This window comes from Solanum stenotomum, chromosome 7 (genome assembly GCF_019186545.1).
Source record: "Solanum stenotomum isolate F172 chromosome 7, ASM1918654v1, whole genome shotgun sequence".
In the NCBI taxonomy this organism is placed as follows: domain Eukaryota; kingdom Viridiplantae; phylum Streptophyta; class Magnoliopsida; order Solanales; family Solanaceae; genus Solanum; species Solanum stenotomum.
Window position 1 is genome coordinate 18,544,305 of NC_064288.1, and position 72,089 is coordinate 18,616,393.

The 72,089-nt window shown below is 37.6% G+C and overlaps 1 protein-coding gene across 1 annotated transcript; it reads left to right on the top strand.

Annotated features, from left to right (window-relative positions):
• The first annotated feature begins 23,202 nt into the window (after positions 1-23,202).
• LOC125869702 (uncharacterized) lies at positions 23,203-27,550 on the top strand. Its single transcript, XM_049550156.1, has 3 exons — positions 23,203-23,578; positions 26,946-27,113; positions 27,180-27,550. The coding sequence occupies exons 1-3, from the start codon at positions 23,203-23,205 to the stop codon at positions 27,548-27,550; spliced, it is 915 nt and encodes a 304-aa protein (XP_049406113.1).
• The last annotated feature ends 44,539 nt before the right edge of the window (positions 27,551-72,089 follow it).

Here is a 72,089-nt window from a genome sequence, read left to right on the forward strand (position 1 = left end):
TATATTAAATTTGGTTAAATCATTAAAATTATACTTTAATGGTTTTTGGGTTATTATACTGTTATTATCAATTAGCTCAATTTTTACTTTTGTTTTATGTTTTTCCCATCCTTGTATAGAGAATATAATTAATTCTATTTTAGGGTTTTCTTCTTTTATATTTTCTAATTTTTGTGTAATTTTTTCACTTCCTTTTATCCATGCTATTGTTTTTCGTTTTTTATTATTTACTCTTTTTGCTCCTATTTTTTGTTTACACGGTGTCGTGAACCACCAGTGTGTTTTTGTTATTATATGTGGGTATAATTTTTCTAAAAATGGCATTCCTAATAGCATATCTTTTGTAGTTAATTCAAAGTTATATATTTCTTCTATAGTTAATATCTTTTCCCATATTTGTACTTTTATATTTTTTGCCTTGTATGTGATCATGCTTCCTTCATTATTAAATCCCGTTACTACTATCGGTGTTTTTAATTTTTCCCATTTATCTTCTGGTAAACAATTGTATTTACATATATTAGCTTATGCGCCCGTATCTATCATTGGTGTATAATATCAGTTGTAATATCCTTCTATTATTATCTTTGCAAGTATATATATTTTCATATTTTCACTATACTAAAGTCCTTTTTATTATTACTCTTTTATTTTCATAATTTATTGTTAACTTTTTGTCTTCTAGATTATATGGTTTTACTTGTTCTAGCCATTTTATTCCTAAAATAATATTTTCATCTCCTTGATATATTTTGAATTTTATCACTATTGGTACTCCTCCAATGATTATTTCCTTTTCTGTAGTTTCTTTGGTATACATTAATGCTTTTGGTAGTTCGGAGCATGATTGTTCAATAGTTATTATTTCATCTTCCGTCACTAATTCTCTTGTAAAACAGTTTTCTTCTTCGTCCTGTATCTATTAATATTAAATATTTTTCATTGTTTCATTATTCCCGTTATGTAGTAATGATGTGGTTTTATTTCGTCGTCCATTGATTTTTGTAGAGTTTTATCTATTCTTTTTGAGGTACTCATTTTTAATGAGATTTGTGGTATTTCACATTTCATGTTTATTCTTTTTGATGTACTTAATCTTTCTTTTATTATTTCTAAATCTTCTTCTATATCAATTTCATTATAACTATAATCATTTTTATCTATGACTGTAACTATCCTTTCAAAGGGATCTTCTATTTTTATTTTATCTATTTTATTTTTTGCTGTTATTTTATGTTTTGTTGTTAAAACATATAAGTTTTTACATCTAGCTATAAATATTTTACTTCATGGGCTAGTTCTATCCCTGACATTCGCCAGTATAATACTAGTGATTTATCTATATTTCTGGCATTTATTGCTACTGAGTAGTTAGCACTTATTATAAACTTAAATTTTTGGTATATGAGGTTACCTCTTATTGCACTTATTATACTTTTTTCTATGGGTTGTATAATTCTATCATCCGCTAAGTATATTTCTATGGGTGTATCTATTCCTTCTCTAAAACATGTTTTTATTAATATTTCTGTTCCTCCTAAATGTACATATTTAATTAGATTTTTAGCCTTAATATCTTGTATTTCTTTATTTATTATTCGTTTATTTATTATTGGTATTTTAGCCTTTCCTTTAGTGTATTTGCAATATATGATATGTTCTCTTTGACTTACTACATAATATTCTTCTTTTTGTCGTTTAAACCAGTTTCTTATTGTTGGTATTTCGAATATTTTTGCTACTCTTAGGTCTAATTTTTTTCCTTTTATTTGTCCAAATATACTATTATCAAATATTATTTTTTGTTCTAAAGATTTTTCATCTTGATGTTCTTCTTTATTTATTATTTGTATGTCTGCTTCAGTCATTTGTTATATTATAGAATTCATTATCTGATTCTATTTCTATGTTACTATCTATTTCATTTTGTGATATTTCATATATGCTATCTTCACTTTCTAATTCATAATCTATGTACTCTATTTGTGTATATTTTTCATCGTCTATTATTATTTCTGATATTTGTTTTTTCTTTGGATTTTTAGGTAATTTACAATCTCTAGCTATATGTCCTAATTTTCCACAATTATAACAAGTACATTCCATTAGTTTTCTTTTTGGTCTATATGGTCTTTTGGTTTTGTAGTTTTTTACATAGTATCTTCTTCTTTGTTTTTTATATTTATATTTTGATCTATATTTTTTATTATATTTCTTTCTATTTTTATAATACCTATCCGTACAACCAAATTGAGGTGATATTTTATTTTTGCAACATGCTAAGTTTTTTATTAATATTTTTTCCATTTTTATTTCTTCTTTATGTTTTTCACATAGTTCCATAAACCATTGTTGTAAGAATTTCATTCTAGCTCCTAAGGTGTCTGTTAATTCTGCTTCATTCCAACTTTTTATTATTTTTGAATTAAAAGGTTCTGGTAATTTTGTAAAATATAATTTTCTTATTTCTTTACTTTCTTCTGTGCTATATGTTCCTTTAGAGAAAATGGTCTAAAACCCCCCCAACCTATACCCGAAATCCCAACTACACACTCCAACTTTACGGGAGTCCTATCACCCACCAGAATTGTTTAAAAATGTAATAATTACACCCCTAAAACGCCATAACCAGATCTGTGTTGGCCTGTGAACTTCACGCGTTTTACAGGTGAAAATTCAATTAATTTATTTTTTTTTTCAATTTTTTTATAATTTCTTTCCACTTTTTCCTATACTCTCCCAATTTCTTAAAGTCTCTAAGGTAATTTCTTCCCCCAAATCTTTCAAATTCCTATGGAATTGTGAGGAACAAAGATGAATATTGATAGAGCTTGTCAAGCGATATTCGAGTTTTGCTTGTTGGAGAACATTGAAAAATAATCTAAAAGGATCTGTTTTGCTTGCTTCGCTGGAGCTTGCTGCTTGGAGCAGTGCAGCCGCAAAGTTTGTTGTTGTTGTTGTTGTCAACCTTGTTGTGAGAACAGAGGCAGGTCTTTATGGTGGTTATCTCGGAATGGGAGAGAGATAAGAGGAGAGGGGAAGAGGAGAACGAGGTTTTATTGGTGGTTTGGATTTCGCCGGAGGCGGCGACAGTGATGGCTGATGGTCGAACAACAAAAGAGGGAGAACGAACGAAAGCACTAGCAATGCCATTAATGGAGGTCAATTGAGATTGAATCCTTTCATTGATCAATTGGGGAAGATGACTATTTTCTTGAAAATTTTCATCAAAATTCACCTTCTAACGCGCCTAGAGAAGGTGAGAACACCTCCCATGACAGGTCAGCACTTAGGTGTGTATAAAATATAGAATTATAAAGTTCAGGTGGGTAATAGGACACCCGTAAAGTTGGAGTGTGTAGTTGAGATTTCAGGTATAGGTTGGGAGGGTTTTAGACCATTTTCTCTGTTGTTTTATAATAGTATTCTCTAAATGCACATGTATATTCATCTATGTAACACATATTACATATTGCTAATTTTGTCATTAGATTCCGATTTATGATTTTTTCTTTATTTTGTTCTTCTACCTCTGTTGTCATACTACTAAATTCATTTCTTATAGCTATTTCGTATTTATATAATATTTCCATGGTTGTAGTGGCTATTTCACCATCAAATTTTTTATTATTTCTTAAAGTTGTTAAGCTTTCATTTGTTAAATTTTGTAGCCATAATTTTACTGTTCCTATAATTGTTCTTTCTATGTATCCTGGTGCCTCTGCTATTACTATCTTGTTATCTATTAATTGTTTTGATATGTATCCTACCCATAATTGGATTGTTTTATTTATGTCTGCTACACAGTCTAAATCTAAAAATTCATGTTGTCCAGTTATTGGTTTGGGCGTCCATTTTTTATTTAATCTTTTATCCCATGTAGTTTTTTCTTTATTATATTGTTCATAATTTTTATTATAATATTTTGGATTAAAATTTTCTGGGTTTTTTACTCCTGATGTGCTAGGTTTTTCGTCCATGTCTACGTCTTCTGCATTTACTTCTAAATTCTTTGTATTATCTATATTTGCTAAAAGTTCCGTATATGTTTCACTTGTTTCCGAATGTTGTTCTAGATCATCATCGTTTATTTCATCAACTCTTATTTCGGGTAGATTATCTTGGTTATTTTCTTCTTTTTCTTCTAATTCATCTTGTAATTGCAATTTTTCTTTAAATTTAATTATCTCATTTGCTAATTTTGTTTTTTGTTCTTTTTCTTTTTGTTTAATTTCATACATTTCTTTTAATATTGCTAGCTCTTTTTCTAGCTCTATTATTTTAGTATTTTTTACTTCTTCTAATTGTTGTACTTCCTTTTTTGCTTGTTGTTTTATTTTTTCAATTTCCGTTCTTCTATCTATTTCTTCATTTTCTTTTGTTATTCTTACCATAGCAGTTAAACTATCTTCTAGTTTTACCGTTTCTTTTTCTAACATTAAACTTATATTGTCACCTATTTTCTTATATCTTCTTCCTAGATTAGAAAATATTATCTTTATTTTTAATCCGTCATAATTTTCATATGTTTTTTCATCTATTGCGTATTCTTCTTTATTCATTTATAAATTATGTTGTAGTTTATATTCTAAGTTATTTATTTGTATTTCTAGATATAAAATAGTCTTTCTTTGTGATATTATAGATTTATGACAAATTCCTGCGAATATATTATTGTTAAGTCTATTTTGCCTATGTTCTAATTCTTGTTGTTTTGCTATAATTATTTCATTAAATTTTTGTCTATAGTCGTTATTCTTGTTATTCATTGTAATTTTAAGTATTGAATATATTTATATTCTATTTTCGATATATTATCTATTATTTGATCTAATTTTTCGTTATCATTTTTCGTGATATTAAGTTGTTTATATTTCGGATATAATTTATTTAATTTTCTTCTTATTTTTCTTAATTTTCTACTCGTACGTTTCTTATCGTGTTTCTTATTATTCATAGCTCTGATACTATTTTTTGAAGTGGAACTGGTAGTTAGTGAATTCATGAAAGTGATAGTGTGGTAGATGGTAATGTGGTAGGTGAGTAACTTATTTTTAAGATTTTATTATAATATCTTTTTACTAAGTGTCTTAATCTTAATATCTCTTTAATATTATTTTTTGGTAGTACTAAATTCATAGTAATATGTAATAATATTTATTGTAATATTCTTCCGATATTTGTTTTAATCTGAATATTTCTTTAATATTATTTATGATACATTCTAGATATAACATATCTTTGGTTCTTTGGTACATATATAAATTTTCCTCCATTAATTGTTCTAATAGTTTTATATCTTCCATAGATTTCACCCAATATGTTAAATATCCGTAGTTCATTTTAATCTGAATTTATTTCTAAATCATACCATTCTATTCTTTCGACGTCTAAATCATGTAGGTCTATTTCATACCATTCTTGATTTAATATATCTTCTGATTCATAATCATTAAATATTTTTTCCCATATTATTCTTCTTAATTCGATTATTTCTATATTTTTAAGTACATATAACATTAAAGTTTCGTAGTTTTTTATCATTTCATCATGCATGTATGTAGTCATGTTCTTTATTATACAGGTTTTTTATTTCAAATTATTCCTTCCTATCATATTCATAATTGATTAAATTCATATTAGATCATTATGAACTAGATTATCTTTATCATGTTTTCCTGTTACTACTAGCATCGTACTTTAGCGGATACTTCCTTCTTATCAGCGCCTCAACTTTGTTTACTCCCCTAAACGGCTTCCTCGCCTATCGGTTTCAACATTAGGATGACATAGTATAGAAGTTTTCTCCCTGTTTCCAGGGTGCTAATAAACTAGAAATCATGATTCAAATAATTCTAATACATAATAACTAACATAAATTTATTCAAGCATATATATGATATTAAGGAATATATGTTTTAAGTCTTTTAACAAGTCATTTACTCTCTTTTCCCAAAATCAAAATCCCAAAGTCTTCCCTCTCTCTATATTTCTCACTAACTCAAAGAAGAAGATGAAGTGGGAGCTAGGGTTGAGGATTTCATGGTGTTTCTTCTTCAATTTTCGTGGGATTCATGAAGGTTAAGGTATGGGGATCCTTTATCCTTGATTCTTTTTCCATTCAGGAGCCAAATCAAAGTGTTTCAAAAGTTCTTCAAAAACCCAATAAAGTCTTAATTTCGGTTCTAGCATGGGTTCTTACATTAAATGATTTTTAATGATGATTTATGTTATTATTGATGTTTATTGATGGTTTTAAGAAAGAAAAGTCCATGAACCCATGTCTTTCCAAGTTTCCTAAATTTTGCTTATGAAGTGGGTTGAATGTTTATGATGGAATGATGATGGAAAAATGCTTATGTTGAGTTGAGTAGTTGATTTCTATTATTATCTATTTTTATCTATTGAGAAATGTTGAAGAATCGAGGAATGGTGATTGTGCATTTGGAAAAGGGTAAGTTGACCTAACTTCATTGTTAATGTAGAATTGATATATAATTGTGATAGATTGATGTGTGATCCACTTATGGTGGAGGTGTTTACTTATTGAATGTATTATGATTATGGCCTTGAAGGCATTATATGAGGAATTGAAGTGTTGACATGATATCATATATGTGAATATGACGTAAAGGATTTGAATGAGAACCTAATCAAGTAAAGGCAATCATGTTGTGAATATAAATGTGTTCATGGGATCCCAAGGTGAGCTTGAATAAAGTATTATTGTATTGTGATTACAAGTATGTTGCCTCTTAACACTTATGAATGAAGTTGATCTAATGTGAAGTGCCTTATATTGTTGAATGTCATCTCTTGACTTGGTAAACTTAGGTGCTCTTCTTGATAAATGAAAAGCTATGTTGAATATAAATCGATAGGCTATGGCATTACTTTCATATGTAAGTGATGAACTCTGTTCTGAGCTAGGTAGTGTTTGGTAATATATGCATATCGTGTTCTGTAGAACTTCGTTTACAATGAATAAATATGATTTGGAAAGCTAACTCGTATACCTACAACTCTTATGTTTATGTAAAACTTTAATTTAACTGTTATCGACATGAAATATGGGACGCAACATAGGGCAAGTTCTGCCCAGATTTCGGAAATGGAAATCCTGTATGATCAGGTGTAGTGTTTTGAATATATCTTTTTGTACAAAATATATTTTGCGGTGATTATAGTTTATTTGCAACCTTTAGAGATGTACCTACATCTTTCATGAAGGTTATAAAGTTTAGTTTTTCCGTTTTTCTTTTCAAATCTAACTTTCAACTTGAGGTACCAAGCTGGACAGATTCACTGTTTTGGGAGCATAGTTGTATTTGTACATGCTAGGCTTACTTGTGATGATTATCCTATTTTACGTCAACATTGCTAAGCTAATAGAAGTTAAGGAAGTTATTTAATTGTATTTTTAAGGTTGTATATACTCGTGAACAAGTTGAGGACCTTGAAACGTTGGTTGGTCTACGGTCTGAACTCGCAAAGTTCTGTTGGAATGGTTCTTTGCTAAAGCACTGAGTTTGGGTAAACATGTAGTTGCACTCTTTTAACTGCGGAAATATTTGAAAGTTGATCTTGGTACCTTGGCTACCTCTTGTCACTTTGTATTGTCATGTTGGTATCCTTTAAGACGTTAAAGACACTCATGTAACTTGCCCACTTGTACGGACTGTTTGATCACCTGGCACTCTTGTTGGGACTTTGCCATCTTGACTCTTGATTTTTAGTCCATCTTAGGAATGGAAGTTGTCCATTTTAAGTACGAATTAGAAAGCCATTTTTAATATGGTTCTTGGTTCTCTTGATTAATATTGGGCTTTAACCCTTCTTGATACTGGGCGTCGGGCCTTCTTGATGCTTGTTTGTGCTTGGTGTGACGACATGATATATATATTGGGTGAGCCTTGTTATTGAATCCCATGGAAATTTGTGCTATGAGCATTCTTGACACTTGGATCTTTAAATGTAGAACTTGATATCCTTAGTGTGAACTCTAGTTACTTGATAGGTTCTACAAGGTGTAGATAGTAGTATGAGATGCTATTTACACATGGCACGAGTAGGCTTTGAAGGTGCCAAAATGGGTTCCCTAAGTCTATATGACTATAGTGTGAAGTCTCCTAAATGCATGAATGTGTCCTAAATGACTTTAAAAAAGAATGTTGACTTATTATCTAAATGATTTGTTGAATGAATACCTTATGTTAATGAAGTGAGTTACTTAGTATGCTACCTTGAAGCATGATGTTTCTTGTCTATAGTAGCCTTGAGGAACACTTAGGTGTGTATGAAAAGGGTGTATAGGCGGCCACTTGATGTCTCACTCAAGTGTGTCTTAGGGTAAGTTTAGATAAGGGTTCTTGGATGATAAAATGAGTTACGTGGTGAAAATGTTGAGTATGTCTATAATGTGGTTAATTTGTTATATGTTGGTTATGTTCTGTAATATGTCAATATTCATGAAGTTTTACTAAAATGACATAGGGCATGACTCTCAACCAAATGTCCTTTTTATAGGATGCTTTTGCATGGTTTCCATACTTAGTGCTTAATTGTACTAACCCATTTTTTTCCCTTCTGACTAAAGTGTAGGGATTTGGAGATGTTGATATTCCATGGTTTATGGATAGGTTTCTAAGATGTTTGAAGATGAAGACTTGGTGAGTCCTCATATATTCGAGGACAATAACCAACATATTCCTTTATGTATTGTAGTTTTGCTATAGTTTTGAGTGGGCTTAGTCCCATTGTTGTATTTAAGTGTTAGATGGTTTTAAGACATCTTGGATAAAGTCTAGAAAGCCTTCCGCTTGCATTTTATTTAAAAGGTGTTATTTCGGTTGTAAAGGAAGCTTTAAATTTTTCCTCTATAAATTTTTTTGTATCGTATTTTAATGAATGATCCATTGGGCTTGTATTTGACCTCTTCGAGGTCGAATACGCCGGTTACGACTAGAGGGTGCTCTCGAGTCGTGACAAAGTTGGTATCAGAGCATAAGGTTTTGGAATGGTCTTAGGTTGTCTCAAACCACATCTAGTAGAGTCTTGTTCATAATGTGAAGTGCGCCACATTATGAATAGGAGGCTATTAGGTGCTAAGAATGTTTCACTTCTTCATTCTTCAAGTCGTGTGATGGAGTTTCGCTCTATAACGTCTTTCCTTGGTTCCTTATATGATGGTCCTTAGAGTGTGAATTCCCTTTAGAGGGTTGTGTTGCAAGGGTTGAGGGAGAGGAAAGGTTGGTTGTAACTCCAACTATGGCTTAGAGACTTAATAGATGTGAGGGGGAAGATGGTGATGTTGACTTGAGATTGAAAGAGATGCCTTATGATTACGAGTTGTTGGTAGAATCCGGCATATCTTTGATGAGTTGGAGGAGTATTGAAAGAGTTAGTGAAATGTGGTGTTTTAGAAATGCTTGGGTGTGATGCATATGAAGATTTAGTGAGGTTTTGCTCCAACCTTAGAATTGAAAAAACTAAAAGAAAAAGTGAAGCTTAGAAGAGCTAGTATGAGTATTTTCCCAAGTGGGGGATAATGTGACTAGATGGTAAGGCCCTTGAGTGTCTTTGATGTTCATGAGTTAGGCTTCATTGATGTTTTATTTTAAGAGGTGTAGTGAGTTCAGGAGTTTAGACCCGATGTGGTAGATTCATATGACACCTTTGAGTGGTGTTGATAAGGTTGAGATGAGAAAGAGTTGCTTAATGAGGACCTTCCTAGTTTAAAATCTCCGGTATGTTGATGGTTTCTTGAAGGTTGGGAATGTCTTGATTAAGGTTCTTGGGTTATGTCATATTGACCTTAGTTGGGTTTACCCTTAAGTGGGTGATGGTATGTTGAGTAGTAAGGTTGTTGAGAAGTGTTGATATCCTTACCTCTTTCATTATGTGCTTATTCAAGCCTAAAACTAAGAGTTCCTAGTAGCTTGTTTTATATTTTGGAGTCTTGTGTGAAAAATGAGTTTCCATATGTTCTCCTTATGTTATGCATGTTCTAGTTGAATTCTTGTTAAATGAGAAATTGTGTTTTCATGAATGGTGTTCCTCTTGTTGATGTGCATCTAGTATGAGTTGTCTATTTGCTTCATGAGGAGAAATGGTGCACATGCTTAAATGTTGCATGAGTTGAATTATTGAGCATGCTTAAATGTGTTCTTGAAAATGTTGCATAATGTGCTTTTATGAGGAAATTGCATATTGTGTCTATTGATGTTATGATGAAAAAGATGTGAATTGGAGAACGAAGTTCCTCCAATGAAATGAAGAATGTGAAGGTTTGATGCATAAGGAGTTGGTAGATGTATTCCTACTTTCTTGAATTGCATGAAGTTGTTTTATCCTTGTTGATGTGGAGTTGATGTTCCTCCTAGATATGTGTTATGTTTATAATGTTGTATGTATGATTGTGGACTGCTAGTCTTGAGGCGTTACCCACTTATGTGTTTAAAGTGTCATTCGAGGACAAATGTTCCCAAGTGGGGGATAATGTACCGACCCTAAAAATGAAATAGGAAGAACTAGAGCCTCACATGTGTATTGAAGTTTGTAACTTGATTAAATAATGTAAATCAACTTTTTGAGTTTAGTTCAAAGATATTTGGGGTTCGTAGATGCTGCCAGTTTTTGACATTTTAATTTTTAGTTGGGGCTTTGGGAATTAATTAGTTATTAGATTAAGGGTTTAGGGGGTCGGTTAAGAGTTAATTAAATGACTTATATAAGGTTTTAAGTCTTTTAACAAGTCATTTACTCTCTATTCCCAAAATCAAAATCCCAAAGTCTTCCCTCTCTCTATATTTCTCTCTAACTCAAAGAAGAAGATAAAGTGTGAGCTAGGGTTGAGGATTTCATGGTGTTTCTTCTTTAATTTTCGTGGGATTCATGAAGGTTAAGGTATGGGGATCCTTTATCCTTGATTCCTTTTCCATTCAAGGAGCCAAATCAAAGTGTTTTGAAAGTTCTTCAAAAACTCAATAAAGTCCTAATTTCGGTTCTAGCATGGGTTCTTGCATTAAATTATTTTTAATGATGATTTATGTTATTATTGATGTTTATTGATGGTTTTAAGAAAGAAAAGTCCATGAACCCATGTATTTCCAAGTTTCCTAAATTTGGCTTATGAAGTGGATTGAATGTTTATGATTAAATGGTGATGGAAAAATGCTTAGGTTGAGTTGAGTAGTTGATTTTTATTATTATCTATGTTTATCTATTAAGAATTGTTGAAGAATTGAGGTATGGTGATTGTGGCTTTGGAAAAGGGTAAGTTGACCTAACTTCAATATTAATGTAGAATTGATATAAAAATGTGATAGATTGATGTGTGATCCACTTATGGTGGAGGTGTTTACTTATTGAATGTATTATGATTATGGCCTTGAAGGCATTATATGAGGAATTGAAGTGTTGACATGATATCATATATGTGAATGTGATGTATGTGATTTGAATGAGAATCTAATGACGTAAAGGTAATCATGTTGTGAATATAAATGAGTTCATGGGATCCCAAGGTGAGCTTGAGTAAAGTATTATTGTATTATGATTAAAAGTATGTTCTCTCTTAACAATTATGAATGAAGATGATGGAATGTGAAGTGCCTTATATTGTTGAATGTGATCTCTTGACTTGGTAGACTTAGGTGTTCTTCTTGATAAATGACAAGCTATTTTGAATATAAATCGATAGGCTATGACATTCCTTTCATATGTAAGTGATGAACTCTGTTTCTGAGCTGGGTAGTGTTTGGTAATTTATGCATATCTTGTTCTCTAGAACTTCGTTTACAATGAATAAATATGATTTGGAAAGATAACTCGTATATCTACAACTCTTATGTTTATGTAAAACTCTAATTTAGCTGTTATGGAAACGAAATATGGGACGCAAGATAGGGCAAGTTCTGCTCAGATTTTGGAAATTGAAATCCTGTATGACCAGCTGTAGTGTTTTGAATATATCTTTTTGTACAGAATATATTTTGCGGTGATTCTAGTTTATTTGCAACCTTTAGAGATGTACCTACATCTTTCATGAAGGTTATAAAGTTTAGTTTTGCCGTTTTCCTTTTTCAAATCTAACTTGCTACTTGAGGTACCAGGCTGGACAGATTCACTGTTTTGGGAGCATAGTTGTATTTGTACATGCTAGGCTTACTTGTGATGATGATCCTATTTTACGTCTATATTACTAAGCTAATAGAAGTAAAAGAAGTTATTTAATTGTATTTTTAAGGTTGTGTATACTCATGAACAAGTTGAGGACCTTGAAACATTGGTTGGTCTACGGTCTGAACTCGCAAAGTATTGTTGGACTGGTTCTTTGCTAAAGAACTGAGTTTGGGTATAAACTTGTACTTGCACTCTTTTAACTGCGGAAATATTTGAAGGTTGATCTTGGTACCTTGGCTACCTCTTGTCACTTTGCATTGTCATGTTAGTATCCTTTAAGACGTTAAAGACGCTCATGTAACTCGCCCATTTGTACGGACTGTTTGATCACTTTGAACTCTTGTTGGAACCTTGTTCTTCTTGTGGCTGTGACTTTGTCATTCTTGGCATGCCTCTTGATTCGGATCACTTGCCATTTTGACTCTGGATGTTTAGTCCATCTTATGAAAGGAAGTTGTCCATTTTAAGTACGAATTAGAAAGCCATTTTTAATATGGTTCTTGGTTCTCTTGATTATTAGGCTTTGACCCTTCTTGATACCGGGCGTCGGGCCTTCTTGATACTTGCTTGTGCTTGGTGTGACAACATGATGTATATATTGGGTTAGCCTTGTTATTGAATCCCATGGAAATTTGTGCTATGAGCATTCTTGACACTTGGATCTTTAAATGTAGAACTTGATATCCTTAGTGTGAACTCTAGTTACTTGATAGGTTCTACAAGGTGTAGATAGTAGTATGGGATGCTATCTACACATGGCACGAGTAGGCTTTGAAGGTGCCAAAATGAGTTCCCTAAGTCTATATGACTATAGTATGAAGTCCCCTGAATGCATGAATGTGTCCTAAATGACTTTAAAAAAGAATGTTGACTTATTGTCTAAATGATTTGTTGAATGAATAGCTTCTGTTAATGAAGTGAGTTACTTAGTATGCTATCTTGAAGCATGATGGTTCTTTTCTATAGTAGCCTTGAGGAACACTTAGGTGTGTATGAAGAGGTTGTATGGGCGGCCACTTCATGTCTCACTCAAGTTTGTCTTAGGGTAACTTTAGATAAGGGTTTTTGGATGATAAAATGAGTTATGTGGTGAAAATGTTTAGTATATCTATAATGTGGTTAATGTCGTATATGTTGGTTATGTTCTATAATATGGGACTTCTGTTAGAGCCTCACCTTATGAATAATGACTTAAAAATAGTTAAAATGATGTCTCTAAACCTAAGGTAATGCAATTGACTTGGTTTGGAAGAGTAAAAGTCTAAACGTCAAGAAACGACCACGACGTCCGAAAACTAGAGACGAATGTGTTCTAGTGTGTCCTTATGTTTTGGGCAGGTTTGGGAGTGTCGTACGATGGTATCATCTCATAAAAAGGTCTAAACTAGGTAAATATATGTTTAGGGTCCAAACGTCCGGGTACGAACCCCCAAGGACCACCCTAGGGGTCCTTGAGGAGGACCCAAACTTGGACCCAAAAGCTGTAAAACTGCAGCAAATGACAAGACCAAGACTCACGGCTAGTAGACTGGTCTACGGACCGCAAGTCATGGTCGTTAGCCCATACATAGTCGTGGGAGACTTGGCCCCCAAAAGGGAGCCTCCGTACCAGACAACGGATGACTAGTACGGTCAGTAACTCCACCTACGGTCCGTAGGTGGAGGGTCGTAAGTCCTGACAGTTTTTAAGTTTTAGTTTTTAGTTTAGGGGTCTTAGTTTTAGTTAGTTATTTAATTAACGGATAAGAGGGGTGGTTAGTGAACTAATTACCATTCTAAATCTAACTATAACACCCTAACCCTAAGACTTTAACTCACACAACTAAACTCACAAGTCAAACTCATTCTTTCTCAAAATTCTCTCATCTAAGAACCCCATTGAAGTAGAAGACCAAGGTTCATCTAGGGCAGCAAGGTTTCTATTTTTATCCATTAGTTCTCTAGGAATTAACTAAGTTATGGTTGCTTATCACTCTTGGGATTCCTTTCCCCAAGAGGCCCCTTCAAGATGAATTTCAAAATCTCCAAATTTGTAGGTTACAATCCAAAAACGTGGGTCTTCTTTATAAAGTGAAATTGATGTTATAAACTGACTTTGATTGATGTTGTATGAACCATTATGGATGAATTTATGTTGTATTGGTGGTTTCTTGAAGGATTCCCCATGAGACCCATGTTTCTCTTTCTTTTCCAAATTCTAACCCTAATTTGTGTTGAATATTGATTGAAGGCTATGTATTGAAGGTGATGTTATGAAATTCATGTTTGTATGATGATTCTACCCTAGGTTATGTATAATTTCTATGAAATTAGGGTTGAGTCTTTGAATGAAGCCTTGAAGGCTATGAAGGGAATATGTCAATTGCTTATATTGATGTTGATTATGTTATTACTTCATGAATTACCTTATATTATGTATTGGTTCTGAATTGTTGGGTAATTGAAGTATGAATGTCCCATGAAGGGCAAGAAGGTATGAAGGTTGGTTCTTCTTGGAACTCAAGTATGAAAGGTGAATTACTTAGATTGTAATGATGCTATACCTAATGTGTTGTTGTGGTGTGGATGACCTAGTTTCCTCATCCTTAACCTTCTACACTTGAATTAGCTATGAAGTATGTATGTATGTTATGGTATGATTGCTGTATGAGAGAAAGGTAGTCCTCCTGATAATAGTGTAATGTAAAGTGAAAGGGTTATTCACTTTCGAAGTGTTTCTAAAGTTAAAAGGATTGTTACTCACTTATGAACACATATGAGCTATTATGGTAAGATGTCTACATAAGAGTCTAGTAAAGGCTAATGTGAACTTATGTGATGACTAAAGATGATTACAAAAGGGAATTAGATGCTTAGCATCGAAAGGGCATGTAAATGACATGGGGGTCTCACGTTTAGTAAGTCCGGCTCCCCACATGTGCTTTTGCACGTTTAGCAAGTCCGGATTACCCACGGTATGTGTTGTCTCATGAGATGGAAACCCCCACGTTTAGTAAGTTAGGGTTTCTAGAAGCAATCTCTTTGACCCTTAACTATGTGCCCACATAGGACTCTAGCTTAGTGGATCACTTGGATAACTATGTACGGATGGTTACACCTTAGGCAAGTGTTAACCCTCTCTTTTCGGTGTGGGAGTAGAACACTAGATTCCATGTAGCTCTCATGGTCTATGTCGGTTATGCAATATTTATCCTAATGTAAAAGTAAATGAAGGTATGAAAGGTGTGAACTCTTACTAGGGCTTTCTTAAGGGTTTCTACATAGTGTAAGGGAGGGTATGAGACTTCTCTTGCACATTGCACTTGTGGGATCCTATGAGATGGTTGTAGTAGTGTTCTTTTATGATTGTGATGATTATGACTTATTTATGTTGAAACTATGTTATGTATGATCATTATGGATATGGTAAGTTATGATGAAATATGATCTTATGAAGGTATTCATGAAGTAGGTTGCTTAATATGATACTTGGCTTTGAATAGGGTTATGGGGTTCTATTCTTTGCATTGCACTAATATTGCTTGGGTTGTCTACATGTTGGGATGATATTATGTTGGTTTGGATTATGATGCTTACTTTGTGTGCATATTGGATTTACTTGGTAAAAAGCATGTTTTGACTAAATGTCCTTTTATGCATGTTTTCAATGGTTTTTAAGAATAGTAGCCATACTTAGTACGTGTGTTGTACTAACCCATATTTTTCCCTTTTCCCCAAACTTTTAGGTTCGGGCCATTGAGGATTCAAGCTTACTTCTCAAGACACTTAGAGTTGCTTCCCCAAGTTGGTGAGTTCTCAAGTCCGAGGACAAGACCCTAAGATCTAGCTTCTATGTTTAGTTCTTTGCTTATGTTCAAAGACATTTTTGTACTTCCCTATTTCAAGACTTCTTATTGATGTAAGGGCTAAGTCCCATTATCGATACTTCTATGTCTAGATGGTACATTGTGACGAAGTTAGATTCTGTTTTTCATATATGAATTGAAGTTGAACTTCCAAAGTAAAAGTTTTAAATTCTCCGTGATTTTATTCTATGATACGTGCTATGACGAATGCTAAGGGCTTGTATAAGACCTCTTCGAGGTCGAATACGCCGGTAACAACTAGGGGGTGCTCTCGGGTCGTTACAATCTCATATTCAGATTCTTGGATAAAGTCTATACACATTAACAACCCAAGAGAATCTAATAAGAATCATCAATTCGTCATCAAAATACACAAACCCACATACTTTAGAAATTAGGTTAATTCAAGGAATTCATATAAAACCTTCATAATATCATGAATAAAAACTAAATTAATCATATATGAGTAGTATCCAACCATTTGGAATCATACGCACCTAAAACCCAAACATTGGAAGCAACCCTAGCTTGATTGAGGTTCTTCTTCATAAATTACGGGAAATTATAGGGGACTCTATGGGTGTAAGAACCCATATATGAAGATCTAAACATACCTTAATAAATTCCCTAGCACAAGACTTTAGCAGCCTCTATTCTTGACCTTAGCTTAAACCCTAGCTTCTTCTTCAATGAAGGTTCTTCTTAGAGAGAAACATTTGAGATAGGAGTGATTTGGGTCTTTGAATTGTGTCTAATGTAAAGTGACTTAATCTTAGGGGATAATTAATTAAAATAGTTTAAATAGGTGAATAAAATACATACAAAACGACCCCCACTTAAACCTAGTCGCATAGGAATTTACCCAAATGTCCCTCAACTTGGCTGCCCCGTCCAGTGGTCACGCCCCCTTGTACAGACCATGAAAGGGGACCACGGCCCATGGTAGTGCCCATGGTCCTCTAGGCAGTAGCTCCCCCAACTTTTGAAGGCCCTCAATCACCCTAAAACACTAAGGCACCTTCACGGGCACTTTGACGGGCCGTGGTAAAGCCAATGGATCGTTAAGTGCCTCGTGAACTTGGGGAAGTGTCTAGGCCTCAAGGGCTTGCCTCTCAAGGATATAAGGCATCTCCACAGACTCCTTCATGGACTGTGGTCCACACAACTGGTTGTGAACCCTTAGGCAGTAGCTTGCCAAGGTTGGGCAGCCTTGGCCCTTTCGCTTAGGCTTGCCCTTTTGCGTTGGTACTTGCCCTTCCCATGCTCAACCAAACTCTATAAGGTCATCTAAGCTACTAGGTCTAATTCGTATCTTAAAGTTCAACCATTAAACTCCTCATTCTAAGCACATAATGTCTCATCACCGACTGTACTCTCATCCATGATACCTTAGAACCCTAGCTTGTGGCTCTAGTTTGGTCTACTAGTTTCCGGGTTGTTACAATATCTCCCCCTTGGGAACATTCATCCTCGAATGACCTTTATGAACACTTCTTAAAGGAAACAACTCTACACTAGCAGCCCACCATTCATGCACTACATCTACATGCACAAAACCAACCAATGAAACTAAAATTCCAAGCTAAACATACCTAATGCCACTCAACATGCATGAAAGAGACATATATCCATTTCCAAGGAGGAACTAACATCTCCTAGCTACAACATGCTCAACGTGAATTCCTGGAGCCTAACATGCACATTGACTCAAAGATGCTACAACATGAGGCAACAAAATGTAATTAGATGAAATCCAACAAGCCCTACAGACCATCATAAACATACAAACAAAGAAATAATGGCAACATATAATCATGTAAAGACCTGATGAAATAGGCACACTATCTCCCCGTTGGGATTAAGCCCACATATGCTTTTCTAAACATCAATCAAGGCAAGGACAACATCAAGTCCAACATAACAAGTAATAAAAGACAAGAAATGTGGAAATTTCTAAAGCATGAGAGAAGCGCATACCGGAAAGGACATGAGGAGATAACTCTTGATCATCCTTGGATTGGAGAGCATAAAACCTATTCGTCTTTGGAGGCTCATCATCCCCACCACTAGGGGCAACTTGCTTACCCTCTCTTATAGTAGCCTTTGCCTTTGGGCAATCTTTCTTCATTTGGCCGCTCTCACCACATCCATAATAACCATCTCTACCGGCCAAACATTTACCCTCATGCCTCTTACCACACCTAGAACAAGTGGGCCATAGGGACTCACTACCTTTCTCTTGTGGCCTAGGGGTAGATACCCTCTCATCATTACACTTACGAGCATTATAATAGCGTTTTCCAGAAAACTTTTTTCGATTCCTAGAAGGACCATGTCCATCGAACCCATCATTATCCACTCTAGACCTCTTGTTCTCCCTAGCCATCTCCTTCTTGAGTTTTGACTCTCGTATTTGTTGGGCAAACACCATCAACCTTGAAATACCCATGTTGTCATGGAGCATTGCTGCACGATACTCTTCTTCTACCAACTCGGACACCCCCATCATGAAACTATTCGTCAAATCCCTTGGACTAGCTACCAAGCTTGAAGCATATTTAGACAAAAGGGTGAATTTCAAAGAGTATTCCTTAACACTCATACTACCTTGCTTAAGGTTGATGAATTCTCCCAACTTGGCTTCCCTCAATTCCTTGGAGAAAAACCTATCTAACAATGCCAACTTAAAAGTTTCCCACTCTATTGGACCCGCTCCAATAGGCCTACTATCTTTCCATTGTTAATACCAAATTTGGGCAATGTCCTTCAATTGATAGGCGGCTAGTTCCGCTTTGTCAATAGAAGGCACCCCCATGATTGCAAGCTCTTTATAAACCTCCTCTATGAACCCATTTGGATCTTCTTCCACTTTGGAGCCATTGAACTCCGGAGGGTTCATTCTCAAGAACTCTCTAACCCTAAAAGCACCCATTCCTCCTATAGGGTTTGCCGGAGGTACCACCTCTCTATTAGTTTGTGCCATCAAGGCTTGAGCCAACAAATTCATAGAAACCCTAAACTCCGCTAGAGTGACATTCCCAATTTGAGGGCCATTAGGAACTTGAGGAGGAACTTTATTTGGAAATTTCAGAGGAATCTCTTGGTCCCCATTTTCTTCTCCTTTGCTCCTAGCATTCGCCCTAGTATTAGCCATACCCTAAAAAACCAAAGGCACGTATTAGAAAGAGGGCCTACTAAAGCCAAACTCTATAGTACGACTAAGAGAATGAAAAAGTGAGACTTTTTCTAAGCATCCCATAGCCTCCTATTCATAGATGTGTCGCAACTTACACCGATGAATAAGACCCTACTAGACGTGGTTTGAAACAATCCTAGAATTTTTATCCCAAAACCTTATGCTCTGATACGTCATGACCCAAGGGTACCCCTTAGATGTAACATGGTGTACTTGACCCCGAAGGGGTCTCATACAAGCCCTTAGCACATTCTTAAGATAATATAGAATACAGGAAAATTTAAAACATTCTCTAAACAATAACTCGGAAAGCATTTCACTAAAGCATAAGTCTTTCTAACATCTTTGTCTCAAACCATCTAGGAATAACATGAATAAAAGTCATTGGGACGCAACCCATACAAAGTCTAAAACATAGGAAATGACATAAAGGAACAAATATGGGTTTGTCCTCAAAGCTATGAGGACTCAACAATCTTCAAGTCTTCTTGCACTTAGGAACCTAGCCTCCGAGCAACTCAATCTCCAAACACCCTACATTTGATTAGAATGTAGGCAATATGCGATAGTACAAAATGTACCAAATATGAAAGCTAATACAACATCATAAAGCATGTCAAATGGTTAGTAAACATAAGATATAAGCATAAGAGACAATAATATAATCATAACATAAACTCCAACATAAGCATCATATCATAACCAATAAACATAAGACATACATAAGTTCATACTTCAACAATTAGTCTTTCATATTCAAGTGAACTACTTCACAAGCCACCTTCAACCATACTTGTGCAAGGTCAAGATAGCATCCAATAATACTATCCAAGCTAAGTACCTCTCTTTGGTCATTCTTGGTCATAGCCCACCTTCATAGTCCAGACCTAGGCTTGGATGTCATAAGAGCACTATACCCCTAAGTAACCTCAAGGCACACTTTTGCAATGTATGTGGGGAATCCCACAATACCCCACACACTAAGCATATATTGAAGTCACCCTATTCATAGTTACAATATTTAGGTGTCACTATAGACCTACTTCATATTGACAAGAAACTATCAACTAAAATCAATCATATCATGGAAGTCAACTATAGCAACTATCCAAGCTAGACATAGATCACATAAGAGGACACTTCATAAGTATCTTTAAGTCATACTTGTGCCATGTATGAATGGAATCCCATACTACCACTTACTCTAAGTACTTCTTTAGGCTAGCTTACTCAATACTAACTATCTTTCGTTCTAGTCTATTAAAGAGTACCATACTACCATGGTAGACCTAACTAACATGAAAAACATCATATCATACAATCCATATTATCAAAGGATGGATACAAGTATACCAACCTAGCCACCATGTAATAATTTCAATAAGATGCAAGCTATCCTTAGGGGTGTGTGAATCCTCAACCCTAAGCTATCCTTACGACAGTATGGTGTCTCAATACTAAGCTACCATGAAATGGTCTTGGCCTAAACAAGTCAAGCTACTATGAAGGTATTCTAACCATGCTACTTCAAGCTATCCATAGGAGAGTATAAATCCTCAATCCTAGACTACCATTCCTATACTAATGCAAGCTACCATGAAAAGCACCATACCAATGCTAGTTCAAGCTAACCTTAGGAGATCTGAATTCCTAAATCCCAAGCTACCATGATATCTACCATCCCAAGCTATATAATTCAACTATCCGTGGACGAATCATAAGAATCAACCTCAAGCTATTCTATTCTAACAAGCGTGACTCATTTTAGGTGATTAACCTTTCACATTCTACCTACATGCAAGATATCTCCTTATATTAGACTTAGTCTTAAATCCCTAGTCAACAACATTATGAATTCAAGCCCTACATTCAAGCCTTACTCCACAATCATCATACTAGTCTAGATCACAAGACACATTAGCCCTAAGCCTTAGTCATAGACAATTCTAAGCATATTTCATCATAAAGTCCCAATTCTAATCATTTCAATTAATTTTCCAACATATATGCATAAGTCTAGTTCAATTCATGATCTCATAATCACATTCTTGGATAAACTCTATACAAATGAACAACCCAAGTGCATCTAACAAGAATCATCAATTCCTCATCAAAAGACAGAAACCCACATACTTTGGAAATTAGGGTAATTGAAGGAATTCATATAAACCTACATAATATCATGAGTCAACACTAAATTAATCATATATGAGTAGTATCCAACCATTTGGAATCATACCCACCTAAAGCCCATACATTGGAAGCAACCCTAGCTTGATTAGGGTTCTTCTTCAGAAAATAGGGAAAATTCTAGGGGAATCTATTGGTGGAAGAAACCATAGATGAAGATATAAAAATACCTTAATCAAGGCCCTAGCACAATGCTTTAGCAATGGAGCCTTTGTTCTTGACCTTAGCTTCAACCATAGCTTCTTCTTCAATGAAGGTTCTTCTTAGAGAGAGAAATATTTGAGAGAGGAGTAATTTGGGGTTTTGAATTGTGTATAATGTAAAGTAACTTAATCTTGGGGTCTAATTACTTAAAGTAGTCTAACTAGGTGAATAAAAGGCATACAAAACGACCCCCACTTAAACCTAGTCGCATAGGAATTTACCCAAATGTCCCTTAACTTGGCTGCCCAGTCGAGTGGTCACGCCCACTTGTACGGAATGTGAAAGGGGACCACGGCCCGTGGTGGTGCCCGTGGTCTTCTAGTATGTCGCTCCCCCAACTTGCAAAGGCCCTCAATCATCCTAAAACACTAAGGCACCTTCTCTGGCACTTTGACGGGTCGTGGTCAAGACAACGGCTCGTGAAGTGCCTCATGCACTTGGGGCAGTGTCTAGGCCTCAAGGCCTTGCCTCTGAATTGTCTAATATATCTCCATGGACCCCTTCACGGACCATGGTCCACACCACTGGTCGTGAAGGTGGTCGTGAACCCTTAGGCAGTAACTTGCCAAGGTTGGGCAGCCTTGCCCTTTTGCCTTGGTACTTGCCCTTCCTATACTCAACCAAACTCTCCAAGGTCATCTAGGCTACTAGGTCTAATTCATACCTTAAATTTCAACCATTAAACTCCTCATTCTAAGCACGTAAAGTCCCATCTACGACTCTACTCTCATCCATCAAACCTTAGAACCCTAGTTTGTGGCTCTAGTTTGGTCTACTAGTTTCTGGGGTATTACAGTATCATAAGTATATTTTAGGATGATGTTCACTTACATTGATCATGGTTTTATGACATATGGTTTCTAATTATCAAGATGCATGTTTTAGCTTGATCATTGCTTACTCATGAAAATGTCCCTTTTTATCATGTTTTAAATATTTTATGCATATCTATCATACTTGGTACATTGTTTTGTACTAAAGATACTCTTGCCTACATTTTCCCCAAATGCAGGGTCTGATATTCAGGTTTATCTATTTCGTGGATGGAGGTTGGCTTTGTTGGTTTACTGAGCTTTGGTGTGTCCTCATCCTTCGAAGAAGGATTTACATAGTTTTCAGTTTCTATTTTACTTTTAGTCTTGGACATGATGTATGTGCTAGGCCCAATTTAGTTCTATTGCATTAGATGGCTATTGAGATAAAATGTTTAGACTTCCACTTTACTTTTATAAAACTATCGGACTTTAAATGTTATCTTTATCTCTTATGTTCTATTTCTTATGTGGTGATTGCTAAGTGGCTTGTATGGGTCTCCCGGGTTCCTATATGTCATGTGACATCTATAGTGTATCCCTGGGTCGTGACCAACTTGGTAATTAGAGACAAGGTTTATAATGGTCGTAGGATGTCTCATAAGCCACATCAAGTAGATTCTTGTTAATGAGTTTGAAATATGTCAAACTTATGAATGAGAGGCTAAAAGATGATCAGGGAACTCCACTGCTTTCATTACTCTAAAGTCGTGCGATAGAGTTTAACTCTATAGGGTCTCTCTCCTAATCCTTACTCGATGCTCTGCATGTTATGGCTACTCGAGGGGATTATGCTAGAAGGAATAGGAGGGAGATTGGCGAACAAAAAGCTCTCCCTCAAGCTCCTCAAGCTCCGGTCAACCCTTTGGTCAAGCAACTGACAAATGCGGAATTTAGGGCTGTTTTTCAAGTATTGGCTCAAGCCATGATGGGCCAAGTCAATAGGGAGGTTGCGGTTCCCGTAAACCTAAATGTTGGTATGACGACATCTAGAGTGAAGGACTTCACTAGGATTAATCCTCCAGAGTTTCATAATTCTACGGTTGAGGAAGATCCCCAAGAGTTTATTAGTGAGGTTTATAAGGTATTGATGATTATGGGAGTTACGCCGCTGGAAAAGGTGGAGTTTGCTGCTTATCAACTAGAAGGTAGTGCTCAAATTTGTTTCAACCAATGGAATAAAATAAGACCGAAAATATGGGTCCTCTTGATTGGGAGAAATTTAAGGTGGCATTCCTTGATAGGTTCTTTCCCCTTGAGATGAGGGAGGCAAAGGTGCTAGAATTCATCAACCTTCGTCAAATAAACATGAGTGTGAGGGAATATGCTTTGAAGTTCACACAATTATCCCAATATGCTTCCTCAATAGTTGCGATCCTAAAGCAAATATGAGTAAGTTCGTGTCGGGTGTGTCCGAAATGGTGGTTCAAGAGTTTTGAACCGCCATGCTTGTTGGTGACAGAGACATTTCTCGTCTTATGGTTCATGCTCAATGGATTGAAGAGGACAAAATTAAGGAAAGCTCTAGGGAGGCAAAAAGATCTAAGACCAGTGATGCCAATTTCTCTCATGCAAGGTCTGATGGACATGGTCGTTCTATGTTCTGACAAATTTTTTCCGGTCACGGTTCCTCCAATGCTCCTCCTATGTTCAACAAAGATAGGGTGTCTAACCCTAAGCCTCAAAGAGGGAACAATAGTGGATCTCCATTGCCTATGTCTACTTGTGCTAGTTGTGGAAAGAAGCACGAGGGTAAGTTTTTCGATGGCACAAATGGTTTCTTCGGTTGAGGTAAAAATGGTCATAAGTTGAGGGATTATCCAATTCTTACAACTAAGGGAATAGAGGGCAAGCAAGCTCCTCCTAGTGGTTTGTTTCCTAATTCTACAAAGTAAAACCGATTATATGCTCTTCAGACTCGTGGTGAAAAAGAGCGTTCTCATGATGTGGTTACCGGTATGTTGAATGTTTTCCAACTTGATGTTTATGCTTTACTTGATTGCCGTGCTACCTTTTCTTTTGTGACGCAAGATGTGGCTATGAGGTTTGATGTTTTTTCAGATGTGTTGTTAGAAACTTTTTATGTCTCTACTACTCTTGGTGATTCTATTGTGGCTAAGAGGGTCTATAGAAAATGTCTTGTCTCCTTGTCCCATAGAGTTACTCTTGTTGATTTGGTAGATCTTGATATGCTAGATTCTGATGTTATCCTTGGTATGGATTGACTACACTTTTCTTATGCTTCAATTAATTGTAGAACCCCTATAGTCAAGTTTCAGTTTCCAAATGAGCCTATCCTAGATTGGAAGAGGGGAATGTAACATCCCTCTTAAAATAGAGTTGGAAATAAAAAGAAACCATTTTTGAAAGATTAAATATGGAAGGTTTGACAAGTAGAGCTAAGTATGACTTTTGGGTAAACTTCAAAGGACAATAACTCCTAGAACAGAATGATTAAGGAGGTCTACAAGATACCATAGGGAAGATTTTCAAATTATCTTTCCTACGCCACCGAGTTTGCTTATTTTTGAGTTCGTATGAGGGAGATATGTCTAATGGAAGTCGAGCTGTCTAGATAAGAAAAGTCAAAATCAGATTTTAAAAGGGTATTTTGGTCTTTTCCATACCCAATAGATTTAATTCATTTTAGTGAATTAATTAGCGTCAAAACTGAATTGGTTCAGTTTACACAATTGAAAATTCATGCTAGTATTTTAGAGAGAAGAACTCAAGAGGAGAGGAGAAGAGAAAAGTCAAGGTTCGTCGATTTCTTGAGTAATTGATTGTGGATTTCGCCAAGGATTCTATCCTACAAGGTATGTGAGACTTTCATAATGTTGGATTTGTTCACCCACGTGCCAAGCATGTTTATTTCAGCATGAATTCTTCCTTAAAATATTGGAAGTTGATTGTTCTTGAATTTCTTTCGTTCTTGAATGTGGGTTGGGGATTGAGGAGTTTCTTGAGATTATAGTGTTAGTTTCATGAGTTGTTTGAGTTAGATCCTTGTGTATATGATTTGGGTATCTGAATCTAAAGAGAATTTGAGAAAAAAGATCAAATTAGTTGAATGAAGATCAGAAAATGGAGGAAAAATTTGTCAGATTTGCCTAGGGGGATGCATGCACGACACGCGCCCGTAGCGCCAGGAAGGCTAGGGTGGCACCCCAGCACTACGCCATAAATGGCTGTCAGAAATTTGGGACTGGCGCAGCGCGCCAGCAATGCGCCACGGTCGTCCCCCCAAGCCCATTTTTCATCGTTTAGCCCGTTTGAGTCCTTCTAAAGTGTACTAACACTTCATATCGATTCTAACTACTCTAATAAGTTCTAAACATATAAAAATCATCTGTAAACCTAAATAACAAACTTGAATCCATAAATTCAAATTCAAGGAAATTTACGAGGAAAGTCTAGAGAGTTCTTAGAGTTATTTCAAGAAAGTCTTTCGCAAATGTTTTTAAACTTTTATTAAGACTTGAGTTTGTGTTGAGTAAGAGTAACAAATGAAGTTTATTTCTTCAAAAAGAGTATATGGGAGCTAAGTATTCCCAAAGAGTAAATTTTTTCATATTTAAACAATAAAGCAAACACCAATTTCCATGAGAAGCATTTGAGCTAGTTTTTCGGTAGTTATATCAAACCACATAAAAAGTTTTGTATTTAAAACGTATGGTCTATGTATATTTTTGGAGTAGTATTGAGCACCGATATGGGGACGAGTTCATAATAACTAAAGTCTCCATAAACCATGTAGACATCGTGGGTAGAAAGGTTATACTTTTTGGATGATTCCTTAATGCTATTTATTATAGACTAGTAGTTCCAGAAAGTTATAGGACAGTTCTTGCAGCATGGGCGAGAGGCTGTATAATCACTTAGCTCACAATGATGGTTGTCGGTTAGAGAAACTCCCACAAAATTATATTACTTTATTATATAAATTGAGTTCTTATTGTATTTTTTCAAATACATTAAGTAATTAACTACTGTTTAAATGCTTTATATAAACTACATCTTTTATGTTGTTTATTTCTTCAATTGAGTTGAGTATCCATGATTTGAGTAGAGTTAAGGTAACAATTTCTTTCAGAATTCATTCCAAGCTTATGTCCTCTTTAGCTTTCCCCTCACATGTTCGTACATTCAATTTACTGATTCCATATTGCATGCCTTGTTTTATGATGCTAATACAGGTAATCAGGATCAGCATCCAGTGCCCCATTGATGTAGTTGGGCACTCAGAGTCAGTTAGTGAGCCTCCTTGATTTCCGGAGGATCCCTTTTACATTGTTTTCAATATTTTAGTTGTTAGGATGATCGGGGGTCTTGTCCCGACATACCTCATTTTTTTGGAGGCTTCATAGACAGATAGTTATAGTTCACTAGTCTTTCCATTTTCAGTTATTTATGTTAAGACATTGAGTTTCCATTTTGACTAGTCAAATGTTTGCTTTAAGACATTCCATGTTATTGCATGAGTTATCATTTTGAGATTGTTTCTTATTATCTAAGTCTTACGATACAAGAAGCTGAGGAATAGAGAAGAATTTAGAAACAAGGAAGGTGAGAGATGGAATAAGTCTGGGAAGCGAAGGAGTAATGTGAACTGGTCATCCTTCCAACATAAGCAAAAGGGACCGACTCCATCATCTTCTAGTGCACTTGCACCAAGGAACAAAGGTAAGTACAATAGTCAGAATTCGAAGAACTTCAGAGCTAGACCTTATCAGTCTCAGGGTAGTGTAGCACAAGGAGGTAATTGGACTCCTATATGTTCTAAGTGTGGTAGTAACCACCCGAGTGCTTGTCGCGATGGCTCCACTGGTTGTTTCAAGTGTGGCGAAGAGGGTCACTTTATGGAAGAGTGTCCTAAGAACAGGCAGGGAAATGGAAATAGTGGCAATAGAGCCCAATCTTCTTCAATTACTCCTCCAGACAAGGCTGCACCTAGAGGAGCTACTTCGAGGACTGTCGGAGGAGCAAACTGCCAATATGCTATCACTAGTCACCAAGAGAAAGAGAATTCTCCAAATGTTGTTACTCGTGTAATCAAATTCATTACTTTTGATGTTTATGCTTTACTCTATCCAGGAGCGAGTCTATCTTTAGTAACTTGATTAAATAACGTTTCAATGAAACTTCATCCAATTCTAAGCATCAACGGTCATTAATAAGTATATAACCGAACTAAATGAGTTGGGGTCGAATCCCACAGGGAGCGGTGCATGTTTGAGAGTCATTTGGGAAATACGAATATGATCAAATAAGTCATAGGAATAAAAATGATCGAATAAAAACATAATTCAAATCAGGGGGTGAGACGAATGTCAAATAAAGGGGGGTTTTGGTTTTGACTATCAACTACAAACAATGGCAAACAATACGAAATAACAATATTGAGATGGGTTCTTGGGATGTGATTCGATTATAGGCTAAAATAGACAAATGGGTAATTGCAACTATTTGAAAATAGCTACATATTAGTGATCTTGGCTATAGAGGAGATAAATTTTCTCTTAAACAATTTACCCCGAATCAAGTTGATTTCTCTGAAACATCAACAAGCATGCAAAATAAGAACAACACACACCTTAGTCCATTCACTCTCTCGACCTGAATGTGTGGGATTGGGCTAAGGATTCACTGTCCCGAGCTGAACCCATGTCAACCCAATTCCCATAAACCATCTATCAATAAACTTAGTTTTGAAACCACTCTCTCAAACAAGCAAAAAATATCGGGTAGAATGTCATTTGCACCTACAATTCTTAAATTAAACCACAAGTAATGATTGAACTCACTTCTAAATAGAATTTAGACTAACAACTAGGAATACCTATAAACTAAATCAGGCCATAATCACACCCCAAGAATGGAGATTTTAGCTAGACATTATAAAAATATAAAAATCATTACCAAATTGAGTTTCCATCAACTAGGTAAGATTGATTTCTTCTTTACAATGTTCCTATTCGAACAATCTGAAAGACCCATTTCCAATTTCTCAAAAGTGAAAAACTTAAAATCTTCAAAGCTAAAGAAAACTAGAGAAAACTTGTCTCACAGTTCAAAACTTAATAAAAATATGTTCTAAAGAGTAATTGATACTAAACTAAATGTTCAAAAATGTATTTATAGTCGCCAAAAATGTACTGCGATGAGTCACTCTATGATATAAGTCGGGCTCACCGAACCACTCGGTGGGCCGCCCTTTGGTCACTTCTATCACCCTTCTGCCTTGGCATTCAACATCCTTAAGGTCTGTAACTTTGGGCGATCTAACACTGTATCGTGGAACCACACGACATTCCGCCGACTGTTACTTTCTCTCGCCAACTTGGTTCTTTCCTTCAAGGCTTGGCACACTGGACTCACAAGTTAACATGGATATCACCATGCTTTCTTTCCTTCATTCTTTCAGATCGCTTTGTTCCTTTTTGCAAATTAGTGTCCTTGCTTTGTTCTCGATCCATATACCTGGAAATCAAGGGTTGAAAATCAGTTATTGGCACAAAATGTGCATTTAAGGAAACTAAATCTACATAAATAAAGCCCTAAATTAGTCCAAATCTTGGACTCATCAACATCCCCAACTTAAACTGTTGCCTGTCCCCAAGTAAAATTCAAGTTCAGCAGTTCAAAAAGAATGTCTCAAATAGTGCTACAAAAGACTCAACTTACTCATGCCAGGATCAATTGTGCACTCCAAGATTCAAGGTTTGACTCACTATTATGAAAGATTATGAAGTTCACAATACTTGCTTCAAATGCAAGTTCAAGGTCAACAAAGGTACTCAAATGCCCTCACACGAAGATGATTCCATATTCATACAGTTGTTCAACAATGTATAGTTCCAGAATCACATACAACTCTCACACTCACAAAGATGAACACATGCATGATTTCAACCATAGGTTTGCCCTTATTTTCCAGCCAATATTCGTTTCAGCTCACTCAAGATCAAAAAGGTATTTTCAAGGCTTGTAACGGGGCTGAGTGTAAGATATGGTCATTTAGGCTCAGTGGTTGCTATCCTCATGAAATGTGGTATGAACATCACTTTCTTTCCTTTTCCTTAACAATTTCACTCATGCTCAAAATTCACCCCATTATTCACTTCACATGGAATACCGAACACTCCATTTTTTTTGCAAGTTTTATAACTTTATTTCACAACTTTTTTATTCTTTCATTCTTCGTTTGTTTTTTTTTTGTATGGAGGGGTTCCATCTTTTTCAGAACCATGAATCAAGGGAGACTTACTTGCACTTCTTGATTTACCTTCCCTTTTCATCACACCCCCAATTTAAGCTTTTGGCCTAAGTTGGCTATTCAAACAAACTACACTTCATGAGGATTATGGGTGATGGATAAGGAGGAATTACAATTGCATCTAGTTTCTTCCAAGAAAAAGATAAGGCTCAAAGGGTGTTCAAGCAAAGTTCACACACTCACAAGGTTGGCCACAAAAGATGTATATTGTCAAATTGTTTCAATCTTCAAAATTGTTGCCTAAGATTATTTGAAAAGCTTGCATCATTTAGTCAACCGGACCAACGGGGAAAATTCTAGGTGTCACCACACAAGTTTCACAGTAAGCTCATCACACAAGGCATAGGCACCAATATCAAACAAGACTCCGCACTTTCACTAGTGTTCAATGTTCATCAAAAGAGACTCCATTCGATAACTGGCTAGTCACAAATAGATGCAAAAAGTTCACATATTGTCTATGCTACTTCAGTTGGCCTCATCGTAGCCGCACATCCATTTTGTTCAATTAAGAGCACTATTAAAGTCATCGATATTGATCATGATCGACACTCAAATTTGCACATGAACAACCACATTCAAACACAACATGAGGTGGCATTTTTTTTAAACGGATCAAAAACCATTTGATTTCAAAACAAGGAGTCATAAGCTCAAACATCCACAAAACAATATCAAAAACACAATTTATAGCACAAAAACCCAATATATATATACAAAATACTAATCACAAGAAATAGGTAAGGAAATACCACACCCCATCACAAATAAATAGCAGTTGTCTTCAAATGCAACATAATACGAAAAAGTCAATAAAAATGACAGAGAGGGAGGTAAAGAAAGGAACTTTCTACATAGTCGCTCCATCTGTCGAGGCATCACTGCCCGGTGCAACATCAGCACTAAGAACTACTGGCTCTACTAGGGCCTGCAATAGATGTCTCTATCAGCGATGTCTGAATCACCAACTGTATAATCATCTCCTCTAGGTCAGGCAGGACTCCATAAATAGTCTCTTCTGGCACCTCTATTTGCTCCTTGTCGGTCTCTACCTCTAACTCATCATCCATTGGTGCATCTCTGGTGATGGCTAGTGGAATCTTGGAAGTAGTCCGGGTGTCCATATCATCCGTTGCCTCCAAGAGGGAAGTGAAGTCTGTGGACTTCAAGTAGTCCACATCCTGTGTAAAATCTACAACACCGGCTTCCAAAGCCGTCACCTTTGAAGTAACCCCCTATCAACTCTCAAAAGTTGTGACTCTCACCGTGAGATCATCAATAGAAGTCCAGAGGGGTTTCAAAGCAGCTAGAATCGCTCTCTCAATCATCCAAGTCCCCTCAGCCTCAAACCGTGTAGCCCGTACATCAGCAAAATGGGCCAAGTGCCCGATCTTCAGGATCATAGCGTAAGTAATCCTGGTGGGCTGGGAAGTAGCAGAAGCACCAGAAGCCTGGGAGAAAGTGGAAGAATTTGTACTTGAAGGCTTGAAGGCCGAAGTAGGCAAAAATTACTCTGCAAGTATCGTCTCAACATCAATCTCCGGAGATACATCAACCGGAGCTATTCTCCTCCCAAGTGTAATCGACCTCTATGTGCCGGTTGTTAGTGGAAGAAGTAGGAGTAACCCCCGATGTCCCTCATTTCATCACGAAAGACTCCAACACGTCGGCACAGTTCTGTAATCAAGTCCAAGAAGGGAAGGGACGTCTGGCGATGCTTGGCCCTCATGGTCATCTCCTTCTCAATAGTAGGTTCCAAGTTGAGGCGCTTCTTTGCTATGATCGATCCTAGACAAGCTACCTTTGCATGGAAGAGGATGGACTCATTCTGTGTAGGCATGATGGAACTGCTGATGAATCAAAACTAGTAACGATCAACTACATTCAAGTCATTCTTCTCTATCTGGACTCCCACCTCAATCCAACTCGGGGTGGTATCAGAAATAATGGGGGCAAGCCAGCCATTTAGGTAATCCAGGGGTTGAGTTAAAGCCAGACCCTCATACTCGTGCTCGAACTTCGTAGCTCCTTAAAAATAATCATTGATGTGATCGTTGTTGTACCTCACTTCTTTTCCTTGGATCAAAATGGACTTCATCGGACTGAAGGCACTAGCCTTCTTCTTCCCCTGAATAACTAGACCACCATAAGCCGAATAGAACTCACAGACCCAGGTGGGGATGTATGGGCCTCGGGGCCTTGTGAGGAAATCAAATTTGTGCCAACGCAATGTGTCCAATAATAGAGGGTACTTTCCCTCTAAGCCCTCTATGGACAACAACTTCTCCTCGAGAATCGTCCTCAATACCTTGTCCTTTAGCAGGTTGAGTAGACGAGGAGAAGGAACCTGAGCTGATGGGGTTGGAACTACATTCGGTGCTGGAGCTAGCATTGTATGAACAACAGAAGTGGTGGCATCTGGAACTTTAGACGAATCTGGGTGAGACCTCACACAGATTTCTGCTTGACGGGACTGTAGGGGCTGGTCATCATCAGTCTCGGAGAGTGAGACCTGAGAGGTTAATAAATCCCCATCTCTGCCGGAGTTGTGCTCCAATCACTCAGCTTTGGGCGCCTTGCCCTTGCTTTTTCCTCCCTTGGGAGGTTCCGTCTTTCCTTTTTTAGGAGGGTTAGCTTCCCTCTCATTGATAACTATCCCTCGTATTCGTTTTCAAGGCGGCATGTCAAAGTTGATTCTAGCCATATCAACAAAAATATCGTAGAATGTAAGAAACAGTTCAAGAAAAGTTGCAGAAAAACATGTTGTAGCCAGACTCGCCGAATCGATCGATGAGTCACCGAATCACTTTTGTGAGCTAGATCACGCTCGCCGAAAGGATTGGCTCAAATTTTTCCCAAAAAATGGCCTGTCGTCGATGGAAAAGGCCTTTCAGTGAATCGTCGTCATCATTCAACAAGAAAAAAACATGTCTGTCAAAAGTTACAATGTATGTTAGGGGTTGGAGACGCATAATCGACGATCGAAGAAGACTTTAGGCGAGTGACCGAGTGCACTCGGCGAGCTCAGGTTTCTTACCAAAAGTTACAGAACAAAACTCAGCATTTCCATCAAATTAAAGGCGAGTAAGGGGGATTCGGCGAACCGCCGAGTGGTTCAGCGAGCTTGACCAAGCTCGCCAAACTACCCAACGTGCCTATTTTCACCCCAACTTCCAAAATCAACCCCGTAGCCCCGAAAAACAAAATAAAAGCATACACATTTTCAATTAGACTCAGACCCACTAGACCCTATGCAACCGAGGTACTCAGACTTCCCCCGGTTTGGCCAAAATTGGCCATTTGATGACTTTATCACTTAAGAATGACGTCAAATGCTCTATCCTTGGGCAAAGCACGTATTTGGCACAATTTGGGTTACTCAGACTTCACCCGACTAGACTCAACCCCCATAAAGCACAACCCATAAGAGTTCGATCAATTTTAAAGCACTAAATTTGGGAAATTAATAACTTAGGCAATTAAGGCATGATTATTAAAATTAAAACAGGCACACAAGCAAAAAAATAAGATTTCAAAGAGGCCTATCACACATCAATAAGAACAAAAAGATTGTAAATGAGTTTAACCTCTAATTACGAGGTTTGGGGTTCAGAAAACCAACCTTTAGTTTCGAATATAAGAATCTTTAAAGCTAGGCGGTAAAGTATCCAACTCCGTACACCGAATCAAGGACTAGAAAGCAGTGAAAATGCAAAAATATGGGAAATATAGTGCGGGTGTGATTTTGTGAAGTTAATAAGTGAATTTTAAGCAACCGTTCAGTTCACGCCCTTTCAACAATCTTAGTCGACCTCGCCGAACCACTCGGCGACACGCCGAGTAGTTACTAACCTCGTCATGTTTTACAGAACCTCCAGTTAATGTGGGGGTCCAAACGACAGATAAAGTGGGCTCGCCAACCTGTTTGGTGATTCGCCGACTGGTCCATGGGCCCATTGAGTTTGAAAGATTCCACTTCATAATTTCTTAAGTCCAACAGCAGTCTAATTCAATGAGTTGACAACTAGTCATTTTGCTCGCCAAGCTGAGCTTTTCAAACACATTCTACACTTCAACTTGCACATTCAATTATTCCAAAAACCAAAAGAAAGCAAATAAAAACTTGGGTTTCCTCCCTAGCAGCGCCTTAGTTAATGTCGCAGCACGACGCAAGTCGTCACTCAAACTTCATTTTTGGGGTTGGCCATAGTATCACTAGGTAACCCATCTTTTCACCTTGAGTTGATAAGAGACTAAAGATGGCCCATTTGGGTCACTAACAGCTCAATAGATACGGAATGAGAAGCAGTCATCTGATTTAGCTTTGAGACATTCCTTTTTATCTCTGTCAAGGCTATGTCTTGTTATTCGACTTTGTGGAGAATGAGTGAGAGTATCTCATCTATTTGTCCACCCTCATAGTCCTTGGGCTTTCTACGCTCGTAAGGAGGAATGTACTTATCTCTTTTTTTGTACAGGTGTCCAAATTCCATAATCTTTTTGGACAAGAGATCCAGCTGAGTCAACAATTTAGCCAAATCCTAGTCCATATTTGTTTCCTTGTTGGTCTTAGTCATGTGATCAAGGAGTTGGGTAACTATTGTGTAGGGTTGTCGTATTAGTCCACCCGGAGAAAGTTGGTCAGGATCAAGACCTTTGTAGAAGCAGTCTAGTAGCATCTTATCTCGAAGTCCATGAGTTAGGCACTATAGCAATAGTGCCTTAAATCTCAGCCACAACTCATGAATTGTCTTACCCTCCACATGTTTGAAATTTAGGATGTTATCCCTTAGAATCATCATTTGTGAAGCAGGGTGGTCCACTTGGCTACCATTGCTAAACAATCAACAAAAAAACCAAAACTAAAAATAAGTAGATTCAACTAAGACTAAAAAGAACAAAATTCAACTTCACCAAAAGAGTCTCAAACAACACCACTCCCCGACAGCGACGTCATTTTGATTAAATAGCGTTTTAAAGACACTTCATCCAATTATAAGCATCAACGGTCGTTAATCAGTATATAACCCAACTAAATGAGTTGGGGTCGAATCTTAAAGGGAGTGGTACGTGTTTTAGAATCAATTGGGAACTACGAATATGATCAAATCAGTCATACGAATAAAAATGATCGAACAAAAACATAATTCAAATCATTAGGTGACACAAATTTCCAATAAAGGGGGGGTTTTTGTTTTGATTATCAACTACAAACAGTGGCAAACAATACGAAATAACAATAATGAGACAAGTTCTTGGGATGTGATTCAATTATAGGATAATATAGACAAATGGGTAATTGCAACTATTAGAAAATAGATAAATATTAGTGAGTAAGCTAAGCTATAGATGAGAGAAACTTTCTCTCAAACAATTTAGCCCGAATAGAGTTGATTTCTCTCGATCATCAACAAGCATACAAAATAAGAACAACCCACACGTTAGTCCATTCACTCTCTCTCGATGAATGTGTGGGATTTGGCATAGGATTAACTCTCTCGAGCTGACCCCATGTCAACCCAATAACCACAGACCATCAATCAATAAGCTTAGTTTTAAAACCTCTCTCTCGAGCAGGCATAAAACAGAAGGGTAGATATACATTTGCAACTACAATTCTTAAATTAAACCACAATTAATTATTGAACTCACTTCTAAATACAATTTAGACTAATAATTAGCAATACCCATAAACTAAATCAGGCCATAATCAAATAATCACACTCCAGGAATTTGGGCTTTAGCTAGACATTATAAAAAGATAAAATTCTTTACCAAATTTAATTTCCATCAACTGGGTAAGATTGATTATGTATTTACAATGTTCCAATTCGAAAAATCTCAAAGACCCACTTCCAATTTCTTAAAAGTGAAAAACTTCAATTCCACCAAGCTAAAGAAAACTAGAGAAAACTTGCCTCACAGTTCAAAAGTTTATAAAAATTTGTTCTAAAGAGTAATTGATACTAAACTAAATGTTCGAAAATGTATTTATAGTCGCCAAAAATATGTTGTGAAGAGTCAGTCGGCGACATAAGTCGGGCTCACCGAACAACTTGGCGAGCCGCCCTTTGGTCACATACATCGCCCTTCTGCCTTGACATTTAGTATTCTCAAGGTCTGTAACTTTGTGCAATCTAGCAGTGCATCACAGAACCACTAGGCGATCCGCTGAGTGCTCTTTTCTCTCGCCAACTTGGTTCTTTCCTTTAGATCTTGGCACACTGGAACTTTAGGTAGTCAAATAGCCATTCGACGACTCCCCAAGTTGACTTGGCGATCACAAGGCTTTCTTTTCGTCATGTTTTTTGCTCGCTTTGTTCCTTTATGCAAATTAGTGTCCTTGCTTTGTTTCTCGATCTATATACTTTGAAATCAAGGGGTTTACATCATTATTGGCACTAAATGAGCATTTGAGGACACTAAATCTATATAAATAAAGCCCTAAATTAGTCCAAATCTAGGACTTTTCATAAATCCATATGATGCGATGAATTTTGATGTTCTTCCTAAGAAACTTCATGAGGCCTTTAGTGTTTCTACCCATGTTAGTGAGTCTATTCTAGCTGAGAGAGTCTATCGTGATTGTGTCATCTCCATTAATCACAAGAGCACCATGACTAATTTTATTGTGTTAGACAAGGTAGATTTTGATGTCATTCTAGGTATGGACTAGATTTATGCCTGTTATGCCTCAATTGATTGTAGAAGTCGAGTTTTTCAGTTTCATTTTCCTAATGATCTAGTCTTTGAGTGCAGTAGTAGTTAAACAGTGTCGAAGGGTCATTTTATTTGGTATCTTAAGGCGTGAAAGTTTGTTTCCAAGGGATGTGTCTATCACTTAGTCCTAGTTAATGATTATAGTGTTGAGACACCTCATATTGAGTCAGTTCCTTTCGTCAGCGAGTGTCCAGAGGTCTTTCCAGAGGATCTTCCTGGAGTCCATCCCAAGAAAGAAATATACTTTTGTACATATATTCTTCCCGCTACTCATTCTATATCAAGTTCTTCATATAGAATGGCTCTAGCAGAGTTGAAATATCTCCTTGAGATGGGCTTTATTCGACGAAGTGTCTCACCTTGGGGCGCTCTGGTCTTATTTGTGAGAAAAATAGAGGTTCTCTTTGGAAGTGTATAGATTACCGTCAGTTAAACAAGGCATATATCAAGAAGAAGTATCTGCATCAGAGAATTGATGATCTATTTGATCAACTTCAGGGTGCCACTTGTTTCTCTAAGATAGACCTCAGACTAGGCTACCATTAGTTGAGAGCAAGAGAATGTGATATTCCAAAGACAGCATTCATGGACCTTATGAGTAGAGTATTCAAGCCTTAGTTAGATATGTTTGTTATCGTATTGATTGATGACATACTAATCTATTCGAGGAATGAGGAAGATCATCGTAGCCATCTCAGAATAGTTCTCCAAACTTTAAAGGATAAAGAGTTGTATGCTAAGTTCTCTAAGTGTGAGTTCTGGCTTGAGTCTATGGCATTCTTGGGCCACATTATTTCCGGCGATGGGATTAGAGTTGATACTCAAAAGATAGAGGCAGTGCAGAATTGGCCTAGACCCACATCTCCCACTGATATTAGGAGTTTTGGGGTTGGTTGGATATTATAGAAGGTTCGTCGAGGGTTTCTCATCTATTTCATCACTTTTTAGTAAGTTGACTCAGAAAATAGTTAAGTTTCAATGGCCTGAAGCTTGTGCAAAAATCTTTCAGGAATTGAAAACTAGGTTGACTACTGCCCAGTATTGACCATACCAAATGGTATGCAATGTTTTATTGTGCATTGTGATGTGTCCAGAGTTGGTTTGTGTTGTGTATTAATGCAGAATGGTAAAGTTATAACTTATGTCTCCAGACAGCTGAAAGTTCATGAGAAGAATTATCCAAACCATAATCTTGAGTTGGTTTTCGTTGTATTTTCTTTGAAAAGTTGGCGTCATTATCTTTATGGTGTTCATGTGGATGTGTTCACGGGTCACAAGAGTCTTCAATATGTGTTTAGTCAAAAAGAGCTTAATCTTAGATAGATGAGGTGCTTAGTGTTACTCAATGATTATGACATGAATATTCTATATCACCCAGGTAAGGCTAACATTGCTGCCTATGCTTTGAGTAGGTTGTCTATGGGTAGTACCACCCATGTTGAAGAAGAGAAGAGAGAGTTAGAAAGATTTGCACATACTTGCACAATTGGGAGTTCGATTAATGGATTCCACAGAAAAAGTAGTAGTGGTGATGAATGGGGATGAATCATCATTACTGTCAGAAGTAAAATAAAAGCAAGACCGAGATCTTATAATGCTTGAATTGAAAGCAAATGTTCATAAGAAAAAAAAATGGCTTTTGAATATGGGAGAGATGGTGTATTGAGGTATCAATGTAGATTGTACGTACCAAGGGTGAATGAACTCCATGGCATAATCATGGAGAAAGATCATAGCTTAAGATATTATATTCATCCGAGTTCCACAAAGATACATCGTGACTTGAGATAGGCATATTGGTGGAATAGTATGAAGAAAGGTATTACTGAGTTCGCTGCTAAATACCCGAACTGTCAACAAGTTAATGTAGAGCACCAAAGGCCCGGTGGTATGGCTCAGAATATAGAACTCCCAGAATGGAAGTGGGAGATGATTAATATGGATTTCATTATTTGCATGCCGCGGTCCCGCAGGCAACATGATTCCATTTTAGTGATTGTTGATAGAATGACTAAATCAACCTACTTTTTGCCTCTAAAGACTACCCATTCAGTAGAGAATTCTGCCAAGTTATACATTCAATTGGTAGTAAGACTTCATGGAGTCCTAGTTTCGATTATATCAGATAGAGGTGCAAAATTCAATTCATAGTTGTGGAAATCTTTTTATAAATGATTGGATCAAAGGTGAACTTGAGTAATGCTTTTCATCCTCAAATAGAAGGTCAAGTGGAGTGCACTATTCAGACTTAAGAAGATATGTTGAGGGCATGTGTGATTTATTTCAAAGGTAATTGAGATGATCATCTACCTCCCATTAAGTTTGCCTTTAACAACAGTTACCATTCTAGCATCTAGATGGCTCCTTATAAAGCTTTGTATTTGAGAAGATGCAAATCTCCTATTGGATGGTTGGAAGTTGGTGAAGCCGGGTTGATAGGATAACACTTAGTTCATCAAGCTATGGAGAAAGTGAATATTATTCAAGAGAGTTGAAAACAACACAGAGTCGTCATAAATCTTACACCGATGTCTGGAGAATTGAGTTAGAGTTTAAAGTAGATGATTGAGTATACTTGAAAGTTTAACCCATGAAGGGTGTTATTAGATTTGGTAAGAACAGGGTGCTTAGTCCCCGATATATTAGTCCTTACAAAATATCAAAAATAATTGGCAATGTTGCTTATGAGTTGGAGCTACCACAAGAGTTAGCAGCGGTCCATCCGGTATTTCATATTTCCATGTTGAAGAAGTTCATGGGAGATACTTCACTTATCATTCCTACTGAAGATATTGGTATCAAGGATAGCTTATCTTATAAGGAGATGCCTGTTCAGATTTTAGACCGCTAGGCTTGCAAGTTAAGAACCAAGGAAGTACCATAAGTCAAAGTTTTTTGGAGAAATCAGTTTGTTGAGTAAGCTACTTGGGAAAATAAGAAGGACATAAATAAGAGATATTCATAGCTCTTTGAGCCCAGAGAAATTCCAGATCAAGGTACTAAATATCTTTTAGTACTCTTTAATTGATATATTGCATGCGTTAGATTTCTTGTTGGGTGTTTGAGCTTAATAGTATATGTTACTCCCTTAGCCTGTAAGAGTAGTGTCATTCAAGGACGAACGTTCCCAAGTGGTATATATTGTAACATCCCTATTTAGAAAGAGCTAGAAATAGAAAGAAACCATTTTTGGAAATATTAAATTTGGAAAGTTTGACAGTTTGAGCTAAGTATGAGTTTTGTGTCAACTGAAAAAAAAAATATAGCCTAGCACTGGATGATTTCAGAAGGCTAGAAGATGTCGTAGGAAATATATTTAAATTATCTTTCCAACGCCACTGAGTTTGCTAATTTTCAAGTTTGTCTAGATAAGGAAAGTCAGAACTGGATTTTAAAAGGTAGTTTTTGTCTTTTCCATACCCAATTGATTTAATTCATTTGAGTGATTTAATTAGGGTCAAAACTGATTTTTTTTAGTTTACACAATTGAAAATTCACGCTAGGGTTTTATAGAGAATAATTCAAAAGGAGAGGAGAAGAGAAAAGTCAAGGTTCGTCGATTTCTTGAGCTATTGATTGTGGATTTCGCCAAGGATTCTATCCTACGAGGAATGTGAGAGTTTCATAAATTTGGATTTGTTCACCCACGTGTCAAATATGTTTATTTCAGCGTGAGTTCATCCCAAAAGGAATGGAAGTTTAGTGTTCTTGAGGTGTGTTCTTGAATTACTTTTGTTCTTGAATGTGGGTTGAGATTAAGGTGTTTCTTGAGATTATAGTGTTGATTTCTTGAGTTGTTTGACTTAGATCCTTGTGTATATGTTTTGGGTATCTGAATCTGAAGAGAACTTGAGAAAATGGATCGAGTTTAGACGAATTAAGATAAGAAAATGAGAGGAAAAATTTGTCAGATTTGCCTAGGGGAATGATGGCGCGACGCTTCCCCGTAGCGCCATGAAGGCTGGGGCGGCGTGCTAGCAGTGCACCAGAAATGGCTCTATAAGCTCTGGGGCTGCCACGGGGTGCTAGCAGTGTGGCAGGGTCGTCCACCCCAACCCTTTTTTCATTGTTTAGCCTCTTTGAGTCCTTCTAAAGTGTACTATCACTCCTTATCAATTATTACTACTCGAAATGATTTCTAAACATCTAGAAATCATCCATGAATATTAATCAGAACCTTGAATCCATGAATTCAAATTCAAGGAAAGTTAAGAGCTATGTCTAGGGAGTTCTTTCAAGAAAGTCTTTTGCAAATGTTTATAAACTTGTTTTAAGACATGAGTTTGAGTTGAGTAAGAGTAACAAATGAATTTCATTCTTCAAAAAGAGTATATGGGAACTGAGTATAACCATAGATTAAATATTTTCACATTTAAACAAGAAAGGAAATACCGATTTCCAGAGAAGCCTTTGAGATAGCTTTTGAGTAATTATCTCAAAGCACAAAAAGAGTTTTGTTTTTTAGACATATGAGTTGAGTATATTTTGGAAGTATTATTGAGCACCGATATGGGGACGAATTCATAATAACTCAAGTTTTCATAAATCATGTAGCCATCGTGGGTAGAAAGGATCATACTTTTTACATGATTCCTTAATGCTATTTAGTATAGACTAGTGGATCCACTTAGTTGAGGTGTTCTATATCCCAAAAAGTTATAGGATAGGTGTAGCAGCGTGGGCGAGACGTTGTATCATCACTTAGCTCATAGTTGTGGTTGTCGATTAGTGAAAACTCCCACAAAATTATATTACTTTGTTTTATAAATTGAGTTCTTATTGTATTTCTTCAAATACATTGAAATATTACCTACTGTTCAAATGCTTTATATAAACTGCATCTTTATTGTTCTTTATTTCTGCAATTGAGTTGAGTATCCATGAGTTGAGTAGAACTGAGGTAAGTGTTTCTTTTAGAATTTATTTCAAGCTTGAGTCATTTTAGTTTTCCCCGCGCATGCTCGTACATTCAATGTACTGTTGCAATTTCGCCTGCATCATTTTATAATGCAGATACAGGTTATCAGGATCAGCATCCAGTGCCTCATTGATCCAGTTGGGAACTCTGAGTCAGTTGGTGAGCCTTCTTGCTTTTCGGAGGACCTCATTTACATTGTTTTAAGTTTTTCAGCTGTTATGATGATCGGGGGTATTGTCCTGATATCCCGCATTGTTTTAGAGGCTTCATAGACGAATAGTTATAGTTCACTAGGCTTTCCATTTTCAGTTGTTTATACTAAAACATTGAGTTTCCATTTTAGCTAGTCGAATGTTTTTTTAAGACATTCCAAGTTATTGCATTAGTTACCATTTTGAATTGTTTCTTATTATCTAAGTCTTCTTCTACAAGTTAAGCTAGACCAAGGGTTCGCTTGGGGCAACAATGGTTCTCAAATGACAGTCCTGCCCAGGGTGTAGGCTTGGGGCATGACAGGGAAATTCCATGTGTAAGGATCAGTTTGTTTCCTTTCTATAATCTTGAAAGATGATTTCTAAGGGTTGCATGTACCATTAATTTAGCGTGAGGGGTGTAAATTCTGAAACCCCTACTCTTGAGTCTATCCCTATTGTGAATGAGTTTCTGGAAGTATGCCAGATGATTTACTTGGTATACCTCCCAAAAGAGAAATAGACTTCGGTATTGACCTTCTCCTAAATAAATAACTTGGTTTTGTTCCTCATTATAGAATGGCTTCGGCAAAACTTAAGGAATTGAAAAAGCAATTGAAAGAATTGTTATATAAGGGTTTGATCCGACCAAATATGTCCCCATGGGGTGGCCTAGTTTTGTTTGTTAGAAAGAAATATGGTTCTCTTCGAATGTGTATAGAATACCAGCAATTGAATAAGGTTACGGACCAACAACTCTTTGCAAAGTTTAGTAAATGCGAGTTTTGATTAAGGTCTGTGGGATTTCTAGGTCACATTGTTTCAAGTAAGGGTATTGAGGTAGATGCTAAAAAAATGGATGTGATCAAGAGTTGGCCAAGACCTTTATATCCCTCTGATATTTGAGGTTTCTTGGGTTTATCTCGTTACTACAAAAGGTTTGTTGAGGGGTTTTCTTCAATTACTCTACTTTGACAACTTCAACTCAAAAGAAGGCTAAGTTCATATGGTCCAAAGCATCTGAGAGAAGCTTTAAAGAATTGAAGGAAAGACTTACTTTGGCTCATGTACTGACTTTACCGAAAGTGACGGATGATTTTGTGGTTTATTGTGATGCCTCAAGAATTGGTCTAGGATGTGTGCTTATGCAAAATGGGAAAGTTATTCCCTATGCTTCAAGGCAACTTAATATCCATGAGAAGAATTATCCTTCCCATGACCTTGACTTAGTTGCGGATGTATTTCCCTTAAAGATTTGGAGGCACTATTTGTATGGTGTTCATGTTGATGTTTTTACCGACCATATGAGCTTACAATATGTGTTTAATTAGAAGGATATAAATTTTCACTAAAGAAAGTGGCTTCTGTGATTGAAGGATTATGACATGAATGTTCTCTATCACCCTGGTAAAGAGAATGTGGTGGTGGATGCTCTTAGTCGATTATTTATGAGTAGTGTTGCTCACATTGAAGAGGATACGAATGAGTTGGTTCGGGATGATCATAGATTGGCCCGATTGGCTGTTCAGTTAGTAGATTCTACCAAGTGTGGTGTCATGGTTCACAATGGTTCAAAATCATCTTTTGTGGAAGATGTGAAAGCCAAGCAAGGTCTTGATCCAATTTTGGTTGAATTGAGAGAAGTGGTGCTTAAAAAGACCATAGAAACTTTCTTCCAGGGGGTGGTGTACTTAGATATCAAGGTTGTTTCTGTGATCTAGGCAGTATCTTGTACAAGACTGCCCAAAATGAGACCTTCCCACGAGCTACGAAACGGCCCGTGAAGGCCATTACGGTCATGGTCTAGAGTTGAGGTTGAGGGGTGGGGTGGTGGCAAACTGTTGAATTTGTCTTTTAATTGCTATAATTAAATCAAAATTGGATCTTGTGTTTTTATGTAAGAAGAAGTTAAAGAGGTTTGTTAGTTGTATATTTTTCTCTCTTGGAAAATTAATTTCAAAAAAGTTCACCAACCTCTTAGGCTCGAAATTCATTTGAATCTTGCTTTCATTGAAAAATTGTACTTTGTATATAAGTTTTTTTTGTACTATATATCTATATTAAATGTTGAATTTTTCACGTGTTTAGTTTTTAATTTGAAGCATAATTTTTTTCGTACATATATACTAATCTCTGAACACGTGTGTTGCACATGTATCCCATGCAAGTAGTTTATATAGTATGAATCATATTAAAAATAAAGTGTATTGAAGAATACTAGAGTAAAAAAAATACAAACTAAAATAGATAAATAGTCCACTTATTCAAATGACTTCTTTGTTGAACAATAGATAGTTAAATATTATCTGAACCTACAAAATTCAATAACTAAATATTGGTAAGTAGATAAAATTTAAAATGAATTATATTTTGCGAAAACATGTTAAGTATAGACGATATTCTATTATAAAAGATGTTCTTGTTGTGTTTCAGTTTGTTGATTTGATTAGAAATTTCAACTGTGTGAGTATTTTCATTTATACACTGCTTCTATCAAATTATAATTTTGTGATTATGAAAACATTAATAAACATAAATCACCTTAATATTAAATATGAATACCTATTATTATTATTTTCATTTATCCACTTTTCTTTAACAACTTCAGCAAATTTAAGGCATGAAAAATTAAACTTTCGGACAACTTCAAGCTAAGCAACAACTCAAGCTAAGCAACGACTCAAGCTAATGAATAGGCATAACATATAATACGGACAAAAGTCAATCTCTAATCCTTTTATGTAAAAACATTTCTTTAATATGAACCCGTAAACATGAGTATAAACGTTGATAATGTATAAACTTATGCTTATAAAAACTTGTATAAATATGGATATACATTTTTATGGAAATGTTCACAAAAACTAACAAAGCTGGAAAATGAACTTACTTATTAAATTTGTAACTTTACTGTACTAAAGCGCTACGTATTAGTCGGTTCGGTTCGGTTTTGAAACTCATAGGTTTTACTTATCAGTTATTGATTTGTAGCATGCTAAACCATTATGGAACCGTTAAGATATTAGTTTATCGATTATTGGTTTATTGGTTAGTAATCATTATTGGTTCGGTTATTGATACGCTCAAATTACACCTCCCTAAAGAAGTATAAGCGATCGTTATCAAGTAAAGAACCCAACTGGTAGATTGGGGTCGATCCCACGAGGAATATTGTATACACTTAAATTAACTTACTAATATATTTGTTTTGTCAAGTTATCTCCGAGACAACTATGTAAAGGGGAGGGGGGACATATGAGAGACAAAAAACTGATGATTGTTTAAGTAACGAGTGAGAAAGATTCGAACTTTGTTGTTATCACTGGAAGAGTGAAACTACGGTATATGTGTTCCCCATAAGCTATTAATGTGGTAAATACTAATAATAGTAATCATTTCCTTGTGTATCACATGCAAAGTGGTAAGATATGTATGCCTAAGTGCTTCGTCTGCCAAATAGGGAATTTCACTCGGCACCTTGATTCAGGTATGTGTGTATAATTTACTAACCCTTACCTTTACATGAGATTAGACATCACATCAATGTATGTCTTAGTTTTCACCCTCGCACCAATTAACATTTGACTATTAGATAGTATTACACTAAATCACTGTTGATAATTCGTTTCTTATTACTTACCTCCATGGTGTGGCAAGTAGCAACAAGGCGAGTTCTAAAGTTGGTCACCGTTAAAAGACTTCTAAATGAAAGAATTACCAATACATGAATCGGCACTAGTCAAGTATTACTTAGTTATTATTCATATGTTGTTAATTGCTCATGGTTCCCACAACCCTAGTTGTGTATTTAGCTACGCATGGTAGAAAGAATACAATTCATATTGTTAAAAGAAGAATTTATGAACTTACTTATTGAGTAGAAGAAACCTGTAATCTCCAATTGAAATTCAAAGAAAAAATCTTATAAACCGAAATTAGGAAATAAAATTGCCAAAGTTCGCAAATTTATTCCCAAGAAATTATTAAGAACTAAAAGTATACAATGGTGTCCCCCCCCCCCCCCCCCAAAAAAAACTGAGGTTTACATACCCTATTTATAAAAAAATTTGTCCTAAACAAAAAGGAAACGAAATAAGGAAATAAAACTACTGGACGCGGCTTCGATCGATGAGACTGACCTACAAACCGTGGATCGACCTACGGTCCGTAGGTCCCTTCCGTAGCTTGATACTTGGAAATTTTTCACAGAGGCTGGAACCTTCAACTTTCAGATATAAACAAAGGCTGTGAAATGTGGACCGTAAGGTCTCGTTCTGTGGCTCCATACTTAGAACTTTTCATCAGGAACTTCACTGCCCAGTGATCATTGACGGATGTGCAAGACGGCTCATGGGTCGACTGACGCTCCATCACTTGCCTCAGTAGTTCAACACTTAGTAAGACTTCCCCGATGATCATTCCATGCCTACCCACGACGGACCATGACTGGACCTATGGTCCATAGGTCACCTTCCGTGGGTGGCTCCTTCTGCAGAATTTCAGCTATCATTTCTCTAGACCTCGTCCAGGCCTATTTCCTACAAATATAACACAATAAATATTAGTTATAATACAAAATAGCCATAGACACACACAACTCTTAAGTGAAATGTATTAAAAATATCGTAAAGTCTTGGTATATTAACACCCTCAACTTAAATTTGTTGTTTGTCCTCAAGCGACGCACTAAGACTCTAAACGACACTTGTGTAGAAGCAGACATTAAAACTCAAGCAATCAAATGGCTTTCCATCCCGACTCCCCTTTTTAGTGCAAATCTTTTCATTTAGACTCAATCAATCAAACTCATGTGGATCAAAATATGACACAGATCGACCAAAAGACACCACACCATACACTTTTAACAATCACCAAGGTACCAACTTTCCTATAATGTAACTAGTGCCCTCACTTCAAACGAAATCCTTTTCACACAGAAGATATGAATTTTAGAATTTTAGGATTAATTCAACACTCATGCTCAAAAGTGACTACAAGTAGAGTTAGTGCTCAATGCCATAGGCTTGCCCTTAAATTCACTACTTAGATTCTCCAAATTAGTTGCTAGGATCACTGTAGGACTTTCTTAGCTTGTAACGTAGTCTCACGGTCAAGTGTGGTAGATTTTGGTATTTTTTAGTGACTTTCTGCCTTCCTTGACATTACATTGGCTTTTTACCTCTTTATCAACCTATTTTTGGAAGCCTTTAATTTTACTTTCTTTCCCTTAACTCTTTTCAAAATGGATGTGACTTTTAACTTTGTGGCTCTTATTTTTCACTTTCTTCTTTTTATCTCAGTTTATTTTTCTTTATTTTTTTTCAGCACTTTTATTTATCATCTTTTTGCGTCTTTTGCATAACGTCACATCCTCTTCTACCTTTTCTTCTTCTCTTTTCATACCCATTTTTTTTCTTTCAGTTTCCACTTTCATAGCTAGCCACCCTCAACTTATGGATTTTGCATTAGTTGAGATGCATAATGTCCGATGTTGAACCAGGGCCAAGATCAAGATAACTTTTGGCTTAGCCACCCTAAACTTAAGCTTTTGGCCTAAGTCAAGGTGCACATGTACAAGAAACGACTGGAGACAAGATAATGATTTTAGGAAAGGTGAGTTAGGTGAATCAAAAGAAATAGTCTATTAATGGCTCAAATATTTGGATCAAAGGGAACATTGATTTCATTTTGTTAGACCATTTTAGGCTTAAGAGGACTAATTTGACCAAGGGCCTATGATCAGTTTCTAACTTCTAGCCTAGATCATCTTAGAAGAACCAATGGGGCATGTTCTAGATTGGCACAACTCTCTAAATATTCTATTTTTCTCGCACGCTCTTGACACATTGTTTCATTATTAGATTATAAGATTACCCAATTCAAGTTTTAGCTTAAGTCACGACTTCAAATTGATTCCTATCATGTCACATTGAGATCCAAAACATTCAACTCATCAAGACTATGGATCTAGCACAATTCAATATTTTTGGACAAGGATCATTTTTCTCATGCTTTCATTTCTCTACTTACTCCCACACATACATTCCTAAACATGCCGGTTCAACAAAAATTAAAACAGTCTCTTGGGGAAAAAGAACACAGGCAAGAAAACCCCAAGAGAGGATTATGAGTTAGGTTATTCAGACATCACCCTATCACTCACAATCCATTTACCCTACCTCCAACAAAATAGAGTGTAATTGTCCCTAATGCACATAAAGTAGAATAAAGGATCGGGTGAAGCAAACTTATGGTGCATAGCGTCGAAGACCTATTAACAAATGGGTTGGTCTGGTTCCCGAAGCCTACTGGATCAACACTTGGGTTACCCTTAGTATTGCCTTCATCTATCATTTTAACACCCTCAGTAATGCTAACATCAACTCTCTTCACACCATCTGTAGTGCTCACACTAATAGAGGGACAAACACTACCTCCCTAGACCGCTGCTAGCGCATTTCCTCATCAACTTAGGATGCCCTCCGAGCTGCCTCAAGATCATGTCACTCCCTCTTGCGAGCTCTCCTAGCCTCAGTGTTATAAGAAGTCTGACCGGAGTGGGGGAGCTTCCCAGCAACACGGGAAGAAGTATGCCGCAACATCTCATCTTCGAATAATGTATCCAATACTATATTATCAACTGGTGCCATGAGTAAGAATCAAGCCCAGTCTCTTGGGGAGCTACGAGGGTATTATGATCAGCCTGGAGACTATCTAACTCTGTCCAAAAAGCAAAAACATCATGGGTGGGGGCTGGATGCTCTAGGATTCTCAGCTCAAAAGCTTCGAGGAACTTATGAACGACCTGGACCTTCTAATCCATAATGTGCTCCATCCGCTGCTCTATCCTAGGCTCGAACTTCGCTATATTATGCTACATCCACGACCTTAGATGCTCGAGCAGGGTAGCCACCTGGGCCTCCAACTTCTAAACACGAGCTAAGGGCACATCAATAGATACTGAGGAATGAGTGGATCTTGAGGAGCTAGGGGTCTGACTGGCGGACGGAGATGGGGAAGCCGGGGCATCCTCAGTAGTGGCTGGAGGGGCAGGCTCCTTACCTTGCATCTGCTCCACATCTATTACCAAGTTCTCTCCCAATCGTAGAACCTCAACCTGCGGATCTCTGTGAGGTGCAACTACATTGGCCTTATCCCGTATCATTCCGATATCAAGCTTCTTGGTCGCCTTAACTAGCTTGTCATAGTGCCAAACCGATACTCTAGCATCCCTGCACAGATGAAAAATGAGGCATGGGAAGGGTAAGGTAGTGGTGGCCTTGAAGGACCTCTTATGTATCTCCACAATCAACATGCGAGCAAAATCAACCTCCATCCTGCAACTAAAGTTGCAACCATTATCGCTCGATCCCATGTAAGTACATTATCTGCATGATTAAGAGACACACGGTTACGCACTAGTAACCAGAATAACTTGGCCACAAATGTCGGCACACTCTCCGTCTGTAGCAAGATGACAGGCTAACTAATATAAAAGAGTCTCCCTCTGATCGACATTCCTCTGAAATGCCCTGTTCCTAACATTCTAGCGATAGTCGAACTCGACCATGTTGATTGGCCAAGTGTGGCTAAGACCAAAGAGGAACCTGCGGATATTGGTCTCATGTATATAAGCCAAAAACTCGCGCACTAGTGTGGCGTTGAGTTAAGATTGGGCGGCAGGGTTGGTCTACGTAGGAACCATAGAACTCCCTAACTATATCCTCACTGAAGAACCCTGGGCTAAGGGCCATCTAGTCGCACCTATGCCTCTAGAAGAGCTGGTGGATGTCTAGTACGGTATGGAGGCTTCCTGGGTGAACCTAACGCTCCTCGGTGACTAATCGAGACATCCTCTCCTTCTCAATCAGCATGAGAGCATCTCTATATATTTGGTGCGGGCCACTCACACACCATCGGTTTGGCACCTCAGCAACTGGAGTAGGATCGGTGTTTAGTGGAACTGGAATGTTCCCCGCACTAGTATGCGGAGCCAGATGCAGACTTAGAGCCAGTTGCTGAACTGATCAGTGTATCCCCCACATTAGACTAGGGGCAGTGGCCATGTTGGAAATTACCTGTGGATTTGATTCCGTGTAGTGCGTGGTGCAGTGGGGGATGTCCTAGTAGTAGGTGGGACATATGCAGGGTCAGTCTCCACATCTGTGTCCTCATGCATTAGCCAAAAGGATGGTGGCACTGATTTTGATTTACCCTTTGCAGCGCAAGCTAGAGCTTTATTGGGAACCAAGGTACCTGTGGAGTCTTAGTTAGTACCAAAACAAACCAATAACACACTCGATTTTTTTTTATAGAAAACGGAATGAAACAAAACAGAAACTCAAACAAACTCCAGGTAGTAGCTGAATTGCCCACCTACGATGGGTTCGTACTGTCCGTGGATGGACCTATTGCCCTTGGGTCTCCTCCGTAGGTCAGAATTCCCAGAAGTTGGGACTCTGATGTGAACCACGGTTGTGCAGAATGGATCTTCGATGGAACGATAAACCGTAGACCACCTCCATGGTTCAACACTTTATGATTATTTCATGTACAACAGACCCATAGACCAAACCTACGGTCTGTGGACGGGGTCTAGTGGTTAAGGTTTGCGCTAGGTATCAGACATCCTCATTTTTGTACATATTTTTGAAACATATCAAACAATCAACCTAAGTTTAATCTTGCATTTAAAAACAATATATGGTAATTTGTCTTCCTTATAGTTCTGATTGCTCAACATTTAACGCTATAATTTACATTCGTAACAACCCAAGGCCAAGTTCCAACTCTATGACTTCATATAAAACAATGAACAGTGAATTCAAAATTAGGGTGACGTCGTTTACCTTTCAAGAAAAACAAAGTGGGTGAGTGTGTGATGCAATGAACTGCTTAGACTTTGTCTAGCCTTTTGACACAGAACCCAGACCGAGAATTCTTTTGTGAAGGGAGAATGGGTGATTTTCAGAGAGAAAAAGGAGAAATTTGGAAGACGAGGGGATGATTATGGGAAATAACAGTGATAGGGGAGTAAATATGGGAGTTTTGGGATTTGGAGGGGTTAGAAACGGTTAGGAGGGAATTTGGGTAATGGGCGATGTATTTGTAATGAGGGCTTTTTTTTATTAAAAGGGGGTCCTGGTCGGATCTCCAGAAACCCTAAGTTTGACCCACGAAACTCTGCCTACGGGCGGTGGGTCGACCTACGGACCGTAGGTCGACTCCGTAAGTCACTCTTACACTTAAATTTTTGAAAACTTTCCTGGGGTCTACGAACACCATTCACGATCCGTGGATGGACCCACGGACCGTCGATGGGGTCCGTACAAAACCTATTTTCTTGAGATTTAATTGTTCATCCCTGCACATGTAGAAACCATGAGGTCTTTCTTTTTACATTTTCTGGAAACTTTTTAGACACAGACCCTATTTTATATCTAGCCCGCACTAATACAAAAATAAAACACCTATCTTAAGAATTACAAAAATTAAAATAAAAGAAGAAAACTCCTAAATCGGAAAGAAAATCCTATAGTTTGCTAGATTGTACATCTTGGGTTGCCTCCCAAGGAGTGCTTGATTTAATGTCACGGCACGATGCAGGCCCCTTGATTACTCAGACTTCATCAAGGTAGTAGGCCTCAACGACTTCTTGCACACTCTTCTCTTTCCCAATGTAGACCTTGATCGTTTGCCCGTTCACCTTAAACCTTGTTCCCTCCTTGTTTTCGAGCTCGACTGCTCCATATGGGAACACTTGAGTGACTATGAATGGATCGGTCCACTTGGACTTTATTTTGCCGAGAAACAAGCGCAATTGAATAGAAGCACCATATCACCCATAGCAAATTCACGCTTTTCAATATTTTGATCATGATACTTCTTCGTATTCTTCTTGTACAAAGCTGAACTTTCATAAGCTTTTAGGCGAAACTCATCAAGCTCATTCACTCTTTGACTCGATGCGGTGCCCCAATCCAAATTCAACTTCTTTAGCGCCCACATAGCCTTATTCTCTAGCTCTACCAGCAAATGGAAAGACTTCCAATATACAAGTTGGTAGGGGGACATAATTATGGGAGTCTTGAATGTTGTGCGATAGGCCCATAGAGCATCATCAAGCCTCATTGACCAATGAGTTCTATTTGCATTCATAGTCTTTGCAAGGATTTGCTTTATCTCTCTGTTGGACACTTAAACTATCCTACTAGACTGTGGATGGTAAGGAGTGGCTACATTGTGATGGACTTCATATTTCTCTAGTAACGCTTTGAAAATCTTATTTCATAAGTGGGAACCTCCATCGCTGATAATCGCCCTAGGTGTACCAAATCTTGAAAAGATATTCTTTTTCAGGAATACGGTGACACTTTTACCTTCATTGTTTGAAGCGCAATCACTTCCTCCTATTTCGACACATAATCAACCGGAACAAGAATATACTTCATCCCACGTGAACTCAAAAATGGACCAAAAAAATCAACGCCACATACATCAAACAACTCATTCACCAATATAAAATTAATAGGTAGCTCTTGCCTATTTGAAGTCCCTCATTTTCTTTGGCAGCGATCACAAGACTTGGCGAAATCATGACCATCTTGGTGGATGGTAAGCCAGTAATACCCAAACTGCAAAACTTTATGCGCAGTAGGAATACCACTATGTTGACCACCAACAGGCGAAGAGTGACACACCTTTAGTATACTCATCATCTCAACCTCAGGCACACAACGACGAATAATCCCATCAACACAAATATGGAACAAATAATGCTCATCCCAAATGAACTTCTTCAAATCATGCATAAACTTTTTCCTTTGGTGAAAAGATGATGTTTGCATAATCAAGGACATAACTTCCAATGAAAGTGTCTACGATCGTACAATAGTATAATAACCCAACCAAGGGTTGGGATCGTCCCAAGACAGTAGTTTTGAGAATTCATAGAAAAATAAAATTTAGTTCTAACTAGTCATAGCTAAAGACATTAACAAGTAAAAACATTGTAAATTAAAAAAGGAGGACACAAGAGTGTCAATTAACAATTGGGGGTTTTTGTCAGAAGTAAGGTAAAAACAACAAAATAAACAGGGGTTTCTAAGTAATGAGAGGGAATCCTTGGGATGTGACGGGAATTCGGGTTAAGCTAGATTATTGTGTACGTGCTTGCGATGGAAAGTTTATAGAGTAAATGTGACTAGGCTAAGCTTTATATGAGAATAAGTTCTCTCTTTAACAGCTTATCCCATTTCAAATGGGTTCCTCTCGGACACCCAGTTGCCGCATAAAGACCAGCCTATGCCTTACCCCACTCACTTTCTCGAGCTGAGTGTTAGGATATGGGACTAGGGTTCAGTCGTTTGAGTTGAACCTCATGTCAACCTACTCCTTATGCCATCAATCTAGTAGTGTTGGTTTCGTGACTTCTGTCTCTCGCAAGCCGAAAACATATAAACAAACTTGTATTTGCAACTAAAAATTTGGTAAATTCATCCACAACTACTAGATGAAATCACCATTAAACTACACATAAACTATCAGCAAATAAGACCCAACAACAATCTTAATCCATATTCGCTAAATCACACTACAAGAATGGGGTTTTTAGCCACACATCAAGAGATAGAAATCTGTACCTAACTGAGCTTGCATTCAAATGGGTATGAAGATCAAAGTCTTGTTACAGGCCAAGAATGAAGAATCCAAGAGACCTAGGTCCAAATCCTTGGAGATGAAACCCTCTCGTTCTTCAACTTTCCAAAACCCTCCAAAACTTAGAGCAAAAATATCCAAATATACTATTATCTAATTGAAAATTATAATAAAAGATCCACACTAAAACTAAAACTCTAACTAGTATTTATTGTTATCACAGATTTGTGCTGCAACGGATTGTTCGGCGTCATTAGTCAGAATCACCGATCAACTCGGTGATTTGCCCTTTGGTGTAGTTCATCACCGCCTCGTACCAACCTTCTGCATCATCGTGCTTCAGGCCATTGGCCAGTATGGTACTGCTTCATGGAACTTCTTGGAGATGCACCGACTGATCCCTTTTTCCGTCGACTTGATCATTTTCTTCAAGGATCAGAACACTAGAACAAAAGGCGAAGTAAGAACATTCGGCGACACGCCAAGTGGACTCAGCTATCCTCATGCCTTCATTTCTTCGTTCTTTTCAGCCCTTTTTGTTCCTTTTTTGCAACGTAGTGTCCATGCTCTCTTTAACATCAAATACTTGAAACTTAAGGGTTTTCAACAGATATTAAGATAAAATAAGCATTTGAGGACACAATTTCTATTAAAATATAGGCCTAGATGAGTCCAACTTGTGGACACGTCAACACCCCCAACTAAAACTTTTACTTGTCCTTAAATAAATTCAAGTTTAGCCATTCAAAAAGGGTGTCTCAAACAGTGCTACACAACACTCAATCATGAATGCACACAACAAGACTCAATTTACTTATGCAAGGATCAATTGTGTACTAAAAGATTCAAGTTGTGACATACCATTACCAAAGATTCTCATGCTCACAATACTTGCTTCAAATGCAAGTGCAAGCTCAACTATAGTGTACAAATGCCCTCACACAAAGAATGATTCCATATTCACACAATGGTTTCACATTTTAAAGCTTTGGAATCAGATGCAACACTCACACTCACAAAGAAGAACATAATGCATGCTTTCACCCATAGGTTTACCCGTAATTTTCAATCAATATTTGTTTCAGCTCACTCAAGATCAAAAAGGTCTTTTCAAGGCTTGTAATGGGGCAAAGTGCAAAGGTATGGTCATTTAGGCTTAGTGACTTTCATCCTCATGAAATGTGGTGCTCACAACACTTCCTTTCCTTGCCATTTCAGCATTTTCATTAGTGCTCATAAGTCATCCGTTTATTCTCTTTCCCTGGATGCTTGAAAACCCCATTTATTTTGTACTTCATTCCATAAATTTCTTTTTCATTCTTTTTCTGACATTTCTCTTCTTCTTTTTATATGGAGGGGTTCCATATTTCTCAGAACCGTGGGTGGGATTGACTGTCTTGCACTTCTTGATCTTCATCCTCTTTTCACCACACCCCCAACTTAGTCTTTTGGCATAAGTTGGCTATTCAAATTAACAACAACTTTATGAGGATTATGGGTAGTGGAGAAAGAATGGTCTAGTGTTCATCTAGTTTCTTATGAAGAAGGTTAAGGTTCAAGGGGTGTTCAAGAGAGGTTCACACAATCACAAGGTAAGTCACAAAAGAGGTATATATCAAGTTGGCTCACACTCGTAGAAGTTGCCTAAGATCATGTCAAGAGATAATATCACATAGTTGACCGGACCAACGGGGCAAATTCTAGGATCTATCATGCATAGTTCACATGTAAGCTCATCACACTAGGCATTCACACTATAAGTTAAACAAGACTCCACACTTTCACTAGTGTGCATTGATCATCACAAGAGAATTAATTTGATACAAGGCTAGTCATAACGAGATGCAAAAAGTCCACATATTGTCTATGCAACTTCATTTGGCTTCATTGTAGCCGTACAATCATGTTCGTTCAAATGTAAACACTATTCAAGCCATCGGAATTGATTGAAATCGAGTCTCAAATTTTGGAAAAGAACAATCACATTCAACACACGAGAGGTGGAAGAAATGTGCGGAAGGGTCAAAATTATTTTACAATTTAAAACAAGAAGTGAGCCATAAGCTCAAACGTCCACAAAAAAAAGTATTTAACACAATGATAGCTCAAAGCCCAAATACATAAGCAAAAACACGAGTCACAAATAGCGCCCAAAAGGTGGGCCTAACCCCACCACAAATAGAAGCAATTTGTCCTCAAATGCAATGAATAGAATCCAAAATGTAAAATAAAGAAAGACGGAGAGGGAGGTAAAGAGTTGATCCTGGCTAATCAATCACCGGAGTGACCTCCAGAAGGAGCAAGGCCACTAGATCCAGCAGTAGGAGCCTTTGCCAAGGAAGCCTGCACAACAGAATCTATCATGATTTCTTCAGTCTGGGCTATGTCATCTGCTGCAACTTACTCAAGCATCTCTTCGTCAGTCTCTGCCTATGATTTGGGATCGGCTATATGTTCCATTCCATATCCGTGTCATGTGGTAGTCTGAGGTATTTCGGGCATATCTAGAATTTCCACTGTTCCAAAGATCATGGACATATCGGTGGACTTCAGGTAGTCCACATCATTCTTCAGTTCTGCAATAGCGGTCATTAAGGTTGTTACCTCCTATGTTGGTCCTTTGTCGCACTCACACACTGCTATTCTAACTGCTAAAGCATCAATAGTAGTGCTTAGTGATTTCACAGCATCATCAAGGGCAGCCTAAATCATCCATGGAATGGAGCTTTCTACTTTGGCAGTCCGACAATTAGCAGATTAGGCAAACTGCCCCATTCAGACCAAGGATGCCTGATTGATCGACCCATATGAGGCAATGGCAGCAGTAGGTTTGGGTGGTAATAAGGCAGCAAAGGGACCTGGAGGGTTAGCAAGTGTCATGCCCCGAGCTACACCCGAGACGTGGACACGGGACCTAGGGCCACAAGTGATCCTAAGTTAACCCTGCTGGCATGATCATGAGCATAATAAATATAATAAACTGATGCGGAAGCTAAATAGTAAATAAATCTGAAAAGATGGGGAATACCCATATACTATAACTGAATATATCAAATATGAGAGTTCAATACAAAAGAAATATCAAACTCAAAATACTAAGCTGAATCTAACTATGTCTGAAATAAGCTTCTAAACTGACTAGAAATGTTGGGACATACCCCAACTAGGTCTAGCAAAGCTAAAACTATAGACTAAAACCGATAAAGATAAACATGTCACTAGTCCTCGAAGAATGAGGACTCACCACTGATGCTGCTGAACTGGAGATCGGTAATCGATCTAAGCGTGATCTGGATGCTGAGAACCTGAACCTATGTCACGAGAAGATGTAGCGTACGTATGCGTCAATACTTGAAAGGTACTGAGCATGCATGATAGAGTACAACTGAAATAACATATAACTGAACAAAGCAATAAAGCAATGAAATAATCTAGACATGATAGAGCTAACTGATGCAATGACCAAATTTATAACATGCTGAGACTGAATACTGACTATACTGAAATATGGTCAATGCAAAAGAGTCTGACTGAACTGTGGGAGCTACTAATAACCGACATAAAATCACATGAGCTAAATGTGGAGTCTGATATATATGCCCCATCGAGAGGACCCAACATACCCTGCCAGAGGTATAGAGGCATGATGGCGTGATCACTAAACTAATGTTGCCCACAAAGTGGACTTACACATACGTGGCTCGTTGTTCTGGGACTATATGGGTACGTTGAACCATAGTCCAACTCGGTATTATGTTACTCCCATTGAATTAAGTGATTAACACATTATCACTGAGTTCTGTAAAGTACTGGATAGCTCAAACTTGAACATGCAAACTGAGAATGCAATAATTAATCTGATAATGATGCATTTAGAACTGAGGCATGTATAACTGAATAACTGAGATATCTGACCTAGCATGTGTAATTCAAGAACTAAAGAAATACATAGCTATGGTTCTGAAATTCATGTGAGAAACGATGTAATAACATGATAATCTGATTGGGAACATCTAAATAACTAATTCATGACAATCTGTCGAAATTCTAGAAACCCTAGGTCTATTCATGATAAGGGAATCAAGAAACTGACTGAATTCTAGGGACCCAATGGGTGAAAGGAACCCACTAGTGAAATCCCACATACCTGGTGACGAATTCCATGGAGAAATCTTTCGATTTCGGAGCTGGAATTGATGGAACCTTGTTGCGTTCTTGAACTAGGGTTCTTGACCTTTTTCTCCTATCTTGATTCTAATATTCTAAGTTTTGATTAATGATTTTGACTAAGGTAAGTTCTAGTTATGTTTATAGGCTTAAACTGACTAAAACCTCATGATTTAGGGTCTAAACGACGTATCTTAGGGGTTAAACGAAATAGGAAAAGACTAAAAGACCCCTGACTTAGCTGCTGTCGGAGTGACTGGCGGATGGGACTGACGGGCCATCATTCAATCGTCGGTCCATCGATTGGATCCGTAGGTCGAGCCTGCCCGACAGGGCTTCACTAAAACAAGCATAACCTTTTACTCGGAGGTCGGAATTTTGAAAACTCGGTGGAGTTGGAAAGATAATTCAATTATCTATCATATCATAGGTCATGGGACATATAATTCTTTTTGTGCTAAAATTTATGATAATCTGAAGTTGATCCATCAACAATTTTCAGCTAACTGGCTGTTAATCCTCACCTACGATTAGACCTACGGACCGTGGATTGATTGACAGTCCGTGCTGGTTAATCGTCAATCGGGACTGAAGCTGGGCTTTTGGAGCATCGATCCATGGACACTAACTATGGCCTATGACCTGACCTACAGATCGTAAGTCTGGCCGTGGGCCAACACTTAGCCAAATTTTCTGACTGAGTTCTGGGAAGTTTTCTGTCACGAACCACGGACCTGCAGAATGGACCGTGAGTCCATCTACGGTCCATGGATGGTGTCCGTGAGTGCCACCTCTAACACCAAAAATCTAAAACCTCTATTTTCGGATACGGGGTGTTACAACAGTAGTGGTCATGACATCAGATATACCTGAAAGCCCAAGGGCCGGAGTAGGCAAAGATGCCTCTGCAGGTATAGGTGCAATGGCTACAACTTCTTTCTGTTTCTTTTCACTTGGTCATTAAGATATTCAGCTTCGATCTTTCGGATACTGGTGGAGGTGGTGGCAACCAATTCCACATCCTTATTTGCCTCTCGAGGCACTCAAGCTCTTTTGTACAATGCGGTGATTAATATCAGAAAAGGGAGAGACGTCTGGCTTTGCTTGGCACACATATGAATCTCGGAGGCAATGATCATCCCTAGATTTATCCTGGTCTTCTCTATGATGCATCAAAGACAAGCTGCCTTGGCATGGCGAAGGATTGATTCATTCTGTGATGGCATAATTGTGCTGCTGATGAACCCTAATCAGTATCTTACAGCTATGTTCAGATCATTCTTTTCAATCGAAACACCTTCTACCAACCATTTCGGAGTAGTATCATCTGAGTTTAGCAGGGCTAACCACTTTTTCATCGCATCTAGTTTCTCTGTTCTGATCAAGTGCTGATGGTGATCATTAATTTTATCGGACATACCCAAGACTGTGTTGATAGCGTCAATGTCACAAGCAACCTTCCTTCCTCTGACAACCACGTAGTCAACTGCTTTGAATGATAATACCAGCCTCTTCCGTTGAGGTACCAATACATTGTATGCATTGTAGAATTCTCTGACCCAACTAGGTACATACGAGCCACGGGGTTTTGTGAAGATTTGGAATTTGTGATATTTCAAGCACTCTATTATTTCAGGATACCTATTGATCACCCCATCTATGGACAACCATTTTTGCTCTATGATTTTTCTCAACCCCTCAGACTTTAATCTATTCGTTCATTTATGTGGGGGGCCTTGTACTGGAGGTGCCAGTACTATTTCATGCTCTGGAGCTGGAGGAGTCGGAGTGGTGGATCGAAGATTTCTGATCTGAGATGGGTCGTTTAACTGTTTAGATCGTAGTGCATTCATTTGTGCCTCCATCATTTCATCTTCATTTGAACCCATACTCTCACTGTTATATGTTGTGGGTTATTGCTGTAAAAATTGGTACTGTCAGAGCTTGCATCTGATAGCTCAACGGTATTGTCCTTGCCCTTGCCTTTCCGACAAGTTGTGGAAAGTTTAGTGGCCTTGTTCCAAGATGCAGTTGCATCCTCGTTGAGCGTGATCCATTTTTCTTTACCTCGGGGTGGTGTGTTGCTACCTGTTTTGTTATATTTAGTCATATCTGCAAACAATTGGGAAGAGTTAGAAGAAAAATCAACTAGAAATATAGGGAATCTTCTGCAAGAAAACTCGCCAAATGGATCGGCGAGGGGCTGAACCTCTTTAGTGAGCAAGGGTTTGTCCGCCAAAAGTTGTAGTGCATAAGGGTCTCAGGGGGCAAATAAAGAGCGATACAGAGTACATTTGGCATTTCGCCGTGTGCATTTGGCGAAGGCAGGCATCTTCCCGAAAGTTATAAACTCAAACAACAAACTTGACACGAAATTAAACGCGATATGAAGAAAATAGGCGAATCGCCGAGGGATTCGGCGAGCTTGACTCAGCTCGCCAGATGGCCCAACGTTCCCATTTTCAATCCACCTTCCCGAATACAATCCGGCAAGCCCCAAAAACAAAATCAAAGCATGCACTAAAGGAATTCAAACAAGACCCATACTACCCATCACCTCGAAATGCTCAAACTTCTCCCGAAATTGCTGAATATAGTGTCCCCCGCTCTATCATTGAGCAGTTTTCGTTGATCAGCACAAACAATGGCTACTCTGATTCCACCCAATAAATCTAAACAACACCCAAGCACACCCCAATATAATTTCACTCATTTAAAAACATACAAGCTATGAGCAGTTGACTATTAAATCAATACGGGCAAAATATTCCAATTTGAATAGGCATTTAAGCATTCAATTCCTATCAGAGAGGCCTAGTACATATCGATAAGATACGATCATTGCAAAAAAGTACAAACTATTTGAAAATAAACTTGTGGTTCGAAGAACTAACCTTTTATGCCAATTAAAATGTGATTCAAGCAAAAAAATCCACTTCCGAGCACAAATCAATTAACCAAAATACTATTATAATGCTAAAATATTGAAAATACTACCTTGGTGTGAGTTTGTTAAGATTAAGAGCGATGAAAAATGAAGGATTTCAAATTCTAGGACTTTTAGGCATTATAAACCGTCCTGTTCGTGCCCATTCGGGGACAATAGTCGCATTCGCTGATCCAATCGGCGTCACACCGGGTGGTCATTTGGCTCGCTGAGTTTTACAGAATCTTGAGTCAAAGTGAGTGTTCAAACGGTGACCTCAATTGTGATTTCCAACATGTTCGGCGACTCGCAGAATGGAGCTGTTAACTCGCCAAACGCAATTTCCACCAACTCTCCCCACTTTAACCTATACATTCAACACACCGTTATTTCTAAGACAACTATAAAGCATTTAAAAAGGTTTTGGGTTACCTCCCAAATAGAGCCTTAGTTAACGTCGTAGTACGATGAATGTCAGCTGTCAAATTCCAATTTTGGGATTATCCATAGTATCAATAGGCAACCCCCTGTTTTGTTCGAGTGTAGATCGGGTGACGTATGACCCATAAAGCTCTCGAGCAGTTGGACAGCTCTGGATTGAGACCAAATCAATCGCTTCATTCCTTCAATGTCTTCCTTCATTTCTTCCAGCTTTCTATCTTGCTCAGTTACCTTATGGAGAATTCCTAAGAGCATGCCCTCAAGGCATTTAACCTCATTGTCCTTGGGATTTATTTGCTCATTAGGAAGGATGTATTTTTCCTTCCTTTTGTACTGGACTTCGATCTTCACCATCTTTTTGGCCAACTCATCAATATGAGTCATTAGGGCGGTCAACATGAAATCTTTTTCTATCTCTTGGTGCGTTTCAGCCATTTGATTAAGCTGTTGGGTTGCTGTCACATATGACTATTTTGCAAGGCCTCCTGGAATGAGTTGGTCGACCACCATCTTGTTTCCGGGACCAAGACTTCTGTAGAAGCAGTCCAGGAGTGCCATGTCAGGAATGTTATGAGTTGGGTATTGAGTGATCAGGTCATTAAACCTTGCCCATGACATGGGATCCATTCACATTCCAATTGCTTAAAGTTGAGGATACGATCCCGAAACATCATTACCTCCAATAGAGGAAACTCCATTAGTTCCCAAGTACTGCTCACTTCATCTGCTTGGATATAGACAAACCAACCAAACAAAACTAAAAATTAAGTTAGTAAATCACGACTTAAAAAGAACAAAAATTCTACTAATATAAAAATTCTCAAATAACACCACTCCCTGGAAGCAGCGCCATTTTGATTTTTGCGTAATCAAGGACACAACTTCCAATGCAAGTGTTTACGATCGTGCAATAGTATAATAACCCAGCCAAGTGTTGGGATCGTCCCAAGTAAGTAGTTTTGAGAATTTATAGAAAAATAAATTTTAGTTCTAATTGGTCGTAGCTAAAGACATTAACGAGTAAAAACATTGTAAATTAAAAAAGGGGGACACAACACTGTCATTTAACAATGAGAGGGGGGTTGTCACAAGTAAGGTAAAAACAACAAAATAAACAAAGGTTTTTAAGTAATGAGAGGGAATCCTTGGGATGTGATGGGAATACGGGTTAAGCTACATTATTGGGTACATGCTTGCAATAGAAAATTTATAGAGCAATAGTGACTAGGCTAAGGTTTATGTGGGAATAAGTTCTCTCTCGAGCAACTTACCCTGTTTCAAATGGGTTCCTCTCGGACACCCACTACCCACATGAAGATGAGCCTACGCCTTACCCTACTCACTCTCTCGAGCTGAGTATTAGGATATGGGACTAGGGTTCCCTCTCTCGAGCTGAACCTCATGTCGACCCACTCCTTAGGCCATCAATCTAGTAGTCTTGGATTCGCGACTTCTCTGTCGAGCAAGCAGAAAACACATAAATAAAATTTTATTTGCTACTAAAAATATGTTAATTTCATCAATAACTACTAGACGGAATCACCATTAAACTACATCTAAACTATCAGCACACAAGACCCAGCAACAATCTTAACCCATATTCACTAAATCAGACCGCCATAATGGGGATTTTAAGCCGCACATCAAGAGATAGAAATTTACACTGCAATGAGCTTGCATTCAAATGGGTATGAAGATTTAAGTTTTGTTACAGGCCAACAATGAAGAATCCAAGATACCCAAGTCCTGGAGATGAAACCCTCATCTTCTTCAAGTTTCCAAAATCCTCTAAAACTTAGATTAAAAATATCCAAATGTACTCTTCTCTAAGTGAAAATTATAATAAAAGTTCAACACTAAAACTAATACACTAACTAGTATATATAGTTTTCACAGATTTGTGGTGCAGCGGATCGTTCGGCATCATTAGTCAGAATCGCCGATCAACTCTGTGATTCACCCTTTGGTGTAGTTCATCGCCACCTCATACCAACCTTCTGTTTCGTCGTGCTCTTGTCCATTGGGTGGTATGGTACTAATTTTCGAAACTACTCGGTGATGCACCGACTGCTCCCTTTTTTCCACCGACTTGATATTTTTTTCAGGGCTCAGCACTCTGGAACAAAAGGCGAAGTAAGAACCTTCGACAACTCGCCAAGTGGACTCGGCGATCCTCAGGCCTTCATTTCTTCGTTCTTTTCAGCCCTTTTCGTTCCTTTTTTGCGACATAATGTCCATGCTCTCTTTAACTTCAAATACCAGAAACTTAAGGGTTTTCATCAGATATTGAGATAAAATAAGCATTTGAGGACACAATTTCTTTTGAAATATAGCCCTAGATGAGTCCAATTCGTGGACTCATGAAAAGAAAAATCCAATGTAACCACATCACTTGCCAAGTAGTTAGCTAAATGTGCAAACCAACGAATCAGATCATGATAAGCAGCCAATACCTGATCGTCTGGAAAAGCATCATCAATTTCAGTCCCATCTCCTAGCTTGAGCATAGCTTTTTCCTCTAATTTGGACAAGTGATCGGCAACTTGATTTTCTGTCCCCTTTCTATCTTTGTAATTCCTCAGAAAATGAATAGGTAAAATTAGAGCCGAAAGAGTTTGTTTTTGAGTTTGATGTGGGGTTGCATGTTCTAAAATGTCCTCCCGAGCTTAGTTTGAGCGGTTTAGGGGTTAAACGTCAAGGTACGACTCCCCAAGGACCAATCAAGGGGTACTTGAGGAGGACCCTAAAGCCAAACCCACAAGACCCCAAGAAACCAAAAGTCTGCCCAATTGGTGTGACCTATGGATGGGGAACTATGCCCCGTATGTCCATCCACACCCTGTGGATGGCCTCCGTAGGTCAAGGCCCCTAAAGGTGACCCTCAGACCCACACCACGGACCAGCAGGATAGGGCATCACCCATTCTACGGTCCGTAGGTCTGGAGTCATAGGTCATCTCAAGTTATTTTCGTGGAGTTATTTCATAAGAGGTATGGTAGTCTTCAACCTTGTCTATGTTCCATTCAAGGAGTCATCTAAAAAGATATTTTCAAGTCTCCAAAATCAACCAAAAAACCTAGGGTTTTCAATCTATGCGTGGGTTCAACTCCAAACGTTTTGAAAAGGCTTTGATGTTATGAGTTATGGTTTAATTGATGATTGAATGGTGAATTAAGATGATTTTTCCTATGAACCCATATTTTCCCCCAAAGCCCTAAGTTGTGAATTGTGATTGGGAATTGATTGATCATGAAAGTAAGTTGAATTATTTATATTTATAATGATTTAGCTTATTGAATTATGTCATTATTCATGCCTAATTCTAGTATCTAAAGGTGTGTTGGTGAGTTGTTATCCGTGGCCTTGAAAGGCAAAGTATGAAGGTTAAATGTATGATTATGATGTAAGGTATATGTGTGGGATCTCAATTAAAAGTATTATGATCATGTTTAGAATTCCATTGTGTTAGGATTGAAAGCTTATTCTCAATTAACACTCATGAATGATGATGATAAAATGTCAAGGGTTTCTTCTATGTATTGTATATCTTGATTTGGAAGGCTTAGTCATCCTCTTCTTGAATGAATGAAAGTATTGTTGATTATGGAACCTTGAATTGGTAAGCTTAGGCATCCTCTTCTTTTCTTATGAATGTTTTTGACTTAATGAACATTAATCGGTAGACCTAATGTTGGTAACCCTTGCTTGATGAGTCTATGACCTATTCTAATGTTGTATCTTGGATCGGTAGGCTAATGGCACCCTTCCATGCATGTTAATAATGAACCTTGGGATCGGTATGCTTATGGCACCCTTCCATAATGCGCGTTAATGAACATTGGGATCGGTAGGCTTTTGGCACCCTTACATGAATGTTAATGATGAAACTTGAATCAGTAGGCTTATGGCACCCTTTCTTGAGGATTTAATGAGATATCCTATAATGTACCTTGAATCGGTAGGATTATGACACCCTTTTATGAGTTAAATAATGTACCTTGAATCGGTAGGCTTAAGGCACCCTTTCTTGTGTTGATCAAGAACTTTGGGTCGGTAGGATAAATGCACCTTCTCATGTCTAATTATGTTAAAATAATGAACTACTCAATGGGAATGGAGGCTAAGCACTGAGTGGATATGGTAAGATTGAAACTCTCCCAATGTTAGGTCGGGTTCCAATGAACATCTTCATATCCCATAACTATGTGCCCACATAGGTATTAGCTAGTGGATCTACCTAAGCTAACATGTACCGGTCCTACCTTAGGCAAGTAAGACCACCTCTTTACGGTGTGGGGCAAGACACTGTTATATGTCAAGCAAAACCACCACTATGTCGGTTAAATGTGTTTTTCCACCATGTGAGATACGTACCTTAGTTACTTGAGAGGTTCTAGAAAGTGTGGGTAGTAGTATGGGATGCTATCCATACATTGTACGAGTAGTCTTTAAGAGGCTATGGTGTGATTTTCAAAACTCTTAATGTTAATGAATGAGTGTGCTCAAAATGGAGTAAATCAAGAAGGTTGACTTAAATTCTTTAATGTTATGATACATGTTTTACTTGGATTGTATTATGAGTTACTTCCTTGTCATGACTTATTGTATACAAATTTTCCTTGTCTATGGTGGCTTCAAATAAGTACTTAGTGTGAGTAGTAGTATGGGATGATATTCATACATGGCACAAGTATGACTTAAAAGTGCCCTAGATGATGGTCCTATTGTGTTGTATTGACTTATGAAAGGTTTATGTTCCTTATGTATGAGTATTGTTCAGAGGTGAAAAGGAAGAATGGTAAGTGCACTTTTTGTGGCCTTAATGTGGTACTTAGTGTGGATGGTGGTATGGGACGCTATCCATACATTGCACAAAGTATAGCTTGGGGTTACTTTAGGTGAAGGCTTTAATGTGATAAATGACTTGTATATTGATTATGTTGTACCTTATGCCTCTTATACTTATGTTCATGATGTTTTCTCAAAATTGGCATATAACATGATTTCCAAAGAAAATGTCTATTTTAAGCATGATTTTTGCATGACTTCCATACATAGTACATCTAATTTGCTAACCCATATCTCTTCATTTTTACCAAAGTGCAGGGTTTGGAGATTTGATGTTCTATACTTGGAAGATAGGTTTCTAAGGAGCTTGGAGTTAAAGATTTGGTGAGTCCTCCTAATTTCGAGGATGAACCCACTATTTCCCCTTTATGTCTTTTATTTCATGTTTAGAGCTTTTGTATGGGCTGCGTCCCATAGTTTTAAATCTTATGGTTCTAGATGGTTTGAGACTAGTATAGTAAGTCTTCCGCTGGTTTTTATGAAAAATGTCTTCGATAGTAAAGAAAAGTTTTAAATTTCGTATTTTATTCTCATATGTCGAATGTTATGAATGTTATGAGGCTTGTATGAGGCCTCTTCAGGGTCAAGTACGCCGTGTCACCTCTAGGGCGTAGCCTTGGGTCGCGACAATCTTTCACCTCAAAATCGAACTCTTGCAGCAACAACACCCATCTAATCAACCTCGGTTTTGCATCCTTATTAGCCATCAAATACCTCAATACAAAATGGTTAGTATGCACTATGACCTTAGTACCAAGCATGTAGGATCGAAATTTCTCGAATGCAAAAACCACAACAAGAAGTTCATGTTTAGTCATTTATAGTTCTTTTGAGACATATTTTGAGCTTTGCTGGTGTAGTAAATAGGATGAATAATATTCTCTCGCCTCTGTCTCAACACCACACCAAGTGCCACTCCACTCGATCACACATCACTTCAAACGGTTGCCCCCAATCCAGTGAAATAATGATAGGTGAGGAAATTAGCTTTTCTTTCAACTCTCCAAATGGTCTCAGACAAGAATCATCAAAATCAAAATTTCACTCCTTTTCGAACAATTTGCACAATGGGTGTGCAATTTTGGAGAAATCCTTGATAAACCTCCTATAAAAGCCTTCATGCCCAAGAAAACTTCTCAGAACTTTACCAGAGACAGGTGGTGGAAGCTTTTCTATTGCCTCAACGTTTGCTATGTCAACCTCAGAAATCCGATGACCCAAAACGATCCCCTCTTTCACCATGAAGTGACACTTTTCCCAATTGAGCACAAGATTACACTCTTCACACCATTTAAGTACCTCGGCCAAATGATCCAAACAAACGTCAAATGAGTCACCTACCACGGAGAAATCATCCATAAATATCTCAATAGTGTCCTCCACCATATTAGAAAATATCGACATCATGCAATGTTGGAAGGTCACTGGAGCATTACACAACCCAAATGACATTAGTTTGAAGGTGAAAATCCCATAAAGGCAGGTTAATGTGGTCTTTGATACGCTCAAATTACACCTCGCTAAAGAAGCATAAGTGATTGTTATCAAGTAAAGAGCCCAACTTGTAGATTGGGGTTGATCCCACGAGGAAAAAAGTTTAGACTTAACTTTAACCAACATTTATATTTGTTTAGTCAACTTACTTCTAAAAACAAGTAATTAAAGGGGGGGGGGGAATTTGTGAAACAAATTGTAAGAATTCAGTAAGTAATCAGTAAACAAAAGTCTTGGTTGATATCAAGATAAGAGAATTAACTAGGGTATATGTGTTCCCCACAAGCTCATAACGCAGTAATCGTAGTAATAGCAATCCCTTCCTAGTGTACTACATGCAAAGTGATAAGCTAGGTATCTCTAAATCCTTGGTCCGGCATCTAGAGAATTTCACCCCATACCTTTACCTCATATTAGAATCACATTGATGTTTGGCTTAGTTATTACTTCGAACCAATCAAAACTATTAGCTACTTAAATCATGAATCGTGAATCATATATGTGTGAGAAAATCTTTCACCAAACCATGATTTCTTAATATGTGAGAAAGCCTTTCACAAAAAAATTTATGCTTATTTTATAGCAACCTTTGGATCATAAAACATCTCTTCATAAATCATGCATAAACTTTCGTATATCATCTTTTATAAGTTCATATATTTTTTTTATACAAATTTATATCTTCATAATTCATATCTTAAAATCATGAATAATGCACGGTCTTATAGAAATCCATTGAAAATCATGTAGTTTAATCAAAACATGCATAGGAAGATTTAAATGGAACAATTAATATAATATCAAGTAAGACCCATGGATTTAACATGAAATCTTAAGTAATTTAGGTAAAAATTGATTTTGGAGAATTAAGAACTTTTGGGACACAATGGGTGAATGGAGAAAATGGGACTTTAAGCTTGAAACCTAGCTTTCTTCTTAAACTTAAAAGAGAATTGGAGAAGATGAATGTGAATGAGATTTGGGGTTTTGAGAGAATGCAAAAGTTGGGGTGGTTTTAGGAAGAGAAAGGTAGTTATAACACTTAGAATAAGGATCAAAATGGCATATTATAGGCATTATTTGTAAAGGAAAAGACCTAAACACCTTTCAAAATTAAATGTCGAACAATACAATGGGTTGGACCAATGGGCTATGGTCTGTAAAACTTTCTACGGCCTATACTGGGCAACCGTAGAACCTACTTCAGAATCTCAAAATTCATTCAAATTTCCACAAGATCTTTCTATGTTCCATTGTCCAGTCTACAATCCATGGACCCCATCCATAGATCACAAGTTCAATTCCAAAAATTCAATAAGTTTAGATCACTTTTACGATGCAATCCAACGGCTCGTCCTGGCTACTCGTAGGTCAAACCTTAGAAACTCAAGATTTTATATGACACCATGGATTCAAGAAGGACTAGGAACGGTCCAGTGGGCAACTCACAAGCGCAAAGATAGACCATGGAAATCCTCCTGGAACCCTAGGCGGGCCCTAAAGAGGATCACGATCCATTGGAGGTCCGTGAACAGATCACGATCCAAGAACGGAGTTGACGACCTGTGGTGAGTTTCATTCCCCGTAGAGGTGTCCATGAAGAATTTCCAGAAGCTGTCCGGGAGGGATCCCCTCCCACGACCCTTTTGACACCCTATGGTAGGCCTCAGGAGGCATGAATGTGATCGTGGAGGATGGCTAGCCTTCAGGGGCCATAGCCCAAAGACCACGGTGGCCTCAACGGGCCATTGTCCCTTAGACTTCAAGTCAAGTCTTCAATTCCACCACTGAAGTTAAGAAATTGTCATTGAGGCATGAGGGTTTTCATCCATGGAGCCCTTTCCTCCATGTAGTTCCCAACTTTTCCAATTTTTAAAGTTAGAAATCCCCAATTGACTTAGGGTTTTTCTTCTTTGTTATGGGTTCTCTTAATAATTTATTTAATTTATTTATCTATTTTTTGTGCATGAATTGAGTTAATCTCATGGTTTTATGATTATCCCCCATGAACCCATGTAATTTCCATGTTTTTCAAGTTATGAGCATATGATGTGGGTTTATAATTAAGATAGAAAAGTTTATGAAATCAATCATTCTCTCATGAAATTTATGTAAATGTTTTAAAGATTATTTAAGAGTGAAGCATCAATGATGTTGCTATTTTTGTGTTGTTGAAATGATTTCTCATATAAACATAAAATTATGATTCTGAAAGGGTTTTTGACATAATAAGGGTTTTGAGGGTTGAAAGGTCTTGTCACCTAAAATGAACAAATGTTAAGGAGTTATTCTAATGTTGAGGCAGGAGGAGATTAACGATTCTCTCTAATTGAAAGTCAAGAGGTGATTACCCATATCACATGATTTAAGGACAATAGTCGATTACCCATGTTCCCTTAAGAGCTAAGATGAATATGATTAAAAACTATTATTTGGAAGTTAAGCTTAGTAGCGAGTGGATAAGTTTCGATTAACCATGTCCAATAAAAAATGTGCCAACATAGGATTAACTAGTGGATCCATATAAGATATAAGTTTATGGTCCTTACATTGGAAAGTAGGACAAACCTTTTCGGTGTGGGAGACACCGGATTCCATGTTCATAAATCGCATGGTCTTATATGTCGGATAAGGCTACTTCCCACAAGAAAGTTAAAGATGAACCAAGGTTACTTCAAGGAAGTATCTCATACATGTTTAAGATGATGTTCACTTGCATTAATAATGTTTTACGACATATGCTTTCTAACATTCAAGATTCGTGTTTTAGCATGACCATTGCATGCTCATGAAAATGCCCCTTTCTAGCATGACTTTATATGGTTTTATGCATGGGTATCATACTAGGTACATGTTTGTACTAACACATACTCTTGCCTACATTACCCCAAATGTACGATCTGATAGTGAGGGTTCCCAGTTTAGTAGCTAGAGTCATTTGAGGAGATTTCGAGCCTTGGTTAGTCCTCATGCTTCGAGGACAAGACATTTATTATTTTCAGTCTTTCCTTACTTTCGGTTTTGTACCATGACGTATGGGCTACGCCTCGATTCATTCTTATGTACTAGATGTCTTTGATACGATATTTAGACTTCCTCTTTACTTTCATAAACATTTTAGATTTTGAAATAATTCTCTTAATATCTTTAATTATATTATCTTGTATGATGAAAGCTAAGTGGCCTGTATGGGACTTCTCGGGGTCTTATACGCCATGTTACGCCTAATGGCTACCTCGAGTCATAAAAAACTTGGTAATTAGAGCACAAGGTATAGAAATGTCCTAAGAAGTCTCATAAGCATCGTCAAGTAGAGTCTTGTTCATGAGTGTGAAGCGCACCCCATTTATGAATGAGAGACTACAAAATGTTTAGGAAACTCCACTTTTTTCATTACTCTAAAGTCGTACGATATGGTTTAACTCTATAAGGTCTTTCTCCTAATCCTTATCCGATGCTCTACAAGATATGTCTACTCAAAGATCTTATGCTAGAAGGAATATGGGAGAAAATGTGGAACGAAAAGCTCCTCAAGCTCCGGACAATCCTTTTGCCAAACAAGTGGTCTACGTTTCAAGTATTGGCTACATCCATAACGGCCAATACAATAGAGAGGTTGTGGTACCCATGAACCCAAAAGTGGGTACGATAGCATCTAGAGTGAGGGTCTTCACTTGAATGAATCCTCTAGCATTTTATGGTTCTAGGGTCGAGAAAGACCCTAATAGCTCATTGATGAGGTTTACAAGGTGTTGATGATTATGGGAGTGACGCCGGTAGAGAGACGAGGGAGTTGGCCGCTTATCAACTTAAGGGTGTTGCTCAAGTTTGGTTTAACCAATGGAAAGAAGGGAGATCGGAAGATGCGGGTCGTCTTGATTGGGAAAAGTTCAAAGTTTCTTTCTTTGATAGGTTATTTTCACTTGAGCTGAGGGAGGCAAAGGTTCTTGAATTCATCAACCTTCTTCAAGGAAGTATTAGTGTGAATGAATACGCTTTGAAGTTCACAAAATTGGATAGATATGCTCCTACTATGATTGTCGATCCTAGGGAACGAATAAGTAAGTTTGTTTTGTGTGTGTTTGAGATGTTGGTTAAGGAATGTCGTACCGCTATGCTTGTTAATTATATGGACATTTATAATCTCATGGTTCATGCTCAACAAATTGAAGAGGAGAAACTTAAGGAAAATTCTAGGGAGGCAAAGAGGGCTAAGACTGGTGATGGTAATTTCTCACATTCAAGGTCCGAGGGACATGGTTGTTCGAAGTTCTGACAAAAGTTTTCAGGTCAAGGTTCATCCAATGTTCCTTCTAATTTCAACAAAGAGAGGGTGTCTAACCCTAAGCTTCAAGGAGGAAGTGGTAGTGAGTCTTTCTTGCCTATTTGTGCTAAGTGTGGAAGGAAGCACGAGGGCAAGAGTCTAGAGGGTTCCAATGCTTGTTTTGGTTATGGTAAGATGGACCACAAGATAAGAGATTGTACTTTAGTTGCTAAGAACAATAAAGATAATCGTCGAAGGGCCAAAAACAAACAGCACATACGGATGGGCACCCATGAACCATGGGTGGACCCACACCCCATAGGTGGGAGTCGTGGGTCGAGGCAGAGCCTACCCATTTTCTCCCCCTCTCTAATGCAAAGCATGGATTACCAGTACTGCCCGTGACCCCACCCACGGTCCGTGGGTGGGGGTTTTGTGAGTCACCACTTAATTAGGTCCTTAGTTTTTATGTTACAATATAGGGAAGGGGCTTAGGATTAATTAACTAACTAAGTAAGGTCGTTTAATATTAATTAAGACACCTATAAATACTTAATAAGACCCCTAAACTAAACAAACTAACTCATTCTCACACGACCCAAATCAAAAGCTCTCTCCTCTAAAATTTCTCTCTAGAAACCACCATTGAAGAAGAAGAAGAACTACGAGACCAAGGCTCAAGAACTCAACTTTCCTCTTCAATTTTGTGAAGGATTTCAACTCAAGGTATGATAGTGTTGATTTATGGATAGCTTC

Bases quoted from the DNA above. Each gene is read 5' to 3' on its own strand.
- LOC125869702 (XM_049550156.1), top strand. From the start codon at position 23,203: ATGGCTACTCGAGGGGATTATGCTAGAAGGAATAGGAGGGAGATTGGC. The intron at 23,579-26,945 runs GTAGTGCTCAAA...TTATTATCTAAG, and splicing joins TGCTGCTTATCAACTAGAAG to TCTTACGATACAAGAAGCTG. The intron at 27,114-27,179 runs GTAAGTACAATA...AGGGTAGTGTAG, and splicing joins ACTTGCACCAAGGAACAAAG to CACAAGGAGGTAATTGGACT.